This window comes from Arvicola amphibius, chromosome 2, assembly GCF_903992535.2.
Source record: "Arvicola amphibius chromosome 2, mArvAmp1.2, whole genome shotgun sequence".
Taxonomy (NCBI): Eukaryota; Metazoa; Chordata; class Mammalia; order Rodentia; family Cricetidae; genus Arvicola; species Arvicola amphibius.
The window spans coordinates 30,508,363-30,580,451 of NC_052048.2; the positions used below are offsets into that span (position 1 = coordinate 30,508,363).

The 72,089-nt window shown below is 44.4% G+C and overlaps 2 long non-coding RNA genes across 3 annotated transcripts; both read right to left on the bottom strand.

The window, feature by feature from the left end:
* Positions 1-14,986: 14,986 nt before the first annotated feature.
* On the bottom strand, positions 14,987-19,702 carry LOC119807975. The gene is made up of 3 exons (XR_005284384.1): positions 19,508-19,702; positions 18,309-18,418; positions 14,987-18,035 (listed from the first exon to the last, which is right to left on the bottom strand). It is a non-coding gene; the product is annotated as an uncharacterized LOC119807975 (long non-coding RNA).
* An 11-nt stretch (positions 19,703-19,713) lies between these two features.
* LOC119807973 lies at positions 19,714-30,728 on the bottom strand. 2 transcript variants are annotated; one of them, XR_005284383.1, is made up of 4 exons: positions 29,817-30,728; positions 21,239-21,470; positions 20,593-20,898; positions 19,714-19,969 (listed from the first exon to the last, which is right to left on the bottom strand). It is a non-coding gene; the product is annotated as an uncharacterized LOC119807973 (long non-coding RNA). The 2 variants fall into 2 exon arrangements; XR_005284382.1 differs by having other exon boundaries at positions 19,714-20,898.
* Between the last annotated feature and the right edge of the window lie 41,361 nt (positions 30,729-72,089).

A 72,089-nucleotide genomic window follows, 5' to 3' on the forward strand; every position in this document is an offset into this window, starting at 1 on the left:
CAAGGACACCAAGTTCTTCACAGACTCTTCTCCAGGATGACTATCTCGTGTGTGGGGAGGGTGTAGTCAAGTGACCACTTATCCTGACCTAGACATGGAAGAAACTAGCAATTTATTTATATTTTGAGAATTTGCATCAATTCCCCCTTCTTATCTTCCCTCCAAATTCCCTTGTGCCATTTTTATTTTTCTCAAATTTATGAACTCTTATGTTCAAACACACACACACACACACACACACACACACACACACACTTGTACTGATGTGCACACACAAATTAACCCATTGAGCTCATTCAGTGTTGGTCATATGTGTGTTAAGGGCTTGTGACTCGGGGGCTTGTCCCTGGAGAAGATCGATTCTCCCTCTTTTACTAATTGCTATTCATTGCCTATAGCTCTTCAGGTTGGTAGTTTGGATGAATCTAGGAATTTGTCTGTTTCTTTTGTATTTTTGAACTTAAATTTTCTAACTTTAAAAGCTTAGTGGTTTTTGAAGTATTCTTTACATTATTTGGAAGTTTGTTGCTATATGCTGTAATGTTTCCCTGTTCATTTTTGATTCTGTCATCTCTTTCTTTGTTTATTTGGGCCAAGGTTTGTCCATCTTGTTTATCTTTTTAAAGAACCAGCTTTAGCTTTATTGACTCTTTGTATTGTTTTCATTTTTTTATTTTTCCTCTTATTATTTTTATTGTTTCTTGCTGCCTGCAGGATTTGTGTTAACTTGATCTTGTTTGTTTCCCAAATTTCTGAATTGTACCATTAAGTTATTTGTTTGTGCTTTGCTTTTTTTAATGTAGTAGCTTAGAGCTTTGAATTTTCTTCTCAGGATTGTTTTAAATGTGTCTTAAAGGTTTTGTTGTTTGGTGTTTTTATTTTTATTTAGTGCCAGGATTTTTTCTTTGCATTCTTTCTTGGTTCATTCTTTGATCCATTTATCACTTAGTAGTTGTTGCTCAACCTCCATGAATGTGTATAATTACTATGGATTAACTTGCTGTTGATTGTATGTTTTATTGCGTTGTAGTCAGATAGGATACATGGGGTTGTTTCAGTTTTCTGGAATTATTAACACTGATTTTGTGTCTGAGGATGTACTCTAGTTTATAGAAGCTTCCATGGACTGCTGAGCAGAATGTACATTCTTTGGTGTTTGTGTGAATAATTCTGTAGATACCTGTCAGGATGCCATTTAATTCTGAGGTTTCTCTGTTTAATTTTGTTCAGATGATCTGTTTTTTTTTTGGTGGGGGGGGGGAAGTGTGGTATTAAAATCATCTATTACTGACTTGGATTTAATCTGTGTCTTTAAATAGTTTACTTTTTATGAAATTGGGTACACCAGAGTTTGGTGCATATGTGTTTGGGACTGTAATGAAATTTTGATTACTTTCCCCCTTGATTAAAATGAACTGTTATCTCTCTCTATTTGGTTGGTTTTAATTTGAAGTCTATTTGTTAAATATTAAGATAGTGACACCTACTAGCTTTTGATCTTATTTACTTAGAATAGTTTGTTCCATCTTTTCATTTTTAAGTAGCTCCTATCTTTCAAAGTATTTGAGTTTTTGTAGACAACAAAGATATGAGATTTTGTTTCTTAATCCATTTAACTAAACTGTTTCTTTTGATTGTGGAACTGAAGCCATCAGTATATAAAGTTATTGAAAGATGTGTGTTGCTTGCTATTATTTTTTCTGTTTATGTTATTATTTCTGTTTGCTTCCATAATCATAGCTTCATTTGCTTGCTTTCTATAGTTTCTTCTCTATCTTGCTTCTCTCTCAGTCTAAATTATTGTTTCCAGTATCCTCTCTAGGGTCGGCTTGATGGACATGAATTCTTTTAGCTTGTTTAAGTCATGGAAAGTTTTTCTTTATCTTCCAACTATGACAGGTAGTTTTGCTGGGTAAAGTAGCCTATGTTTGAAATCTCTGGCTTTTAGAACTTGAAGTATATTGGTGTAGGCTCTTGTGACCTTTAAAGATTCCATTGAGAGAAATAATTGTTATTCTGTTGGGTTTTCCTCTATGTGTGGCATTTGCTTTTTCTCTTGCTACTTGCAGTAAGTGCCTTCTCCTTGTTCTGTATATTTAAAATTTTAACTATATTTCATAGGGAGTTTCTTTTCTGGTTCTGTCTATTTGGTGTTGGTCCTTTCTTTCTTGTATTTGTATGGATATGTCTTTCCTTAATTTGGGGGAAGTTTTCTTCTATGACCGTGTTGGAAATCTAGTCTGTGACATTGATCTGAAAGTCTTCTCCTTTTTCTATGCCTTTAATCGAAAGGTTTGACCTTTTCATGATGTCCCACTGTTCTTGCCTGTGCCTTTCATTAACTGTTTTCCACATTCTTTGCTTGAGTGGTCTTATTCTTTTCTATCTCTCTTGCTTGGTCCCCTTAAGTTTTCTGATTATGTTATTAAGTCTTTCAATTCCGTATTCATTTCATCTTGAGTTCTTGTAGTACGAATAATAAAAACCCAGAGACAGATATTGGGGTTCAACCTGAAGATCAGAAAAACAAAGCAGCCAACCACTAGAGAGGTCTTACCTCTATGAAATCTTCAGACTAAAAGAGAGCAAGTTCCTGTTTCATCCCACCTTACATTCCTCTCTAGTGGGACTAAGGGTAATCCCCCCCCCCACATCTGTATGGCTGACTAGTGTGGCTGCTGGGATTAAAGGTGTGTGGCTGACTAGTATGACTGCTTTGTGGTCTGTTCTTCAGGCAAACTTTATTAATTAAAATATGGTGTGGGAGAATTGTCTGTATTCTGTCAATCATGATTGGCCAGGCAGGAAGTATAGGCAGGAAAACCAGACAGGGAGTAGAAATGATATAATGAGAACAGGAGAATTCTGGAAAGGAGGAAGTTGATTCCTCCCACTCCTGCCCAGACCACTGAAGCAGCAAGATATGATCTGCCCCACTGAAAAACGTACTAAGCCACATGGCTAAAATAAATCAGAAAAATGGGTTAATCAAGATGTGAGAGTTAGCCAGTAAGAGGCTAGAGCTAATGGGCCAATCAACTTATAATTTAGGGAGACTTATGTGTAATTTTCTTTGGGGCTTGCCGACTGTGGGGTACCAGGCGGGACAGAAACCCCAACAAACAGGACCCTTCATGTTACAAAAATACTAATGAAATATCAATACAAGTCCTCTTCAATATTTCTACCTGTTTACAGAATTTAGTTTTCAAACCTTGAACTGTCTTCTTTATACCTCTTAGCCATTTATTTGTATTTTCTTGGCCATCACTCAGGCATTGATCTTTACCCTCTTTACATTCATTGAGTTATTTTTCATGTCTTTTAAAAGCTCATTGACTTCACTGACCGGCATGAGAATAGTTCAGTTTGTCTATTTAGTCACCTCATGCTTTTATAGAGCAGGCCACTGGCTATCAAATACTTGGGGGGGGGGAGAAATCAGAATAACCACACAAATATTCTAGAATACCCACATCCAGGACCTGGCTGATGTGGAAGAGCCTGAGGTTCTGTGGCCTTTATAATCTTCCAGGTGAGATAGATATATCAAAGCTGACCAGGCATTCACTGCTAATGTGTCTGTGGGAACAGGCTGGTCACCTGTACACACAGAATTGCAGCCAGACACTTAGAATAGCACAGATTTGAGTTCCAGTGTCTTTTTAGGGCCCAATTCAGAATGCCAACCCTAGCTGTCTGCAAAGATCCTGTGAAGAGTTCAAAACTGATCATGCTCCATTTTACTTTGACTGGTATGGGAAGAATGCTGGCTTCAATATTGTTACAACTCTCTGGGTCTTTAGGACATGTGGGCAGGGTTTGGGCTCATGAGAATACCTGACCCATGTAGATACTCTGATTTTTTATGTTGATTTGTTCTCTCTCTCTCTCTCTCTCTCTCTCTCTCTCTCTCTCTCTCTCTCTCTCTCTTTGTGTGTGTGGTGCCATGGAATTGAATGCTAGACTTCATGAATGCCAAGCAAGTGTTTTGGTTTTAGATGTTATCTTTTCTGAGAGGTGTTGCTTGGAAAGATGAAAAACTATATTCTTTTTTGTTGCTGTTGCTATTTTTTCTGTTTTTTGGACAAGGTTTCTTTATAGTTTTGGAGCCTGTCCTGGAACTAGCTCTTGTAGACCAGGCTGACCTCAAACTCACAGAGATCCACCTTCCTCTACCTCCCAAGTGCTGGGATTAAAGGTGTATGCCACTGTTGCCTGGCTAAGACTTTACTCTTCACCCTACACTTTGAGACTGAGCCCAAAGTTCCTGGAGTGGTAATCATGCCTGCTATCCATAGTTATACCAAGGAAGACCCCATTAGGTAGATAGATGGTATTCCCTACAAGTTAGGGATATATATGCAGCATACACAGGTATATTAGCACACATACACAGACAGGCAGAGGAGGTCAGCTTCAACAAATGGACAAACTCCCACAAGCTCTACCCAAAGCCCAGGAGCAGCCTGCCTTCAGAGAGGTTGTGGGTAGTAAGACAGCTTCAGCATGACTCATTCTGAGTTCAAAGCCCTCTTACCCAGGATGACAGTTCCACGTGTCTGTGTGGTAACACCCTTGTGTTTAAAATGTGTTTGTGGTCCTTGGCTCTTGTGGAGAGCTGTTTTCATAGGCAGCATTCAATTTCCCACCTGTTATTGTGCATTTGCATCCCCAGGGGCTGAGGCTGGGGGAAAGTCCGAGAGCGAAGGAAGCGGTGTTTTCTATGTGAAGCAGACGTGCTCCAAAGCCAGTACAGCATGGGGCCTGCCAATGGCATAGTGGGCCCTGGAGGTTTGTTGACATGCTGACCTCCCAGAGGCCACACCCTTAGTCTTTTGACTCAAGTAGACTTCCTTTGTGTACTGGCCTCGGAGCTGAGAGCAGAATTTAAGGTTGACTAGGAGCCAGAGGAGAACATCCACAGTTACTCTGAAGACAGTGCCACAGGGCAAAGCCAACATCAAGGCTCGTGCTGTTCATAGATGATATTCTGTTCATGCGGCTCTGTCTTCATTCATGAGTCCCGTGGAATCATCATGGTTTCCATAGTGACAGGCCAGGAGGAGGAAGAATGGGCTCTAACCCTTACTTGGACTGATGGAAGGCAGCAGTGTAGGCTGTTCAGTGATTGGGAAACTCTGTTCATGTCTGTGCCACGGTGGCTTTTTACTGAGACCTGCTCTTACAGGATGTTTCCTTGAGACAGTAGTTACACAACAGGAATGGTAGCTAAGGCCACCCACCCCCACAATACCAACACGGATGGTAGAAGGAGGGAGGAGCGACTCCTTGGAGCTGTCCTCTGACTTCTGCACTAGCACTCATGTTCAAACACACATAAACAGGAGTGTGAAAAGTGTGGTGATGCCTTTGTTTTCTTTACTACAGCTGCCACTGTCACAATGACGCACCCCCGAGGATATGCCGCACACTCCTCCAATGAGGAGTATTTTCCCTGACTAGGCAGAATTTACATTTACTCCCCTACAGTTTACACTCCTTTAAACCCGTGTGTGTTCTTACTAGAGACTACCACACGAGGACCGAACAAAGGATGGCCTTCATGCTGGTAAACAAGTTAAAATGCAATGGGAGTTTTATTGAGTTATATTTGACACAAATATAAGGCTAGTTTTATGGGTTGCCACCCCTTTATCCCTTAAAGACAAATACTGCCCAAATTTTTACGTTCTCCACCTGGTAAAGAACACAAAAACAGAACCTTTCGTTTCGGTGTTTCAATAGTCTCATGAAGCGAGTTTAACTCAATGATGGTTTAAGCATCATTTTTTTCCCACTGAGTACAAACGTCAGTGATGTTCTATCTGAAAGGTTCTTGCCCTTGGATCCCTTTGTTTCCTACCAGTCAGCTCTCCTGTGCATCTGCTTTTCAAGTTAAACGGCAAGGGTTTTAGAACTGTCTTCCAAAGAATGATTATGCCGTTTCTATTTGGAGAATTGTCAAAGAGAACAAAAAGCTCAAACTTGGAGCTAGAGCTAAGCCGCAGGGGAGCAACTGTGAGTTCCACTGGAGGTTTGGGGAGTGGAGCCGTGAATGGTGGTATTTGTGAGGAGTGAATTTCACTAGGCCACAGAGGCTTTACCTGGAGGGAAGAACTAGCATTATGTCACCCATGCCGAGACTGCTTTGTGCCAGGAACACAGTGAGTGGTCCCTGGAACTTAGCAGTGAGGGTGCTAACAGGGAGCGGAGGGTGTCAACAAGAAGCCAATGAGTCATCATAGGTTGGGACAAAGCACCCAGAAGAGACAGAGTACAGGGACAAAGGATAAGGTGACAGAGGACTAGTTTAGACAGGGTGTCACAAGGTCTCACTTGGAGGTGGCAATGGAGCTGATCATAACTGCAAATTGTGATTGTGAAATCCTGGGCTGACACCAGTGTTGGAAGAGACTAGGGTACACACACACTCATCACAGACGTGGAGATGTGGGAAAAGAACACACCACACTGGGGTCAGGGGCAAAGCTGGAAACCCTGGGACTCATCTGCCACACAAAACAGATTCTAAGGGTTTAGCAGCTTGCCCCATTATCACGCAGGGGACTTCACCACGAGCACGAGGTTCTGCACACCTGGTTTCTGAGATAGCGGAAACAAAGGCCAAGTCATGAATTCCATTGTGGACCCAATTTGCTGCACTGGCATATTACATTGGTTTCAAATTAGATGGCTATCAAGCCGTTTTGGCTTTGGATTGGATTGATTCAGCCAAGGAATTAGCTCACCTCCTGATTTGAAAGATGAGAAGTTAAGTGGTGGATGCAGGCTGAGGCTTACAGAAGTCTTTTTCGGAGCAGGTGGCTTTGCTAGCAGGGCTATGGTTTAGCTATGATGCTCCTGAAGACTTGATCTCCAGACGGTGGTATCACTGAGAGGTGATTGGATGAGGAGGATGCTATCTACACCAATGGGCCAATCTGGTGGTGAGGTCATAGTTGAAAGGGCTATTAAGAAGTGTGGCCTATTTGAGGAAGTAGGTCCCTGGAGAGGTGATTTTTGAAGGCTTTGTCTTTGTCCCCACACATTCTTTTGTTCTTGTTCTCTGCTCCCTGGACGCCTCGTGTGAACAGCTTTCTTCCATAGATTCTTCTGCCATGATATCTATGTCACCACAGGCCAAATAACAGTGAACGCATGCGCTGATAATGCTGAAATCTTTCATCTTTTAAGTTGATTTTCCCAGATATTTTGTCCCAGCCTCATGAGGTGGGCCACCACAGTGAGCTCTGCATTCTAGGTTTCCTGTCCTTGTCCTGAAGAGAATACTAGAGCGGACCCATCACACTGGGTTTTCTGACATCAAAAACAGATGCTTGCATTTGAGCCTGTAGATGTGTCTTTTCTGTTTTCTATTTTTTTTTAAAAAAACTTAGCATACAAAGTAATGGGTTTCATTATGAAATTTCACACACATACATGCCCTTGTGCACACACGTGCGCACACACAAAATTGCAATTACTTTAGGTTCTTGTCACCTCCCTCAGCCTTCTCCAGTCAGTGCTGGTCTCATTCATCCCCACAAAGGATTCCTGCTCTGCCTTCGTGACACACATGCCCATTGCCTTCTCTTTTCTTCTACAACTCTCTCCCTTTGGATGTTGTCTTCCTCTTTGATTGTTTGTGTAAGTTCAATTTTAGATAATTTCTATGAAAGAAAATACGACATTTGTCTTTTTGTGTCTGGCTTATTTTGCTTCATATAATGGTCTCCGGTCCATTCATTTTCCCAAGTAGGGCCATGTTTCATTCTCCTTTTTGACTGAATAAAATTTTACTGTTTACATGCATCACACTTTCTCTATCCTTTGCTGCAACTGGAACCTGCTGGTTCTGTATCTTGGTATGGTGACGAGTACAGGAATTAAATATGGTTGTGCAAACATTGCTGTGGCATGCCGACTTAGTAATCTTTTCTGTACATACTCAGAAGTGACATAGTTGGATCATCCAGTGGTTCTAGTTTTCGTTTCTTAAGAGACCTCTGTCCTGATTTCCACGCTGGGGTCACCAGTTTACCTTCCTATCGGCAGTATGTAAGTGCCACCTGCCCTTATCTTCACCAGCATTTGTGTCGTTTGTTTCCGTGGCGATAATGTTTCTGACTGGGGTGAGATGGAATTCCAAAGCTGATGGAGGAGAGTTATATGTCTATGTTTCTTTCATTGGTTAATTAATAAAGAAAACTGCCTTGGCCCTTTAAGAACAGAAAATTAGGTAGGTGGAGTAGACAGAACAGAATTGTGGGAACAAGGAAGTAGAGTTGGGGAGACGCTTCAGGCAGTCGCGTGGTGAGTCTCCATGCTGCTCCTCTCCGAGATGGATGCAGGTTAAGATCTCTCCCGGTAAGCCACACCTCGTGGTGCTACCCAGATTACTAAATATGGGTTAAAGAAAGATGTGAGAATTAGCCAATAAGAGGCTGAAACTATGGGCCAGGCAGTGTTTTAAAAGAATACAATTTGTGTGTTGTTATTTCGGGGCATAAGCTAGCTGGTGGCCGGGAGCCAGGCGGCGGGAAGCCGGCCCGCAGCTCCCCACTACAGAATGGCGCCAACATGGATAACTGAATCCACAGAAAACCTGAGAAAGCTTGGGAAAGAATAGAGTAAAGCATGTTTTCTTGATAGCAGCAATTTCTCGGATCTGAGCAAGCGCTCTCATCTAAGAGAGGCTTCCTGACTCAGCTTTAGCTGCAAAACCCTGCAGCTCTTTTAAGAGGTTCTGCTACGAAACACTTAAATGGCGTTGATAAAAGCTGACTGCATGATTGTTTGTTTTCAGCCATAGCAGGAAAAAAGTTGTGCTGTTTTAAAATGCTGGCGTTCTGGTCTGTACTGCCAGGGCAAACTCTGACTCTTTCAAGCAGGCGGTCTTGACTGTTGTTTGACACTGTTGCAGCTTGCTTGCTGGCAGGGACCTTGAAATGCCACAGAGTTGTGGTGATAAACAGGGCTCTGGCCGGTACCTCAGCCACAAGGCTGGAATCGCAGAAAGCTAAGGAATGGGCTGGATCTACCTGTCAAAGTCACGGCTTTAGTCCTACCGATATTGTTTGGTAAATTAAAGACTCAAGTCGTCAGAAAAAGAGAGATATACAGTAAAAGAAAGATTCAACGTCGAAGAAAATGTCTAAATGATTTATGATGTGTTAAAAATATATACAGGCTAAAGGTTAAAGTTCTTTAAAAAAAAAAAGGAAGTAGTTTGTTGTAGTGGTACACACCTTTAATCCCAACACTTGGGAGGCAGAGGTAGATTGACCTCTGTGACTTCAAGGTGTGGCAGCACACACCTTTAATCCCAATGCCTGGGAGGCAGAGACAGACAGATCTCTGTGAGTTCAAGGTGTGGTAGCATACGCCTTTAATCCCAGCACTTGGGAAGCAGAGGCAAGTGGATCTCTGAGAGTTCAAGGACAGCCTGGTCTATAGAGTTATTCCAGGACAAAGATATACAGAGAACTTGTCAAAAAATAAAAAAATAAAAGTAAAAACAAATGAAATAGAGGTTAAAATAAAGCCGTACAAAGATGGAAAATACACAAAGAATCTTGATGCTGTATACTATTATGCTCTCTTTGGATTGTTTGAATGCTGAGGAAGGAGCAACAGCTGCTAAAAGATATTTGTTTACAAATGCTGCTAAACTATTCCAGAATAGATATTTTGAAAATACCTTGACTTTACAATTTGGATCTAAGGACATGATGCTTTGGAAAGGAGTTTCTTTTGTTTTTACAGAAAATGAAACCATGTGGATTGCTTCTATCCCAATATGGTATGATAGACCACGCCCTCCTGAAAGGTTGCTGTGAACATCTTCAAAAATTTACTTCACTCAACTGCCAACTGAGAGGAACCTAGCACACAGGTTACACCATGAAAGACCTAAATAACAGCGCCCCCATTCAGCAGGAAGCAGTTTGGAGAGAAATTACTGCGCCCATTTTCCCAAATATTGTTTATAAATGTTCTTTTACATTTAAAGGGGGATATGATATAGAGATAAATAATTTGCAATGGTATGGATTTTAAGGTCAATTTGTTATATGTATATGTATTTCTGATCTTGATTAAGGTATTGTAATTGTGTAGTTCATTTAAAAATGTAATGTATAATTAGGAAATATAGGTTGTTAATGGATAATCATCGATTAATAGTCAAGCTTGTAGTCATGTTAGTCATTTTCTAGATGTGCATAGATATATTTCAGATAGGCATTCTTCATATCTTTCAAAGACTGCAGAATATGGCATTTAATGTTTTAATAACTTAGGGTTTTTCATGACAATGAGACACGTCTGCTCCTGGCAGCACCAATCTACTTCAAGAGGAAGATGGGCATCGAAGAGGCTACTTATGGAGTTTGTTAGCCATTTGGGCAAGAAACTGCTCTTGCCTGGACTGTTGCATAAACTGGACACAAGGAACCCACAGAAAGAGGACTGTTAAACTTGCCTAAAGGTGAGATGGTCTCTCAGGGTTCCTGATTCGTGAAAGAGTCTGCGAGACGTTCTGCAGGACACAGCAGAAAGTGACTGAACTGTCTTTGGAATTTTTCTGCTTCATGGAAATGTCTGCTGGATACTGTGGGCCTGAAGCCCGAAGATGGATGCCCCAACGGTACAGAGGAACTTTGGGTGACTGTCCAGGCAGCGAGTTGTCTCTGTCATTTCTAGAGTTTTATAAGTTACTTATTTCTTGTTTACTTAGGTAGCATTGTATCCTTCTGGAGTCTTTGATGGAGTTGAAGAATAAATAGATAGTTATAGCTTTCCTTAGTTATGATAAAAGATAAAATAGATTTAAATATTGTAACTGTAATACTTGCTTGATAACTGTTTTGTTATATGTAATTTTGCTATGTTAAAGTTGAAGCCTTTCTTTTTTGTTTAAACAGAAAAAGGGGAAATGATGGAGGAGAGTTATATGTCTATGTTTCTTTCATTGGTTAATTAATAAAGAAAACTGCCTTGGCCCTTTAAGAACAGAAAATTAGGTAGGTGGAGTAGACAGAACAGAATTGTGGGAACAAGGAAGTAGAGTTGGGGAGACGCTTCAGGCAGTCGCGTGGTGAGTCTCCATGCTGCTCCTCTCCGAGATGGACGCAGGTTAAGATCTCTCCCGGTAAGCCACACCTCGTGGTGCTACCCAGATTACTAAATATGGGTTAAAGAAAGATGTGAGAATTAGCCAATAAGAGGCTGAAACTATGGGCCAGGCAGTGTTTTAAAAGAATACAGTTTCCGTGTAATTATTTTGGGTAAAGCTAGCCGGGTGGCGGGACACAGCCCCACCGCTTCCTTCTACACAAAGCAGTTTCAATTTGAATGTCCCTGATGGCTAGGAATGTTGACCAACTTCTAAACTATTTGTTGATAATTTATACTTCATCCTTTGAGAAGTTAATACAATTGTTTTGCTGTTTAAATTTTGGGGTTCATTGTAGATGCCAAGGATTTTCCCCCCAATTTTTATCTTGATCTTTGTAATTTTACCTATAAGGCCATATGTAGAGGCTCCGGCATTATATGGAAGAGGTTGGAAGGGAGGACCTTAGTGGTGGCTGGGATGGAAAGGACTCCCACAGCCTAGGATCTTCATCCACCCCGGCCTCCAGGGTTGGCTAGAGAAAGGCACGAAAGGCAAAGGGAAACTGTATCGAGGCTACTTTTGGTATCCCTGGGTTTCTTTTGCTAATGCTGGTCTCCATCTCAGGTTTAAGGTTTGCTTTGTAGACACATCAGCAAGTTCCATGGCAGGTGCAGAGCTGAGCTCAAATCTGGTCTTTGCAAAAAAAAAAAAAAAAAAAAAAAAAAACCAACCCTAGGCTAGAGTAGATTCTTAAAGCCACTTGGAGGACTCGATGCATCTTACCTGGAGATGAGATTCTCTAAGGGGCAAGGACTATAATGCAAAGGACCAAGACTCAACAGATGCATCTTGTACCAGCTTTCCCCAGGCATCGTCTGGATTCAGATGGAGCATGCAACAATAAGTAAAGGGAAGATGTGAAGATATCAGCGTGACAGTGAAGCACAGAATGTAATGATGATATAACAGAAGGTCACAGACATGGACCTTCCAGGCCAGCAATGCCCTGTTCCAACACACTAGATGAGAACTGGCTGACGTGAAAGCATTGTCCATGATACATACAAAGCAAAGGATACCAAACAGGACAAGTGTCTGGATATCTGATGATTCTAAGATCCTTAAGTCAGAACCATCAGATGCCAGGCGTGAGTGAGTAGAAAGAGCCCGTGGGCAATGGATCTGTGGTCCCATTGGAAAGTTTGGAATAATTTGCCCAGTGCATAGTGTCAAACAGGTGGCTGTAGAATTGTCTTTTTGTTGATGAAGAATGACTTGTGTAGGAGGACACAGGGCAAAGTTGGGAACAGGGAGAACACAGGACTCAACCGAAGAGTTGGAAACCATTGTTTTGACTTGGAGGTGGGCAGATAAAGATGTACTTATTTATTTAGATAGACCTATGCATATCTTGATTAGACTCGGAGATCAGATGGGATGCATATCTAGTTTCCACATCTCCACTGAGCAGCAGTCTGGTGCAGTGGGTGGTGTCCAGTATTGTGACACACGCCTCCACTTGAAGGCTGTGTGACACAGGACCAGATCCCGAGACCTACACGAATGGACCTAGATATGAATAGAGCCCACGGTCCCTGTACTGCCTGCCCAGCTGTTGCTCATGGACTGCCTGGAACAGAGCCAGCTCCCCAGTGCCTCAGCTCAGGAAACGTCCACGCAGAGGGTGGTAGGAAGGCTCCAATCTAGGAAGGAGTTTGGACTTCAAATTTTAGAGCCCCTTGCCCACTGTGATGTGGCATGATTCCGCGCACCCATTACAGCTACGTTTAGCCACTGATAACCCTGTGGGGAAGAGAAAGAGTTAAAAGCTTTGCTTCCCTGACGTCTGCCCCGTGCACATGGCGCTTCCACACAGCAGCTGACAGACACCAGTGCAGCACGTGTCAGCAGTACTGTGGGAACCGCAGACTGGTCTGCTGGTCACGTGTGGCGGCCAGCTCTTTCCATGTGCCGAAGTGGACTAAATTATCCAAAATTCCCAACACACAAACTCCTCTGTGCTTTAACCAGTTACTAGTTTATGTTTTGCTTTTAAGAGAAAGTGGCCTTTGGAGAGAAGGGAAGAAAATTTGGTCAAAATTTACTGTCATTCAAATGCTGTTGTAAAATAAGCTGGTGGTGGTTAATTGAACTGGCTGAGTGACTGGCATGTCATCCCCGTTCTCAGCACGGAACGCCCTCAGCTTAAATAGTTGCCGGCAGGAGGAGGAAAAAAAAAAAAGCCCGGTTATTCAGAAAGAGATTTTTTTTAGATTCTGGATTTATGTTAAAAAGAGACACATTCTGAAATTCTGTGGAAATTGCATCACACCTAGTACCTGATAGTCTACAGTCAGGGCCCAGGGGCCCGCAGATTAAAAGGAGACCTGGGCTTTCTTGGGTCTAACATAGAACTTCCAAGAAGTCTGACGTTCGTGTAAACAGAGTCTTATTAACAAGAATATGGACGAGTTTGCACCAAATTTCACTTACAAGAGATTGAAGACTATTTCAGACCACTTCTTCAGGATTTTACTGGTACTTCTCTTGGGAACAGGACTGGCTTATAGCGGTTCTGGGACGTGTTTGTAGTTTCTGAAATAATTCCCCCAACTTCAACTTCTGCACAGGATACGGAGCACAGAGCGTGTGTGTTCCCAGGTGGAGTCGCAGTCCCAGCCAGGACAGTTCCACCGTTTTAACTTTCGGCAAAGCAGACATTGAAGGTTCCTGATATTCTCGTACTGACCAGCTTGACTTCTTGGAAATTACTGTTTCGTCTTGATTCTTTGATATGAATGCTGAACGAACTTGCTAAATACCCATATTCTACATCATTGTTTATCTCTGTGGGAAGAAAAATACAAAAGCACATGCTGCTTTAAAAATCCTCAATGACTGGGGGAAAACTTAAGAGCCACAAAATGATTTGATATGTTAACCAAAACAAGCTTTGAAACTGTGTTTCCTGTCACAGTAATAAGCACGAGTCCTTCTGTGGTTTATCTTAGCTGTTACAGCCACTGGAAGATTCAGCTAATATAAAATAGACTCAAGAACAATGCTGTGTGAGGGCATATTGCTATTGAGATTGCTGCTCTTTCAACTAAAGGCTGGAACCACAGATTCTGGTCCCACCAAGCTGAGGTCCAAGCTCAGTGTCCTGGTCAGAAGACCGTATCCCGTGTTCCTCTTGCCTCAGGGATGATTGCACAGGTAGTTGTTAGAAATATTGTCGTGTGGCCTTTAAAGGTGTCTATGCCGCATGCATTTGAAGTTAGCAGGAGTTACGAACTTGGATGGGGTGTTTATGTCTGTCTTTAATAGGAAAGGGTACTCCTGTGTTTGATTTCAGTAATTACTGTCAAGCTTCAATGTGATGAAGCAAGTGTATATAGTTTGTTCCAGTTCTGCCTCCCCTCCCCCAGCAGCCTCTACCGAATTGAAATGAAGAACAGGGACAGATAGAGCTTTGTCTTCTTAGTGCCCCAGCCATTGTTAACTTATTACACTGCAGAATATAGGGCTCTGGGACTCAGCAAATGGCAGAGATTCAGAAATGGGAGTTCTCTACTGTCCTTTATTTTAGTTTGTTGTTTGGTTCCAGTTGTGGGAAATGAGAGTCTACAGTGAAGACAATGCATGGCATCCACGGTCAAGGTTGCACATAGCATCCATGGTCAGCATTTCGCAGAGCATCCATGGTCAGGGTTACACACAGTATACATGGTCAGGTTGCACATAGCATCCATGATCAGGGTTTCATACAGCATCCATGGTCAGTATTTCTCAGAGCATCCATGGTCAGGGTTACACACAGTATACATGGTCAGGGTTACACACAGTATACACAGTCAGGTTGCACATAGCATCCATGGTCAGCATTTCGCAGAGCATCCATGGTCAGGGTTACACACAGTATACATGGTCAGGTTGCACACAGCATCCATGGTCAGGGTTACACACAGTATACATGGTCAGGGTTACATACAGTATACATGGTCAGGTTGCACATAGCATCCATGGGCAGGGTTTCATACAGCATCCATGGTCAGGATTACACACAGTATACATGGTCAGGGTTACACACAGTATACATGGTCAGTTTGCACATAGCATCCATGGTCAGGGTTGCACACAGCATCCATGGTCAGGGTTGCACACAGCATAAATGGTCAGGGTTGCACACAGCATAAATGGTCAGGGTTTCATACAGCATCCATGGTCAGGGTTGCACACAGCATCCATGGTCAGGGTTGCACACAGCATAAATGGTCAGGGTTTCATACAGCATCCATGGTCAGGGTTGCACACAGCACACATTGTCAGTGTTGTGCAGAGCATGCATGTTTGTTGTTGGAGCACTGTGGGGGATGGTTTCTAGGTCAGTGCTAAGTCTTGCTCTTCCTGTTGTAAGTACAGAAAATCCCTGGTTTAAGACAGCATGATGCATGACTTCCTACTTCACATGGTGAGAAAGCCATATGCACTTAGTAGAAGCCATACCTTATGCTTCTGATTTTTCCTCAGGCTAGTACTGTCTGGAGCCATCTGCAAAGGTTAAACTTCACCTCTTAGTAAGGCAAGAGACAAATTAAATGCTGACATTGCTAAGATCTACAATACAATAGGTATTTGAGAAAGAGATGGAGAGACCACGTTCACATCATTACAATATACTGTTACGTGTTGTATTTTATCGTTGTTTTTTGTTGTTAACTCTTCCAGTGCCTAATTTATAGTTTCACTCTGTCTGAAGTATAAGCAGAAATTGTAGACAAGGATTTGTGTCCAGCCAGGCACTGGGTTCTTGAAACACATCCCCTCAAGGATAATGGTGACCTCTGCATTAGGATAGAGGGTTCCTGACTCAATGCTGAGGATCCTGGGCTAACCTGTCCTTCTCTTGAGCAACACGGTGAGAGAATTTTCTTCCTTTCAAGGTTCCAGTGGCAAACCAAAGCACAATTCCATCAGAGTTCACCCTGGGGAACCAATAGATTTTATATATCCTTACGCACATGGGTGAGGCGTTACTAATGAGAACATGGGTGATTCCAAAGCAGACACACTGGGGACTCTTCACCCAGTGATGATGGCTTCCTTGGAGCCATGTAGATATGCCTCCTTCCCCTCGTCTTCCTGAGTCTACACTCTCGAGCCCCTCCTTAAGACCTCAATGCCCCATGCAGATAGGGCAGGATACATGGGGCTCAGAGGAGTGGCTGGACACTCAGGTGAGGCTTCAGTAGCCCCCACTCCTTCTAGAAGGGAATGTCATCAGTCAACAAGGCCGGCTGTGAGGACCTTTCCCACGCAGACACAGCTGGTCTTAGGAAGGTGGGCGTTCTGCTGGGAGGATGGTCCTGTACAATACCACTCTGTGAGACAGTTTGAAGAGTGTCGGGGGACAGCTGGTGCTGCTTCAGACAGTGTTGTAAATCGTGAAGTCCAGTTATTGTCTGCTGCACTGAATATGCTGCAATTCAGGCCTGGATATCTCAGTACAGAGAATGTATGAAGTTCATTTTCATATATCCGTCTCCCCTGAGTTGAACTTGCATACACAGCCACACAACCATGTTCAGTGGCATTTTATTTGTTTATTTCTTTTCTTCTTCTTCTTCTTCTTCTTCTTCTTCTTCTTCTTCTTCTTCTTCTTCTTCTTCTTCTTCTTCTTCTTCTTCTTCTTCTTCTTCTTCTTCTTCTTCTCCTTCTTCTTCTTTTTTTAGGAGACAGAGTTTTTATATGGATAGCCTGGCTGTCCTAGAACTCTGTAGACTAGGCTGGCCTCTAACTTAGAGATCCCCTACCTCTGCCTCCTGAATGATGGGATTAAAGGTGTGCGCCACCACCCTGAGCAATCCTGGTCTTGTCTGTGGCATTTTTTTTTTTGGTTTTTCGAGACAGGGTTTCTCTGTAGCTTTGGAGCCTGTCCTGGAACTAGCTCTTGTAGACCAGGCTGGTCTCAAACTCACAGAGATCTGCCTGCCTCTGCCTCCCGAGTGCTGGGATTAAAGGCGTGTGCCACCGCCGCCCGGCTTGTCTTGTCTGTGGCATTTTTAACACTCAAGTGACCTTTGTGCTTGTGTCAGGAGTCCCCTCCAGAGCTCTTACCTGACCTTGTTCACCACCTAATGCTTAAGAAGAACACCGAGACCCAGAGCAAGGGAGCCTGAGGTCACCGCTCAGCCACAGCAGGGTGGCTGTGCGGACTGACTTCCTATAGCCAAAGGTGCAAGCTGAAGGGACTGCTGCCAGGGTGGCTGAAGCTGCCAATGACAAAGTCACAGCTCACGGGCTAGGCATTTTGTCTGGATATTTCTATCAAGGTCAGGAATGCCAGTCAACAGCAAATGCAGGAAATTATAAAGGATCAAGAGCAGCTGACGGTAAAATCCATTCTGGGATGTTTTTAGCAAAACAATCAAGGATCTAGCACTTTCCGGGGTTGAGGGGACTGAAATGGAATATGACTGGCAGCCAACCCCAGCTCTCCCATCTTGCACGTCTGCTCTGAGCCATGAGGGATAGTCTAAAAATAATGCGTGGAGCCACACACTTGGCGCTTTTGTTGTTTACTCTGGTCTTTGCAAAGTGTCTTTATCAGAGTAGAGAATTTCCTATCGTTGGTATTTATAGAGTCTTTTATTCTGAAGATGTTCAAGTGTCTATTCCCATTGCTGAGAACTACATGGCCGGGTCTTCTCTGAGGGTGACGTGGCTGGAGGTTGGTTATAAACTGAGGCTGGGAGGAAGTAAGAAGGCGAGGCCTCTTTTCATTCCTAGGATCTCAGGTGCATGGTTCTCCGCACTAACTGAAGGGAGATAGTGGCCCTGGGGCAGCTAAGCAGCCCTGACAGCCTTCTCTGTGTGGCACAGGAAGCCTCCGATTATTCTTCAGAGAATTCATCTGCACAGCAATACAATATTGCAGAGGATTGTAACTTAAACACCGCTGAAAACAAGTCCCCTCCAAATTCCTTGAGTTTGATCTCCATGCAATAAAAAACAGATAAAGAAACCTCCTCTGGATTGTCTGGGTGCCGTGAGGGCTAATTTGAGACGTGACTGCTTAGAAAATCTTACCATGTCTCCTGGAAGCTAAGACTAGTCAGGAACTAGTCAGGTGAGGCTAGCTGCCCACCCCGTCCCCGCCCCTGGGTCTACCACTTGCAGCATTCACCTGGCAAGGACGGACTGCTGTGCTCTCAGCTGCACACCGATCCCTTTGCTTTCCTTGACGTCACAGCCATTGGTGAAAGACCGCCAGCTTTTCTGTAAACCTGAGGTTATCTGCAAATTCAGGAAACAGTTTGATGAGCCTTCACTTCCCCTGGTGGGGAGCTCTGGGCCTTCAGCTTGAGGTTATCTGGCTTGCGGGCATACTAGGGGTGTTCTTGTGTCTCCTAACTCTAGCTGGGGACCAGTGCAGCTCACTTCCCAATTGTACCTTCTGGAACCCTGCTCTGTTGAAGCCGTTACGTCAAAATGGGCTCCGCATCCAGTCTTGTTTAAGGGACCAGAATCCTTCAAACTTTTGCTAGCCTGCCCTTGACGTGAAAACAAGTTCATCCCAAGGTTTTGAAAAAAACAAAAAACAAAAAAACTTCCTCTTCCACCCGATTCCACTGGCAATTCTGAGAGTGTGACGGAGAGGGATTCTTAACGATGCTGAGCAAATAGAATGGACCAGCGCTCACCACCGGTGTTGAATGCTACTCTTCAGCTACGATGCCTTTAATACTGCTTCATTCTTTTACCCTGACCCCTCCAGCAAAAAAGATCTCAAATTGCTGCAGTCACCAATTATGGGTCTGTTATTACAGCAGACTCTCAATGGGTTCTCATTCCCAAGTTCCTGAGGGCACCTAACGAAGGCTATGGGGCTCACTTCCTCTCTCGGTCTTTTTGCGTTTTACCCACTGGGGCTATTTATCTTAATAAAACAATCTGAAATCGTAATTTTACTTAAAACAAAGCAGAAACAGAGCGCAGAGAGAGCGGTGTCAATGCTCACTGTAAAGGGCTGTCCTGCGATTGGGCCATATGCTGGGGGTGATGATTTGGAAGAATTCAGCAACTTGGGAACTGAGTCTGCTATAATGATTAATGGAAATTAAAAGAGAGGCTATGAAACTGTACCACTTACTCTGTAATTTCGTAAAAATAATCACAAATCATGTCAGGGTGGGGTAAGTGCCAGCATAGAAACAATAGTTTTCTTTCAATTATGGGATTAGGGTGATTTTTTTTCTTTCATTATTCTCTGATTTCTCTGGAATGTGGGTAATAGAATGGAAACAATGCTCTCCCCCTTCTTCAGGAATTGCATGAGGTAATGATTGTAAGGTGGCTTTCTCTTTGTTTCTACCTTTCTGTTACCTCATTGTATCCGTATGACCTTGTCCTGTCCTGAGGAGTGATGGAGGGGGCCTGGGCTGATCCCCTCCGGCAGCAAGTCACGCTTGCTTTCCTTTTTTCCTTGTCCTCTGACCATGCCAACCCAAGCCACAGATGAACTGCTGCAGGAGGCCATCCTTAGGGACTCATCTTGGGTACCACGTGCACCTGCAACGTGAAGGTTGTTTCCACGGGACTTCAGCCCTGTCAGAGACAGCTTTGCTGTGTGATAGCTTATTGGGGAAGGAAATGTCCCAGGAATTTTTAGCAGTTCTGCGTGTTACAGGAGTTCACATCTCCTCTCTGACACCCACTCAGATTTCCAGCCATGGTGGTGGTCCAGCTCTCGGTGTGTCCCGCTGGGATTGCCACTCCGAGTTCTGCAGTCATGCTGGTTTTAGCCTCTTTGTGATGGATGCTTTCCAAGGGTTCAATTTTAAGTTCCTAAATCATTTGTGGAGAAGGAAGAATGGTGTTTGCTTTGTTTGGTGAAGATAAATCAATCATCTTTCCTTCAAGTGAAGGCATCTTTGGATGTCACCTCTCCAGGTGGAGGCTTGGAGGGCCCTGGATCACCTGCAATCCTGTTCCCAGAACGGAAAGGCCAATGCTCTGCTTTAGGGAACACCGAGCACATTTCCTATTTTCCTCCAGGCATTTTCTAGACCTAGAAAACTGATCATGACAAGCATGCCCTATATTCTAGCCTCAGCTCAGTGATGTAAAGGGGCCTTGGAAATATATCCCAGATACTGACATTAGCATTGGCTTTCATGACTTGTACATTAGAGCAGACCACTGGACGCAGTCCAGTGATCCCCGGTAGGGACCTGGCTTAATAAATTAGAGTTCATCCCAGGAAAGAAGATCCTAATTTGTAGAAAGCCAGGTGCATAGCACTGTGTGCCATTTGCACTGAACTGTACCTACGGGTGTGCTAACTTAGACGTGCACAGAAGGACTTTGCATGCAGCGGAGACTGGCAAGTGGAGGAGCTGAAAGTCAGAGGGGAAGGCATCAGCGTTACCCTGCACTTCTTCCGCCCCTTCTGAGTCGTTTGTACACACCTCCAGGCACATCTGTTTGCTGGGGAGATAATGTCTACTTGCTGGGCATGCTCAGAGACCCTTCCGTTCGGCTGGATTTCCTCGTGGGACTGCAGCTTTCTCATTTTCATCCATCTGCATTAAAGGGGGAAATAATTTCCATGCCTAGCTCTCAGGCAAGCCCCCTCCCCTTCTCGCTTAAATTGCTTCAGGCTGCTGTGAACACATTTCAGGTTTTTCTTCCTTAACTTCTCAGCTGCACGTTCTCTGGGGGTTCACTTTGAAATCTTTCTGGCCAAGAACGCACTCTGGCTTTCCCTGCCCCACCTGCAAAAGGTGGCAAGAAATTTAAAATACCATTAGCAGAAGACTTATTTTTTTTCCACAGGAACTTGAGATGTGACATTTCCCTAAACTTTGGCTTTTGGTATGGTGCCTTGAATGTGCTGGGTGTTGAGCAATAGGGAGCCTGCAGCACCTTGGTTAAGGGGACCTGATGTTGTTTACATGTGACAGGTGTTAATGAGTGCCTAATATAAGCTATGTCAGTCAGTCCTTCACTCTCAGGGGCAAGCACCCCCTTTCTTTATTAGTCTACATCCCACCATACCTGCTCCCAGAGTTACCCAGAATGCATGCTGGGATCCCCCCATGACCCTACCCTCACCTCTTCAATGAGATCACTGGCATCCTGGATCTCGTGGCCGCTGGACATTTAGAAGGTACCTCAGCCACTGCTGCATCCCTTGAGTGCATGACCCTGATGCCATCCTAGGACACCGGGCTTGAGGGCTACAGAAATGCTGTCCATCCCATACCATCAGCCAGATGGAATTCATCCTTCCAGATTTCTCTGTGGTCACGAACAATATGTACAAATGTACAGGATGTTTTCTTTCCTTAAACAGAAAAGGAGACAAAGTTTACTTGTGTCATTTGCTCTGCTGTTTAACTCTGACCTTCTCAAGGTCAACCCAAACAGCTCTAGCTCATTCTTTGTAGATTGTCTCCTAGTATTTCATAGGCTTTACTGTAATTTATGTTTTAACTTCTTTTCCTTCCTTCTCCATTTCTCTCTTCTTTTGTCTTTTTTTTCTTCTGTCTTCTATTTTTTCCCCTGCCTTCCTTCTCTTTTCCTCCTATTTCCCCCAGGCCTTGCAAATATTCTCCTACTAAAATGCCTTTATCTTTCAGCCCCCACTGCCGGCCCCACGGGGCACGGCGACTGGAAAGAGGCCTCTCTCGAGACACTCACTGCCAGATACTGTTTTAAAACACACAGATCCGTGGTGACTAGCGGGGAAGGGAAGTGTCCTAGAGTTCACAGCTGCACGCCTTTACACAGCACATCCTTGCGTATTAATATCAGTATTTATACAAGATCAGATTCCCAGTCAGTAGATATATACACACACGTTAAATCTTAATAGCTTCTGTCAAATTATATTCCAGAAAAGGCTCTACAACAATAATGAGTGCGACTCACTGCCCACACCCTCAGCAGCATGGCGTTTCTAATATGAAGATAAATGCTGCAAAAATAGCTTTATTGTTTTACTATAAAATGAAATAAGCTCGTTGCCAAAATATCTCCAGAGTCCCAGTAGCCTAAGACTCTCATTGTTAACACTCAGGTCATAACCCAGTGCTTCTTATGCGTCTCGGCACAGATGTCAATACGGGCAGCATAACTGGAAGGCCTACTCGGTGCTGGGTCTCGAGATGCCCCTTTCTGGGGGACATGTGCCACCTCTCCTCCTCCCTCCGAAAGTGTAGTCACCTCCTAACCTCACCTTTGCGGGTGTGTTCCCCTTAGCCCAGCCTTTACTTCCATGCAGGGTGCTGAGGCAGTTGACTCTGTTCAAGCATTGCTCATGTCCATGCCCCTGCCTCTTCTCCATCAGGATAGAGGCCCATCAAGTTGGACCAGTGGGCTGCTTTCAGGTCTCTCCTCTTCCCCTGCTCTCCCGCCTGGCTTCCACAATGGGCTTCGTTATCACTTTCCTTCTACCCCATTTGAGTTTCACTTGCTCTCCTTTCCCCAGTTCCTTTTTCAGTGTTGGGTGAGTCTGTAATATTCTTTATGTCTAACACATTTATTTGTATTAAACTGGCAAAATTCTATACTTACTATGTACAACCTGATGTTTTGAGATACTTTTCCCTACTTTCTTGCCGAGAGAGCCAAGGTTGTTGACTTGAGGCTTCCTCCCCTCCTTTACTCTCTTCCAATACACAATTTTATTGTGATAAAACGTTCACAAATTCTGCTTTAGCCAAGCACCACAAATTTCATTGTGTTGTCTTTTCTTCTCTCTCTCCCCTCTTCCTCCCTTCCCTCCCCTTTCCAAGCCTTGGCCAACTCTTCTCCCAACCCTCTCCTCCTGCTTTGGTTCTGAGAAACAAACCCAGGGCCGCACACTGCTAGGCAAGCGCTCTTCTACTGAGGTGACCCCAAGCCCTGTGCTTTCACTTCCAGTCACTTCAGAATCTTCCAGCTGCTATTGTGGCTTCTTCCTTGCTCCAGGAGTCACTGATAAGGGTGCTACTTATCTTAAACAATGGGGACTTTTGGAGCTACCTTTCTTGTGTCTGAAGTAGTGTCAGGTGGTCAGAGAACTTTGATGTGTGTGCCTTTGGATCTGGTGGACTCTTACTTATGGTCCTTGAAAAGTTTGTACATTCTGTGCCTATAAATTAGGTTGAAGTTGGTCAGTAGTTTATTTCAAATCTATCTATCTATCTATCTATCTATCTATCTATCTATCTATCTATCTATCTATCTATCATCTATCTATCTATCATCTATCTATCTATCTATCTATCTATCTATCTATCTATCTATCTATCATCTATCTATCTATCCATCCATCCATCTACCTACCTACCTACATATTACTGATTTCTCCATCTATTGTAGTAATCATTGAGCTATGAGTTTGGATACATAATTGCCCATTTGTCTGTTCCTTTTGAAGCCTGCAGGTGTTTCCTTGGGTACTGTGAATTGAGCGCCGCCTGAGCTGTGGACCATTCCTAGCATAGGGAAGAGATGCTCTTTACCGTTGCCAGACGTCGCCACTCCAAGTCCATTTTCACGTCACTTATGCAGTACTTTATACTTCTTTTTTGCACTGGCATTAGCCTTAGCCTTGTACACCTTTCTTTTCCAAACCTTAACTTTCCTTCCTTTTATACCTTTTAACTCAAACTATGTTTCTCAGGGTTGAAATATATTCACGTCTTACCTTTTGTCCTAGCTGCCATCTGTCCGGGCTTCAGATCACTCACTGGGGGGTGTGGTAAGTTTAAGTCTGTTGTCTTGCTATTTATCTTCTACTTGTCTCATTTTTTTTCTTGGTTCCCTTTCATCTTTTCATTTTTTTGGGGGGGGGGGGAGGAGGGGAGTAATTCCTTGCCCAATTGATTAACTTCATTTTCCTTTAGCTCCTGTTCTTAACTCTTTGCTGTACCCCCCTGCCCCCCGCCATGGTTGCTTTAGTTTATAATGTAGTTGGGCATCTGCACCTGTGGGTTTCGCTTCTACAGACGGAACCAACTCGACACGAAAAGATATTTGAGGCTGGGCGGTGGTGGCGCACGCCTTTAATCCCAGCACTCAGGAGGCAGAGGCAGGCGGATCTCTGAGTTCGAGGCCAGCCTGGTCTACAAGAGCTAGTTCCAGGACAGGCTCTAGAAACTACAGGGAAACCCTGTCTCGAAAAACAAAAACAAAAACAAAAAACAAAACAAAAGATATTTGAAAACTAGTCACATCTCAGTGGACACCGCAGTTCTTTCCTTGTGATTTGCTGGCAAAAGCATTCCCACAATGACTTACCTTGCAGCAGGAATGGGTGCGATCGAGGTTGGTGCCTCTGAGGTTATTTCAGTGTTAGCACACCGGAGGTGTATCATTTATATGCAAACTCAAGGCCACTTAAAGTTTTTGTTTATTAAACTTGATTTTGCTGGATTATGTTCCGAAGGACGATAGCTAGGTAATGTACATCAGGGTAACATATCTGTCTCAGGATGTGTATGCCTTGCTGTAGACACACGGCGATCGGGAAATGATGGCGTGCATCTGGCACACTTCTCCTGCTGCACTGTGCCAGGCAAAGATGTCAGGAGCAGCACTGTAGGCCCTGCTTAGATTCCTTTTCATGATGCCAGCATTTACGTCTCAAGGCATCTAGCCTGGTGTTTCTTAATCTATAAACCTTTGATTCAGACACATGAAGACTGCATCATATTTACTTTTCTTTCACTGTATGACATTGAATAAAGGTGTCCATATAATTTTTCTCTAGTTTCTTTTTAAAAAAGACCATATGCAGGTGTATATATATATATATATATATATATATATATATGTGTGTGTGTGTGTGTGTGTGTGTGTGTGTGTGTGTGTGTGTGTTTATATGGTGGCCAGGGTGTCATTTCTTAGGATCTATATGGTGACCTCTGGTGTCATTGCTTAGGACCCGCCCACTTTGTTATATGAGGCAGACTTTTGATGGCTGGACCCTATCTGGTTGGCTAGGCTGGCTGGCTTGTGAGACCCAGGGAGCTGCCTGTCTTTGCCTTCCTTCCCAGCCCTGGAATGACAACTGCATACCACCAAAGCTGACTTTTAAAATCTGTATTCTAGGGACCAAACTCAGGTCCCATGCTTGTGAGACAGCAGTTTAGACACTGTGATGTTCACAGAGTCCAGATTTTTTCTTGCCTTTCTTATCACCCTTAGTCCTTGCTTGGATGTAGTAAGTCCTGCAGAGTTCATCAGTTGTGTAGCTTCCTGCATGCTGTGGTCGTTTTCTCTCTTCTCTTTTCCCTTCCCCCTATGCATTCTATACCTCCTCTCCCTTTCTCTGTTCTTCTTCCATTGCCAAAGCTTTGCTTCATGCTGAACAGCGTGACTTTAAAGATACTTGTATCAGTTCTATTTGAATTCGGCAAGATGATGTGGGTAAAATTTTCTTGGCTTTTTGCACCATGTTCATCACCTCCTTAGGACAGGAGCTTCAAGAATCCATTAGACTCTGGGTTTGGCTTAGAGTCCAAGAGCCCAGGGAGGGAAACTGACACTGGGATTCTTGTTCCTGTCTGATCCCATGAAGTCCATGAGAAGGTACTAGCTAAATGCTGTTCCACTAGGTATCTGCCTGAACCATATTACAAATAAATACGAAATTACCAAGTTTCTGTAGATCTTAGGCTGAAGGTTTCAGAACTGACCAAGGTGATATTTGTAGGGCAAATTTGTCTGAGTTCTCACAACTGTTCTATCCTAGGGCACTTAGGCTCTCTTGAATGACCCGAGAATAATGTCAGTTATTATAAATTAGAAGTCTGTGGTTATAACAAAATTCCCAAAAGGGTGACTCTAAGGCCCCAGACAGACATCAATGCTTCAAGGAGCAGACTGGGGAGGCAGGTCCCCAGGCAATGCTGCCATTGATGAAGCATAGCTGTGCAGACGTCTAGTTCAAAGTTTTCCTTTCCCAAACATTTCCTGCCCTGCTGTGGGGGAGTAGCTCCCAGGAGATGCATTAAATACATGCTATGCTGGGAGGCCTGGGACTCTCAGTGGCCCTTAGAGGCAGAAAGTGATTTGAGGAGGTTACTGGGTCCCCAATCACTCTTGTTCCCTTGGCACTGTGACATTTTATGAGGAGTTCACACTCATGCATGTCAGAGCTAAATGGTGACAGGCTGATGTGGTGTCATTTGCTAATGTCGGAGATTCTTTATTGCTACAGATATACACATGTGAGAGACTGCTCAGACTCCCAGCTGCTTGCTCTGCCTGGAGTTTTCTCACTGGATGGTGGACGGAAAGCACATTCCTTTCCATTAGTTGCATTCAAATCAGTCTTAGCCACTGTCCGATGTCTCTGGTTGCTCCTCAGACGTTGATGGGAACTTCCGTTCTTAATATTCTCTTCACACTCATTGATCTAGGCCTTAATTTTGCGTTTTCGAAGACAAAATGGATCAAGAAAGAATGGCTCATGAATGGTTTATGTATAAACGTGTAATAGATGCTAGATTTGCATTGATGAATTGAGATTCAATTTGACTATGGGAACCTCGGTTAGAATTAAAGCAAAATGAAAAACCCCTTTGGATTGTTTAGATTATAGAAGATGGGATGCTGCTGAGATCACAGTTCTTGCAAGGCATCAGCATGGTCATCCACCTTGCCTCTGGCCATGGCCGACTGATTCTAGGGAAATCCTCAGGACCAATTCTCAGAACTGCTGGCATTGGTAGAGACAGAATCATGGGATCCCAGGACAGAAGCCTAGACTCTTCCTGGTTTCTATTTTGGAGGTTTTGAACTCTCTCAAGACCTCACATTCTCTTATTCTTACTCTTTCCTATCTTGGCATCTGGGCTTCAGCATCTAAAGATTACCAACACTGGCTCCTACTGTGAGCCATTTTTCCCATAGCCATCTGCAACACAGTTCCTCCGATCTCTCCCCTCAGAATACAGACCCAGTGTTTCAAGGTGACCGGGATCCACTGGAGAGGGTCACAAAACTCAATTTATGAAATAAAAATGAAGACAGAAGTATGTGGGGCATTTGGCATTTTGAAGTTCAACAAATTGGACATAGATCTTGGTCCAATGAGTCAGAAAACATGTGAAGAGTTTAGAATTGTGCACAGAGTTGTATGTGCTCATATCATCCACTATACAATGATTAATCACACCGAGGTTCCATGCTCCCTCTGCTGTTAGTGATGGTTGAGTTTTGGAAGCTGGTACTTGCATAGCGGGAAGTGCTGTTTATTAGCGGTGTGGCTTCACAGGAGATTGTGGGATTGTGAACCACACTCTTTCTCTTCCCTGATCTTTCTCCTTTCCCATGAGCTGAGCAGCTCATCCCACCAAACTCTATCTATGGCATTCTGCTTCATCACAGGCTGGAAAGCAATGGGGTCAACTGACCATGGACTAAAACTTCTGAAACCGTGAGCCAAAACCAGATCTTTTATTTCTCAAACTTACTCATCTCAGGTATATGTACACAGACACACAGACACACACAGACACACACACACACACACACACACACACACACTCGACAACAGTATAAAACCTGGTCAATACAAATTAAACAATACAACTGATTAATCTCAGTGTTATGGGAAGTAAACAAAGTAAGGAACTTTAGTCATTCTCAAGCAGCTTGAACTAAATTGTTTAATTTGTTAATTGATGGATCAATTCTTTAATTTATTCAACGACAGTTTCTTTCAATAAAGCTTTTATTTTGGTTCATCAAGACAGGGCTTCTCCCTACAACAACTCTGGCTGTGTTGGAACTTGCTTTGTAGACCAGACTGAATTTTGAATTCACAGAGATCTGCCTGTCTCTGCCTCCCGAGTACTGAGATTAAAGGTGTGTGCCACAACCATGTGTCACTCAATAAAACTTTATTGAGAATAGTTTCTCAGTAGGTAATGTTTTAGAGGAGACAAAGACAGGAGTAAAATGTAGTCCTATGCTGAGGACGCTGAAGGACACAGCAAATGTGCTGATGACTTGAGAAAAGAGTTTTGGGCATGAGTCAGAAGGAGATTAAGATGAATGTAGTTATAACAGAGAGAAGAGACTAGGAGTGTTTTGCTGTTGTGTAGTGGGAATTCTAGGCTATGGTAGTTGTGCTGCACATCAATGAAGCTAATGTCTTCTAAGAGACTGATGAAGTAGAAACTGGAGGAGTAGATAAATGGTTGGGATGTTTGTCAGTGAGGAAAAATAGGAATGCAGCCTGTATTCCTGACCTGGTGATCTTCGTAGATGGTGACAGAGATGGAGAAGTGGCCTTGCATGGGAAGTTCAGTTCTGTCTTCTCATGCTGGATGGCTAGACCCTAGGAGAAATGCTGAGTGTATATGAACTGAGAGATCTGGGTTGAGCATGCCATTAGAGATTCACTTTCCTTTGTGTAGGGTCTAACTTGATTGAATGATTGGAGAATAATAGTCATAGGAGATATAATGAAATCTATGGAAATGAGCTCCAGGAAAAGAGTGACTGGGAGAGAAGAAACTATCTTAAGAATTGACGAAATGTAAATGAAAACCCAGAAGAATGTGAGGGAAAGCTGAGCGGAGGATAAAAAAGTAGACAGAGATCTAGCAGAATGTAGGGGTAGGGAGAGAAGCTGTAGGTAAAGGGGGGGCATTTCTGTTGGACAGAGCTGAAGTGGGAAGGAAGAAGTGCATTGTGTTCTTACTAGGTGACTTCTATCTTCCCTGAGCTGTACAAAGTTGTCTGATGCAAATGAGCTTCAGAGATTTGGGGAGAGGAATTCTGGGCATCTTGCCAGCATGATGTAGGAGGCAGGATGAGATAATCTATGTAATATGCTTTGAATGCTGCCTGGCAAGATTAAACCCCCAATAAATGTTGCCAACTATTATAATGGTACCAAATTGTTCGACTCTGTGGAATTGTTTTTCTCAAACAGTGATTAACATCTGGGATATAAGCACAAGACAGTTGGCAGATGTATTAATTTGTAGAGGATTTTGTCAAACAGGGAGATGGAGGAACAAGGAAACCACGGAGATTGGCAAGTGTGGCAGAAATACTATTCTGTGCAATCTTAAGTGGATTAGAAACACAAGCAAACAGAGACACAAGGAGTTGCTAGATAACAAGAAAGTGGATGGTTCTTGAGCCAGTGAGTTTGATGGTGTTAAAACATGGGTGCAGTGGGAGTAACTGACTGAAAGGAACTGAGAAGAGAAGGTGAAGAGAGAGTGGGTGTCAGGAACTTGGATGAAGGAACACAGCAATAATCAATGATGACAGCATTCTGGAGAGGCCATGGACACAAGCGGCAAGAAGGTTAAGGTTCCTGGAAATGAGCTGATCAAAGAACTGAGAACTCACTCAGGATGATGGCAGGACTCGAGGGGTCATGGGGCATCTGGTAGGGCACTGCAGGTACTAAGAGTGGGCATTGGGGATGGGTGATGTGTCTTAGCATGGTCAGAGTTATCCAGAGAAACAGAGCCACCATAGGAAACACACACACACACACACACACACACACACAAACACACACAAAAAAACCCACAAACACACAAACATACAGACGCAGAAAGACAGACATAGACAGACACACAGACACAGACAGACAAACAGACATTGACAGACCCACAGACATAGACACAGACAGAAAGATATATCCATAAACACACACACTTGTACTCACCCCACATACATGGAGTCTTGTCATGATAATAGAATTCTGTGGCCATGGAGGCTGAGATTCCCAAGATTTACTGTTTGCAAAACTGAAGAACAATGGAAGAATTCAGTCTGAGTCCAAAGGCCTGTGAGCCAGGAGTGCTCAGCAATCTTGGGCGGTTCCTGTGATAAATTATTATAAATTATTATTATAAATTATAGTAAATTACTATAAAGCAAGGCCACACTACACAGTTGAACCCTTCTGCATGTAGCCAGCTCCCTTTCTGCTTCTTTGCCGTGTTGTGAGCAGAGAGAAGCCTCTTGCTAGGGTCAGGGTCCATGCTATTTGGATTCTCTAGCTACTAGAATGGTAAATTAACTAGATTTCTTCTTTTTAATGAAGATGCCTTGTTATAATAACAGAAAATGGACTAAGACACTCTACCTATTCCAGAACACTGGATGTGGCTTCTTGGACAAATAATAGAGATTTAAGGTGGCCTGGTCACAGTAAGACAAGGACATCACAAGAGACTTTGGGATGAGTGGGCTTGGGAGAACACTGTTGGATAGCCTACATGAGGTCACCAAATAGCAGCTGTTCCTGGGATTCAGGCTGTGAACAGTAAGAAGTGGAGCTAAGACTGCTAACAGTTATTAAAAGTAGGACCAAGGACTGAGCCAGTGACCTAGGCCAGAGAAGGCCTGAGGCAGTGAACTCCACAAGAATAGGAAGACCAGTGACCTGGGCTGGAACAGGCTGGGACGGTTAACTCCACAGGAGTAGGAGAGGATCCAGACCAGGGACATTTGCAGAAGCCAGACTGGGCCAGCAACCTAGGCTGGAGCAGGCCTGAGGTGGTGAGCTCCATGGTAGCAGGACTGAGCCAGCAGCTTGGACTGGAGAGGGCCTGAGACAGTGAACTATTTGGGAGTGGGAGTGGTTCCAGACCAGGGACATTTGCTGAGGCAGGACTGAGCCAGTGACCCGGGCTAGAGCAGACCTGAGACAGCAAACTCCACACGATCAGGTACAGGGGAGCAACCACTGAGTGAGTAGGTCAGAGCCAGAGACCTCTGTGGGTCTGGGCATGAATCTGGGACCTTCAAGGGAGTAGACCTGAGCCTGGACCCTTGCGGGTCCAAGTATAAGTCTGGGACTTCTGAGGAACTGGACCTGAAGCAGGATCTTTGTGGGTCTGGAATGAGTCTGGGAGCTTTCAGGGAGTAGGAAGGAACCAGAGAACTCTGTGTGTCCAGGCATGATTCTGGGACCTCTGAGGGAGTAGGCCTGAGCCATGATCACTGTGGGTCTGGGAACACCCAAGTCTGGAACCTCCAAGGGAGTAGATCAGAGCCAGAGACCTTTGCAGGACCAACACCAAGCCTGGGACCTCTGAAGGAGCTGATCCAGACCAGAGACATTTACAGAAACAGGTCTGAGCCAGCAACCTAGGTCAGAGATGCCTGAGACAGTGAACTCCACAGGAGCAGAGCAAACGGTGGGAGTGCTGAATAGCCTTTAGGAACACAGAGTGGCCAACAGGGTGACTGGAACCATGGCACTGACTGCACCATGAGGAGCAACCATCTGAGCCTTGGATCCACTGGCACTTGAAAGTTTATCACCAGAGTCACAGACAGCCTCAACTATACCTATTAAAGGAAAAGATGAGTAGACAAGGTAAGAACACATGCAACATCACAAAGAGCAACACAACACCAGTAAAACCTAAAGACCCTACAACAGCAAGACTTGAACAACCAAATATAAATGAAGCAGAAGAAATTGACCTAAAAATAACTTTAGGAGAATGTTTGAAACTCTTAAAGAGGAAATGAGAAATTCCCTCAAAGAAATGGAGGAAAAGACAAACAAAAAATTGGAAGATATCAGCAAACCCATTAAATAAAACCAAGAAAAAGCAATCAAACATATAAAAGAAACTATTCAAGACTTGAAAACTGAAATAGAGACAATAAAGAAAACACAAGCTGAGGGAATTATAGAAACAGAAATCATGAGAAAACGATCAAGAACCACAAATGAAAGCATAAACAGAATATGAGATGGAAGAGAAATATCAGTGAAGAAGATACAATAGAGAAAATTGACTCATAGTCAAAGAAAACATTAAATCTAACAGAAGATTTCCACAAAATATCCAGAAAATATGGGACGCCATTAAAAGACAGAACCTAAGAATAATAGTTATAGAAGGAGAAGTCTAACTCAAAAGCACAGAAAATATATTTAACAAAATCATAGAAGAAAACTTTCTCAACCTACAGAAAGATATGCTTATGAAGATATAGGAAGCTTACCAAACATCAAATCGACAGGATAAAAAAAAAAGTCCCCTTGCCACAAAATAATCAAAACATTAAACATACAGAATAAAGAAAGAATAGTAAGAGCTGCAAAGGAAAAAGGCCAAGTAACATAAAGACAGACCTACACCAGAATTACACCTGACTTCTCATTGGAGAAAATGAAAGCCAAAAGAGCCTGGTCAAGACATTAATATGCAGACATTAAAAGATTACAGATGCCAGCCCAGACTACTATACCCAGCAAAAGCTTCAATCACCATAGAAGGACAAAACAAGATATTCCATGACAGAGCCATATTTAACCAATACCTAGCCACAAACCCAGCCCTACACAAAGTACTAGAAGGAAAACTCCAACCCAGAAAGTTGGATACATCAACAAAAACACAGACAACTGATGATCTCACAGCAGCAAATCCCAAAGAAGGGAAAAACACACAAATTAACATCACCAACAACAAAAACTTAATCAACAGGAGATAATAACCACTGATCATTAATATCCCTTAATATAAATGTACTCAACTCACTTATAAAAGGACACAAACTAACAGATTGGATATGAGAACAGAATCCATCTTTCTGCTGTATACAAGAAACACACCTCAACCTCAAAGACAGACATCACCTCAGAGTAAAGGGTTGTGAAAAAATTTTTCAATCAAATGGATCTAAGAAACAAGCTGGTGTAGCTATTGTAATAGCTAGCAAAATAGACTTCAAACTAATATCAATGAAAAGAGTCAAAGAAGGACATTTCATATTAGTTACAGGAAGAATCCATCAAGAGGAAAATCTCAATACTAAACATCTATGCCTCAAATACAAGGGCACCCTCATATGTAAAAGAAACACTTCTATTGAGAATTCTGTGTTCAGTTCAGTGCCCCATTTTTTAATTGGGTTAATTAGCATTTTAAAGTCTAGTTTTTTGAGTTCTTTATATATTTTGGAGATCAGGCCTTTGTCTGTTGCAGGGTTGGTGAAGATCTTCTCCCAGTCAGTAGGTTGCCTTTTTGTCCTAGTGACAGTGTCCTTTGCTTTACAGAAGCTTCTCAGTTTTAGGAGGTCCCATTTATTCAATGTTACCCTTAATGTCTGTGCTGCTGGGGTTATACTTAGGAAGCGGTCTCCTGTGCCCATATGTTGTAGAGTACTTCCCACTTTCTCTTCTATCAGGTTCAGTGTGTTCAGATCGATATTGAGGTCTTTAATCCATTTGGACCTGAGTTTTGTGCATAGTGATAGACATGGATCTATTCTCATTCTTCTACAGGTTGACATCCAGTTATGCCAGCACCATTTGTTGAAGATGCTTTCTTTCTTCCATTGTGTACTTTTAGCTCCTTTATCGAAAATTAGGTGTTCATAGGTTTGTGGGTTAAAATCCGGGTCTTCTATTCAATTCCATTGGTCGACTTCTCTGTTTTTATGCCAATACCAAGCTGTTTTCAATACTGTAGCTCTGTAATAGAGTTTGAAGTCAGAGATGGTAATGCCTCCAGAAGTTCCTTTATTGTATAAGATTGTTTTGGCTGTCCTGGGTTTTCTGTTTTTCCATATAAAGTTGATTATTGTCCTCTCAAGATCTGTGGAGAATTTTGATGGGACCTTGATGGGGATTGCATTGAATCCATAGATTGCCTTTGGTAGAATTGCCATTTTTACTATGTTGATCCTCCCAATTGCTCCCAAGAGCAAGGGAGATCCTTCCATTTTCTGGTATCCTCTTCAATTTCTTTCTTCAAAGACTTAAAGTTCTTGTCAAATAGATCTTTCAATCCCTAGGTTAGAGTTACCCCAAGATATTTTATGCTATTTGTGGCTATCATGAAAGGTGATACTTCTCTGATTTCCCTCTCTGCTTCCTTATCCTTTGTGTATAGGAGGGCAACTGATTTTTTGGAGTTGATCTTGTATCCTGCCACGTTACTAAAGGTGTTTATCAGCTGTAGGAGTTCTTTGGTGGAGTTTTTCGGGTCGCTTATGTACACTATCATATCATCTGCAAATAATGAAAGTTTATCTAATAGCCAAAAGACACTTAAGGTCATGCTCAACCTCCTTAGCTATCAGGGAAATGCAAATCAAAACAACTCTGAGATACCATCTTACACCTGTCAGAATGGCTAAAATCAAAAACACCAATGATAGCCTTTGTTGGAGAGGTTGTGGAGTAAGGGGTACACTCATCCATTGCTGGTGAGAATGCAAACTTGTACAACCACTTTGGAAAGCAGTGTGGTGGTTTCTCAGGAAATTTGGGATCAACCTACCCCAGGATCCAGCAATACCACTCTTGGGAATATATCCAAGAGATGCCCTATCATATTACAAAAGCATTTGTTCAACTATGTTCATAGCAGCATTATATGTAATAGCCAGAACCTGGAAACAACCTAGGTGCCCTTCAATGGAAGAATGGATGAAAAAAGTGTAGAATATATACGCATTAGAGTACTACTCAGCGGTAAAAAACAATGACATCTTGAATTTTGCAGGCAAATGGATTGAAATAGAAAACACTATCCTGAGTGAGGTAACCCAGACCCAAAAAGATGAACATGGGATGTACTTACTCATAATTGGTTTCTAGCCATAAATAAAGGACATTGAGCCTATAATTCGTGATCCTAGAGAAGCTAAATAAGAAGGTGAACCCAAAGAAAAACATATAATTATCTTCCTGGATATTGGAAGTGGACAAGATTGCCGGGCAAAAATTGGGAACTTGGGAGTGGGGTGGGATGGGGCTAAGGGGAGATGGGGAGAGAAAAGTGTGAATGGGAGGATGGGGAGAGCTTGGGGGAATGGGATGGTTGGGATAAAGGAAGGGTGGATATGGGAACAGGGAAGTATATATCTTAATTAAGGGAGCCATTTTAGGGTTGGCAAGAGACTTGACTCTAGAGGGGTTCCCAGGTGTCCAGGGAGATGTCCCCAGCTAGTTCCTTGGGCAGCTGAGGAGAGGGAGCCGGAAAAGGCCAGATCCTATAGCCATACTGATGAATATCTTACATATCACCATAGAACCTTCATCTGGCGATAGATGGAGATAGAGACAGAGCCCCACATTGGAGCACCGGACTGAGCTCCCAAGGTCCAAATGAGGAGCGGAAGAAGGGAGAACATGAGCAAGGAAGTCAGGACTGCGAGGGGTACACCCACCCACTGAGATGGTGGGGCTGATCTAATGGGAGCTCACCAAGGCCAGCTGGACTGGGACTGAAAAAGCATGGGATAAAACCGGACTCCCTGAACATGGTGGACAATGAGGGCTGCTGAGAAGCCAGGGACAATGGCACTGGGTTTTGATCCTACTGCATGTACTGGCTTTGGGGGGGGAGCCTAGCCTGTTTGGATGCTCACCTTCCTAGACCTGGATGGAGCGGGGAGGATCTTGGACTTCCCACAGGGCAGGGAACCCTTACTGCTCTTCGGACTGGAGAGGGAGGGGGAGAGCAGTGGGGGGAGGGGAGGGAAATGAGAGGTGGGGAGGAGGCGGAAATTTTTAATAAAGAATAAATAAATTAAATTAAAAAATTAACAAAAAAGAAACACTTCTAAAGCTTAAATCATACATTAAACCCCACACACTAATAGTGGGAGACTTCAACACTCCACTCTCACCACTGGACAGGTCTGTCAGACAAAAAATTAACAGAGAAATAAGGGAATTAGCAGATGTTATGACTCAAGTGGACTTAACAGACATCTATAGAATAGTCTATCCAAACATAAAAGAATATACCTTCTTCTCAGCACCTCATGGAACCCTCTCAAAAATTGACCACATTCTTGGTAACAAATGTCAACAGATACAAAAAATTTGGAATAACCCCATGTATCTTATCAGATGATCATAGCTTAAAACTAGAATTCAACAGCAACACTAATTTCAGAAAGCCCACAACCACATGGAAATTAAACAGTGCTCACCTGAATCATCAATGGGTCAAGGAAGATATAAATGGAAAAATGAAAGACTACCTAAAATTCAATGAAAATGACCATACAACATACCCAAATTTATGGGACACAATGAAAGGAGTGTTAAGAGGAAAGTTCATAGCACTAAATGCCTACATAAAGAAGCTGGAAAAATCCTACACTAGTAAATTAACAGAACATTTGTAAACTTTAGGACAAAAAGAAGCAAACTCACCCAAGAGAACTAGATGGCAGGAAATAATCAAATTGAGAGCTGAAAGCAACAAAATAGACAGAAAAAAAATACAAAGAATCAATGAGACAAAGAGCTGGTTCTTCAAGAAAATCAACAAAATAGACAAAGCTTTATCCAAACTAACCAAAAGGCAGAGAGAGAATATCCGAATTAACAAAATCAGAAATGAAAGAGGGACATAACAACAGATATGGAGGAAATCCAGAGAATCATCAGGTCATAGTTTGAAAACCTGTACTCTACAAAATTGGAAAACTTAAAGGAAATGGACAACTTTCTGGATAAATATCACTTACCAAAATTAAATCAAGACCAGATAAGCAAATCAAACAGACCTATAACTGCCGAAGAAATAGAAACAGTCATCAAAACTCTCCCAACCAAATAAAGCCCAGGACCAGATGGTTTCAGCTCAGAATTCTACAAAACTTTAAAAGAGAAACTAATACCAATACTCCTCAAATTGTTACAGACAATAGAATCAGAAGAAACATTTCTGAACTCTTTTTATGAGGCTACAATTACCCCGATACCCAAACCACATAAAGATATTACTAAGAAAGAAAATTACAGACCAATCTCACTCATGAACAAAATACTAAACAAAATACTAAATAAAATATTGGCAAATTGAATCCAAGAACACATCAGAACCATTATCCACCATGATCAAGTTGACCTCATTCCAAAGATGCAGGGATGATTCAATATATAAAAATCTGTCAACATGCCGGCCGGTGGTGGCGCACGCCTTTAATCCCAGCACTCGGGAGGCAGAGGCAGGCGGATCTCTGTGAGTTCGAGGCCAGCCTGGTCTACAAGAGCTAGTTCCAGGACAGGCTCTAAAAAAACTACAGAGAAACCCTGTCTCGAAAAACCAAAAAAAAAAAAAAAAAAAAAAAAGAAAAAAAGAAAAAAAAAGGAAAAAAATCTGTCAACATAATCCACCATATAAACAAACTTAAAAATAAAAACCACATGATCATCTCATTAGACCCTAAAAAAGCTTTTGACAAAGTACAAGATCCCTTCATGATGAAGATCTTGGTGAAAGCAGAGGATCAAGAAACCAACCTAAACATAATAAAGGCAATATACAGCAACCCAAAAGCCAACATCAAACTAAATGGAGAGAAATTCACAGCGATCCCTCTGAAATCAGGAACAAGACAATGTTGTCCCCTCTCTCCATATCTATTTAATATAGTTCTGGAGGTTTTAGCTAGAGCAATAAGACAACAAAAGGAGATCAAGGGGATAAAAATCGGAAAAGAAGTCAAACTCTCACTATTTGCTGATGATATAACAGTTTACATATGTGACCCCAAAAATTCTGCCAAGGAACTTCTACAACTCATAAACACTTTCAGTAATGTAGCAGGATACAAGATTAACTCAAAAAATTCAGTAGCCCTCCTGTACACAGATAATAAATGGACTGAGAAAGAAATCAGAGAAACATCACCCTTCACAATAGCCACAAATAGCATATCTCAGAGTAACTCTAACCAAACAAGTGGAAGACTTGTATGACAAGAACTTTAAGTCTTTGAAGAAATAAATTGAAGAAGACACCAGAAAGTGGAAAGATCTCCCATGTTCTTGTATAGGTCGAATTAACATAGTAAAATGTCAATATTACCACAAGCAATCTACAGATTCAATGCAATGCTCATCAAAATCCCAGCAAAATTCTTCACAGACCTAGAAAGAATGGTACTCAACTTCATATGGAGAAGCAAAAAAGCCAGGATAGCCAAAACAATCCTGTACAATAAAAGAACTTCTGGAGGCCTCACAATCCCTGACTTCAAACTCTACTACAGAGTTACAGTACTGAAAACAGTTTGGTATTGGCATAAAAACAGACAGGAGGACCACTGTAACCTAATTGACAACCCGGATATTAATCCACACACCTTCAAACACCTGATTTTTGACAAAGATATCAAATAGAAAAAAGAAAGCATATTTAACAAATGGTGTTGGCATAACTGGATATAAACATGTAGAAGAATGAAAATAGGTCCACATCTATCACCGTGCACAAAACTCAGGTCCAAATGGATCAAAGACCTTAACATAAAGCCAGCCACACTGTACCTGATAGAAGAGAAAGTGAGAAGTACCCTTGAATGCATTGGCACAGGAAACTACTTCCTAAATATAACCACAGTAGCACAGACACTGAGAGAAACAATTAATAAAAGGGACCTCCTGAAACTGAAAAGCATCTGTAAAACAAAGGACATGATCAACAAGACAAAATGAGAGCCTACGGAATGGGAAAAGATCTTCACCAACCCCACATCAGACAGAGGTCTGATCTCCAAAATATACAAAGAACTCAAGAAATTGGTCATCAAAAGAACAAATAAACCAATAAAAATGAAGTATAGATCTAAACAGAGAACTCGCAACAGAGGAATCTAAAATGGCTAAAAGACACTTAAAGAAATACTCAACATCCTTAGTCATCAGAGAAATGCAAATCAAAACAACTCTGAGATTCTATCTTACATCTGTAATAATGGCCAAGATCAAAAACACTGATGACAATTTATACTGGAGAGGTTATGGGGTAAAGGGAACACTCTTCCATTGCTGGTGGGAGTGCAGGCTGGTATATCTCCTTTGGATATCAGTGTGGTAATTTCTCAAAAAATTAGGAAACAACGTTCCTCAATACCCAGCAATACCACTTTTGGGTATATATCCAAAGGATGCTCAACCATGCCACAAGGACATGTGCTCAACTATGTTCATAGCAGCATTGTTTGTCATAGCCTGTACCTGGAAACAACCTAAATGCCCCTTGACCAGAGAATGGATAAGGACAATGTGGTACATTTACCCAACAAAGTACTACACAGCAGAAAAAATGAATGACATCTTGAAATTTGCATGCAAATGGGTAGAGCTTGAAAACATCAGCTTGAGCGAGGTAACCCAGACACAGAAAGACAATTATCATATGTACTCACTCATAAGTCGTTTAAAAACATAAAGAAAAGAAACAATTCCAGAGAACCTAGACAACAATGAGAACCCTAAAAGAGACATACATGGATCTAATCTACATGGGAAGTAGAAAAAGGCAAGATCTCTGGAGTAAATTGGCAGCATGGGGACCATGGGAGAGGGTTGAAGGGAAGGAGAGAGGCAGGGAGAGGATGAGAGAAAAATGTAGAGCTCAATAAAAATCAATTTTAAAAAAGTAGGACCGAGCTGGGTGGGAGTAGTTACATCATGAGTGAAGAACTGGGTCACTAAAAATCCAGTTGTCTCCAACACACAATAGAATAGATTAACCAGCTACTCTCTCACCCAGAAATCAGGCCACACCTCTGCAATCCAGTCACACCCTGTAGTCAGGTCACACCCCTACAGTCTCTCTTCTGGACACAGTTGCTAACAAAAGAACTGAGTTCTCTCCCTCCTCGAGACTGCAGGCAGAGCCTTATGCCATCTCTATACCGAAGACCCAAGACAACCTTGAATTATGTATTATAGCTAGTTTTTACCACAACCTCCTTATACACAGACAACTAAGTCATATGGTATGGAACTTAACCTCCAAAAAAATACAGACTCTCTTCTTTGCAGCTGAAGGGTTTATCTCTCCCTCCAGGACCCTATGGGTCTGTCTAAGTCTCAATGTTGTAAGTCTCCTGACCCTTGGGAACGGAAGTGAGTTAAAGCTTTTCCCCATAATGACCCGTGCCATGATATTCACAACAGCTTCCTCTCCTAAGAAGGCTGCCACAGCCTTATTTCTACAAACCTACAACACATTTTATCTTTAACAGTGTCTGTTGTGTAAAATGTCTTACCTATGCCATTTTCCTTGATATTCCTGGTCACTCTGATAACCTTATCAATAGAAGTTATTGTCACACAGTGGGGTCCTGGAAACCTGAACACGGTGATGAAGAAAGGATGGACACACAGACACATGTACAGAAAAGCTGGGATCCGGTGGGTTGTGCACTCTGGTGGAGATGCATCAGCAGCCTGGAACCTCAGCACATTTATTAAACACAACTGGGTGAGGAGGTGGTTTTACTGTACAGAGCGGAACCAGGAAGAGGTAGGTTAGCTAATCTAGGTAGGAAGTCTCTGTAGGTGGACAGTCTCTCACTGCGGTCTTCAGAAAAGGGCTGCAACTGATAGGTTCTGCACACACAGGTTTTAGCCCAGTCATCGTAACATCTGCACTTGGGCCAGAGGAAGGCTTTGCCATTCTCCCGAGTGTGAGGCACTGGGATCCTTGATATGGCTGTGTTCATGTCACGTTCACTCAGGACTAAATCGAGTTCCCATAGCTTATTATAGTTCTATTACAAAAAAAAGTGAGGCTCATTGATGTTAAGTGATTGGCCCAGATAGCATAGAATTATTAATTTTTGGAGCCAAGATGCAAAACTAAGTTCTCCAGGCTCAAAGGCGCCCATGCTCTCAGGAAAACGTGACAAAAAGATTAAGAAGTATCCTTGATCATCGCCTCTGCAATGTGTCACGACGGAGCTTTAAGCTTCGAAAACAGGCAGGGAGGAAGAGAGGTGGAACTAGGTGTGGCTGTGGCAGTCTGGATCCAAGCCAGCGTCAATATCCTGGGGGTGTGTGTGGGACCTATTCTGGTGATTGGGCAATAGCGTCAATTTCTAGTGAAGGCAAGTGGCTGGGAAGTCAAGGCTATAGTCGCTTCCTCTACACTGCAGAGCACCTGATGGAGGAATACGACAAGACCGTTCCTCTTGGGAAAGGTCTGTAAGGACAGAAGAAGAGGCGACAGTGCTTCTGCAGAAGGGCCACAGTGTAACTGGGTGCCAATCAGAATGTGCAGAAACTCTACAGAGCTCATCAACACGATGACAGCCTTGAGATCACCAATCCTGGAGGCTAACAGGCTTAGAAGCTTGTACTCTTGCAGCTTGGGGACTCAAGCCTCAGCCTGTGTAGACCATGTGGGCTGCCCCGTGCCCACAGCTTAGGGCTGCAGAGAAAGTTAGTGATACCAATTCAGAGGAGACCAGCTGATCAGGAGTTACGTATCCAGTTTACCTGTTCAAGTGTCAGAGGTGAGGGCCGAGGATCTGTATGATCATATGCTTGTTGTTAGAACAGTGGTACAGTTTGTGGATGTGCATGAAGATGATGTGAAAAGCAGGTATTTGATTTGAGTCAGGCAGATGAGAGATCCCAAGGAATGTGGAGCTAGAGACTGAGGAGTTTCACCGGACACTCTGCCATGCTGTGGCATGAATCTGTTATGATCCACAGACAGTTCTGGACCCTGCCCAGTTTTATTGGTAAACATAGACCTAAAATGCCTGCATGGGGCATGTGTTCTCCAGTTCCGATGAGTCTCATAGTGAGTTTATGTGTATGACTTGCCTGGGAAGTGGGCGTTCCCAACTTTCTGGTGATCTTCATGTACATCTTGAGGTACCCACCAACCTCACCCTTGTATTCCTTCACTGGACCTGCTACCAAATGGCATCCTTCCCCTCACCCTGCAGCAACCTCTCTGAGGCCAAGAAGCATGATATGGGAAGGGATCCTCAGAAGTAAGAAGGAGAAGATGAAGACTGACTTAGATAGCAAAAGCTCAACCGGCTGGAAGTCCGCCTGTGCTGTAGTGGGTCAGTGTATTATTCAGGGTGCGCTAAAGAGACAGAGCTGATTGATAGAGTGAATGTATGTTAGGGGGATTTGTTAGATTGGCTTACATGCTGTGGTTCTTGTTGTCCAGCGATGGCTGTCTCCCACTGGAGAGGTAGAGAATCTGCAGTTGCTCAGTCCACAAGGCTGGATGTTTTGCAAGTTCCAATTTAGTGCTAACAGCCTGGAGTATTCTTGGAGAGTCTGCTTTGGAAGCCTGAAGAATCTGGTTCTAACATGAGGGCTGAATTTGCCGGCAAGAGCGAGGGCAGCAGGCACAGAGTGAAACTTCCCTTCTTCTTCCCTGTCCTTTTTAAATGGCTGCCACCAGAAGGTGTTGCCCAAGTTTAGGGTGGGCCTTCCTGCTTCAGATAATCTGATCGAGAAAGTCCCTCACAGGATGCCCAGTGGCAGCTTGGCTTTTAGTTGATTCTAGATCAAGTCCCACTGATAACTGAGATTAGCCATCACAATCGGGCGGGTCTTGCACAGGCTTCCCGGCTTCATGGTGCAAACTCTGCAGCTTGGCAGGAGTTCCTGAAGAAGTCTGGCGGAAAATGGGAGCAACGGCTACTCCAGTGTTCTTCAAGGTTTCATTTTATCAACATGTAACTGTGTGTACTTAGAGGGCACCGTGTGAAAATGTCGTGTCTGCAGCTGGGAAAGGTCCAAGGAAAGGGGTTATAACAGCTCTTTCCTTCTCCCTCTCTCCCTCCCCCCTCTCTCCTTCCTTCCTTCCTTCCTTCCTTCCTTCTTTCTTTCTTTCTTTCTTTCTTTCTTTCTTTCTTTCTTTCTTTCTTTCTTTCTTTCTTTCTTTCTTTCTTCCTTTCTTTCACATAGCCTAGGCTGGCTTGCTGGAACTCATAGCAATTCTCCTAACCCAGAGTTGGGGTTACCGAAATGCACTATCATGGCCAGCAGCATTTATGTCTTAAACATTTGCCACTTACTTGTGTTGGGAAACCTGAAACTCCCCCACTGGTTCTTTATGCATTCCACAGTAAAGTGTGAGCCACAGTTGCCGCTGTAGAACATCAGAGAACACTAGGTCTCATCCCTCTGATTAACTGAATTTTGGCCTCTGTTACCCAGCAAGCCCCCCCCCCCCCCCCGCCCACCGTTTCAGCTTCTACCAAGCTTCTTTCTGCTTTCTGTGTCTATGAAATTGAGTTTTTAGCTTTCATGTGTGCCCCAGTTTGTTTTCTGTTGTACTAAGCGATATGACCCAAAAGAACTTGTGTAGGAAATGGTTTATTTCATCTTCCAGCTGACAGTCCATCATGAAGGGAATTCAAGGCAGGAACTGAAGCAGAAGCCATGGAGGAGGGTTGCTTAGAGCCTTGTTCCCTTGGCTTTCTTAATTTGCATTTTTTATAGCCCCACCTACAGTGGCCCGAGCCCCCCTCCCCACAGGCCATCTGAAGGAGGTAATCCCTTAATTATGGCTCCCTCTTCCCAGATGACTCTAAAACAGACCCGCACAATGTATGAGGACATTATATATTTGTCTTTCTGTCCCTGACTTATTTGATTTGACATAGTGTTTTTCCACTCTATCCATGTTGCCCCTGTGACAAGATTTCATTTTTCTCTTTGTTGAATGATATCCCATTGTATGTTTTCTTTACTTGCTCGTCTGTCCTCAGACTCCTCTATTGGTCCTATAACTTGCCTGTGCTGCATCCATAAGGGACCACGCCCTGTTATTCAGGGGTTGCTAGGTGGTGCCACTGAGGGTTCTGGACTTGGTCTTGAGAGGGGGGAGGCATCAGGTTCAGGAAAACAGGAAGAGGCAAGCAGGGCAGAGAACACTGTGTCCGAGAAGGGTGCTGTTCTTCACAGAAATTATTTGTCCCTCACATTAGTATGCAGGCTACTGGGATGGAGGGTGGTGGATTGCCAGAGTCGGCTGGGGGCACCAAATGTATCCCAGACTCACTGGAGTTTCTAAGGCCTGGGGTGAAGAGAACATTACCTATGCAATGGGTCAGGTTAATGCATGAAACATGCTAGAATGGGAATATTCCAAATATTTTAGATCGAATAAATTGTTGCTGATGATGTTAATGGTTTCTCTGTGCTCTTTTAATGTGGCTGTGAGGAAATTTGAAATCACACATGTGGTGTGTATCACACTTCCACTGGGCAATGGTAGTCTACGTGATTCTTAAATTTCTAAAACAAAGACATGAGAGCCGGAAATCAATCTCAATCTCCCTCTGGCTTCATCCCTCTTTTCTTCCCTCTCTCCCCCATCTCTCTAACATTCCAGGTACTTCGACAGTTGGATACCAACCCTGCCAAACTTTTCTCTTGAAATTCTGATACAGAACAACAGATTCCTCACCCCCCTCCCAGCCCATGGCCATTTTGTGCTAATGACTGGCATTCATTTCCCCCTGTATTCTCACCCATATTCCCACGCTCTCCTCAAACCCACAGCAGGCTGTTTTCCCTCTTTGCTCAAGCCCTCAGAGGCTTGGGTGTGTGCGGTGTGCTGGGAGAAAGAAACTCGGAGTTGTATTGTGATAATGAGGAATTGCTTTTCCCAGACACTGGGAGCTGACATGGTGGAGCTGTTCTGTGTCTCAGCTGCGACCCTGGGCTTGGCAGCCAGGCTGGTCCTTGATAGAATAAGACATAACTCAGTGGTCATGCCCCTGCACAAATAAGGTCAGCAACATTGTTCGAACTGTCATCACAGGTCAGGAACAACTTTCTTAAGCAACTCTATTGCCACTTGATTTAGTATTTCCTGGCACCTTGCCTATCACAGAATGAAGCCACAATTGCTTCCTAAACAAAATGTTATCTGTACAACATCTTGCCAGAAACCTATAGAAGGCCGAGCAGCTTGTGGGCTTTGATAATTTATGACTGGACTTTGTATTGAGAATAAAGTTGACAATGGGCCCTATTGTTAAATTGGACTATATATTCAGCAGAACAGTTTTCAAATGCAAACGGAGTTTATGTGGCGTTTTGTATACTATTTGTTTCAAAGACAGGAGAAAAATGGACTCTTCAGTCGGAGGAAGAGAATTCAGCAAACTGTGATGTATAAGAAACAGTGCCCAGTGACGTGCTCATTATACAGAGAGAGAAGTGTGGGAGGAGGGGACAGAGAAGGATGATAAGAACATAACCAAGATGGCAGGCCTTCCTTTAAATTAGCCCTGTGGGGTGGTGTATAAACAAAGGCTGTCCTTGGAAAGAATGTGGGGAAAACCTTTGAGAAGCCTCTGGTTTTGCTTGAGAATCCTCTGGTTTTGCTTGGCACATGCGCCATGCAGGAGGAACTCAGAGGATGGGTCTTCTGCCCTTCCCAGGCTCACATGGGTGCTGTCTCCCTGCTGACACGTGTCATAACTATGAGGCCAGGTCAGAAAGAGCAATGGTCCTAAGCCAGGGCCCTACCAAGAGCAAAGATACTTTTAGAGCTGCGGAAAGAAGCCAGAGCAGGTCTGCCGGTTACACAGGCCCACCAGAGCCAGCTGCTGGGATCTAAGCATCTCCTAGGCTGCTCCTCTCATGAGACCTCTGACAAAGAACCCCAGGTTGCTCCCCTCAGGAGACCTCTGACATAGAACCATACTCTCTTGTCCCGTCCTGGCTCTGGAGCAGAATGGCTCAGGCTGGAATACACTGTGAGTGCTGGAAACATCATACCTTCGGCATGATGATGACCACAGAGAGGACCACCAGATAAAAGAGGATGTGTGGCTCAAGGCAAGCCACTAAAGAGTCAGCGCAAACATTTCCCTAAGAAATTGAGTTTCTGCTGGAGACCTGGAATCTGGCAAACACTCCTGATGGTTCTTTCCAGTTTGCCTCAAATGAGCTTGGCTTCAGCGAAACTTGAGTAGAGTCAAGCAAGCAGTTTAGGGACAGCAGAAGGAAATGAAAGCTAATGTTTGCTTCAAAAGTGAAACAGAAAAGGACAAAAGGACTTTTCAGAAACCAGACTTGATGGAGTGGAGTCAGCTTTGACATCCAAGAGCTCGGAGGAGACAAATGACAAGGTCAACCAGTGAACTAGATGAAGGACATGAAGAAGAGATGTGTTTAATTTATGTATAGTACACATATTAGGGCTTGCAAACAGGACAGTTACCGTCAAATAGCCATTTAGGGTAAACTTTCTTAAGCTAAAGAAAGACTAATGTTTTCTAAATAACAGAATTAATGAGAGGTTTTTAATACCTAGGCTATTAAATACCTCAAGCTGCTTTGATTTCAAGACCAAATAAACAAATTCAGCGAGGAGCAAAGCAGGTGACACTTGGCTTCAATTTTGGCGCCCAGGTCAGGACAAAGGGGAGGAGCCCAGGCCAGGACAAAGGGGAGGTGCCCAGGTCAGGTTAAAGGGGAGGTGCCCAGGTCAGGTTAAAGGGGAGGTGCCCAGGTCAGGTTAAAGGGGAGGCGCCCAGGCCAGGACAAAGGGGAGGTGTACAGGTCAGGTTAAAGGGGAGGTGCCCAGGTTAGGACAAAGGGGAGGTGCTTAGGCCAGGACAAAGGGGAGGCACCCAGGCCAGGAAAAAGGGGAGGCACCCAGACAACTTTGGGGGTATGCTATTCAGAACAGTACACTACTGTTGTGAATGAAAATATGCCCCCCTCCTGCACCTGCCCAGATGTCTGTTGGCGCTTTTGCAGCAAGCAGCAGTGTTTTGTATACAAGAACTCAAAACTCTATATCCTACACGTGTACCTGGAAGAAATAGCCTTGCCTGAGTCAGATAAACCAACTGAGTAAGGAATCAAAATACCAAGCTCAAGAGTGGAGGATTCATGGCATAAGAGTCTAATGAAAAATAAACAGCTCCTTTTCCCCAAAGGAAACAAAAAACTCGTAAAACAAAATTAATTCTCAATATTATATTAAAGCATATTACAATGCCCAAAATAATTTTTGAAAGCGGTCACGTGCTTAAAAGCCATCAACTTAATAATAATATTGTACTTCAAGTGAGTGACACCAGCAAGAGCTGAGAACGGAGTGGCCAGAGGACAATAAGCAGCGGCACAGCATATCCTTCATAACAGAGAAGACAGTCAGTCAACATCACTTTAGCTCGATAGTAAAAATTCGGTGACATGGATTTGCGTGCAGGTTGATTAAACCTAATTAACAAAAGAATTAAAAAGTAGACATGATTTCCAAAAATCACGAAGGAAAAGTCAAAATAAAAACATAGCCTGCATATGAAAAGGTCTATTAAAAAGAAAATGAAATAGAAGAAATGAAACCAAGTATATGAATTCTGTTAAGAAAATGATTATGATGAACTTTCATTTTGAATCAGAGATTTTATATGAGGTTAAAAAATCTAAATATCGCATTACTGTACCTAGTCAACTAAAAATATTAAAATAAGGCAATAGGAAAAGATACAGTGGGTGAATTCAGATACTAGGAGAGTAAGCAGGGGACCCCGAACGGGGAACAAGATGGGGCCCATGACTCACATAGTCGATATGGTGACCATGTTAATTTATTTAGCTAAACAAAAAGATCCCCAGTGAAACCTGAGTCACTTTGCACTCTCCCCTGGTGAGTATAAAGTATCCAGTTTAGCTAATCCAAGGTTTGGAAAGGTGGAAAGGAAACAGAGGAGTGTCACTGTAGGTGGGGGTGGAGATCACATGGATAGAAATAGTGGGTTCAGACAGCATCACCTGCCTGTCTAGCCCAGCTCAGGGACACGTAGAACATCCAGGGCAGTTGGTCCTGAGGGTGAGGGCTGTTGTCACAGGATATTAATAGAGTCTGTGATGAGTATGTCACATGAGATTAGGAAGGCCATCAGCATGAACTCAGAAGAGAAGCCAGGCTCTCGTCCTGAGTCTAACTCAACCCCCTCCCCCCCCCCCACACACTGATCCTTCTGTAGCTGGCAGCTATCCCGTCCCCCAGCACGGATGCGACCAAAATGTGGTCAGTGTCTCTGGTAAGCAGTGTCTCCATTTCGAGCAGAACAGTGATTTCCGTAGATCCTCACTCCCCCTTGAGATCCAGGCATGTGGATGTACCCCTGATGCTGCTGCCATGCGAGGAGAGTGCCACCCTCAAAGGTCTGCCTTTGGAGGAAGGGAAGTCACCTAAATGGCCCTGCAACTGCACGCCTTCCATCTAGGAGGGCACACTTGGTTTTGAGAGACACTGTCGGCATATGGCAGCGAGCAGTTTGTAAAGGGATTTCTAATGGCACAGACGAGCTCAAGGGAACTTAAACACCAAACATGGATTTAGTTTTCACCTGACTTTTCTAGAATGCATTTTTTTTTTGAGACAGAGTTTCTCTGTGTAGCTTTGGTGCCTGTCCTGAAACTAGCTCTTTTAGACCAGGCTGGCCCACCTGCCTCTGCCTCCCGAGTGCTGGGATTAAAGGCATGCCCAGTTTTAGAATGCATTTTTTTTTAAATGCAAGGTAGTGGGTGAATACCTATAAGGGAAAAAATCGACTCAGCTTAGCAGCAAGTGTAAGATGACAAGACTCCAGGCGTGAGGTGTACTCAAAGGAAACACGCTACGGTCACTAGCTTCTTTGGAGAAGAGGGTGATTTGAGAGAGCCTGCTTCGTAAACTGCACATGTTCTTTCCTGATCAGGATCCTGGCAGTGCCTTGGACTGGGTGTTGAAGGAGCTGAGCTCCGGGGCTAGTCTTGTTTAATTAGTCGATTCTGACCAGGAAGAATGGGGGCAAAAGGTCACTGCAGTTGTCTGAGCCCCACTTGTCACCTGCCTTTGAGAGTGAGCTCAATTCCTGCCCGTCTCTCCACTGGAGATTTATGGGTTGACTTACACATATCACAATCTCCTTGTGGGCTCCTTTCAATTTAAATCCATATCAGCTATTTGCAATCATATGATTTCATTCCACACAGCAGTGAAATTTTTCTCTCCAAATATGGACTCACTAGGTGGCCATGAATAAAGCGGCCAGGGCATAGGAAATGCAGGCCCCTCCCGGGTTCTTCCAGGGGAAGCCTGGAAGGAAGCAAACCTTGCTATTTCAGGAAAGCTGATGGAAGGGGCAGCCCAGGCTGCACTGTAGGGTTGGGGCTGGCGGCAGCTGTCTTCAGTCTCAGCTTCAATAGAAGGGAACTGCCAGATTTACATTGTTTAAGCGCTCAACTAAATTGGCTAAGGAAAGAAGGATGGGAGGGGCCCAGTTTGGTGAGGGAATTCAAGCCTCTCTCTGGCTTCACACATTGTAACCACACACACACACACACACACACACACACACACACACACACACACACACACACACACACAGAGCATGGGCTTGTGAGTGCGAACACACACACACATGAGAGATAGACAGACACAGAGACAGACAAAGAGAAAGAGACAGAGGCAGAGAAACAGAGACTGAGACAGAGAGACAGAGAAAAACAGAGATGGAAGCATGATAGAGACAGAGACACAGAGAGAATGAGAGACAGAGACATACAGAGAGAGAGACAGAGAGATGGATTGATTTTTGCCTAGGCTTTTCCAGGTGTAACCTGCTAGACTTTGTGTGCACCTTATAGCAGGATGAATAACAGTAACAATAATGAAGGTGCTTGCTTCAGCAAGCTGTGACGGGTGGAGGCAGGTCAAGGCTCTAGGGATCTGGGCTCACAGGCTGTGCTGAGAGCTGGTCCCGGCTTCAGATCCCCAGGCTGGCTTGGGAGTGAGTTGGAAACTAGGGACGGGAAAGCAGGAATTCTGTACTGTGGAGACAACCCTAGAATGGAGCTCGTGGGTCTGGTGTTCTGAGACATGGAAATTCTCTGTCTCACTTACCGGGTTGACCTACGGCTGGGTAGGAGACAGTTGATGTAAGGGTGCCGAGTGGGGGCATTCTCAGCTGGGGCATTCTCCACTGTTGAAGTGACAGTCTTTAGTACGTTAACCAGAAGGTTGGATGGAACCTCTGGCAATGTTTATCTATTCCATATTGACTTCAGCCAGGAAGCATGGGGGCCAAAGGTCCTGCAGTCACAGGGTCACTTAAACTGTGAAGCTACATATGAAATGGTAATCGGAGTTATGGGTGGATATAAACTTGAAATGGTAAACTGAGCCAAGACAAAAAAAAAGGTACTGTCTCCAAGAGTAAGTGGAAAATTTTAAAATTCAATTCCATACACGCATCCCATGAGAACAGTATGTATGGGAGACCCATGTCTGGTAGAGGCAGCGTGCAAGGAATGTGGTGTGGCTGCAGGGAAGGGGCTGGTGGTCATGAAGGGCCAGGATGGGCTCCACTGGCAGAAAAAGATTTGGATCCCTCCAGTCCAGGGTTGTGAGCACCAGGCCATTGCTAGACCAACCCTGGGCCATTCTGAGACCAACCCTAGGCCATTGCTAGACCAACCCTGGGCCATTGCTAGACCAACCCCAGGCCATTGCTAGACCAACCCCAGGCCATTGCTAGACCAACCCCAGGCCATTGTTAGACCAACCCCGGGCCATTGCTAGACCAACCCTGGGCCATTCTGAGACCAAGCCTAGGCCATTGCTAGAGCAGTCCTGGGTCATTGCTAGACCAGCCCCTGGCCATTGCTAGACCAACCCTGGGCCATTGCTAGACCAACCCTGGGCCATTGCTAGACCAACCCTGGGCCAATTGCTAGACCAACCCCAGGCCATTGCTAGACCAACCCTGGGCCATTCTGAGACCAAGCCTAGGCCATTGCTAGAGCAGTCCTGGGTCATTGCTAGACCAGCCCCTGGCCATTGCTAGACCAACCCTGGGCCATTGCTAGACCAACCCTAGGCCATTGCTAGACCAACCCTGGGCCATTGCTAGACCAACCCTGGGCCATTGCTAGACCAACCCTGGGCCATTGCTAGACCAACCCTGGGCCATTTTGAGATCAACCTGGGCCATTGCTGAGGCACACCCCCCCCCCCAAGACTCAGGGACGGGTCTCATCTCTTTAGTCCTCTTTCAGAAACAAAAACAGCTGCTTCCTCTGCATCATGACATGACCCTTAAGGTCTGCACATGTTTCTTTAGGATTCTTCCTGGGGCCGAAATGAGGGCAGGTTCTGGGCCCAGTCTGACTTCTGGCTTCTGTGCTAAGACCCACCTCTGGGGACCTGAGCAGGTGTGCAGCATTCAGGGTCCGTGCACCAGAGCCTCAGACTTGGGGATGTGTGGTCTCAGTTCCAGACTGGGAGACCCCGCCGCAGTTCTTTCCATTTGGGGGTGGTGAGGGAGCTGGTGCCAGGACTTATGGGACCTGGGCTGAGGAGACTTGGCAGAGTTGTATAGTCTACCACAGACCCCTTTCCATTGCTTCTGTTGGTTTTTTACTTGCCTTTTTGGTGAACTTTTATGTTCTGTATTTCCCGGGGGTTTCAATGGAAATATATTTGGTATTATTTACTATTATATTAAAGGAACTGGAGGGATGGCTCAGTGGTTAAGAGCACTGCCTGCTCTTGTACAGGACCCAGGTTTGGTTCCCAGCACCCACAAACATCTGTAACTCCAGTTCCAGGGGACCCATTGCCCTCTTTTGGCCTCTGTGGGTACTGCACGCATGTGGTGCACTTGATACATGGAGGCAAAACACTCAGACACACATAAAATTGAGAAAAGGCAAAGGTAACTGAAAAGTAGCACGGTGTAGATTTATTGTTATAGTTTGGATTTATAGGTCCTACAAAGGCCCGTATAGTTAAGGTGTGGTCCACTTCAAGAATGTGGTGGAAATGTGAGGATGTAGACCTTAGTTGCAAGAATGTCGGTCACTGGGATGAGCCCTTGAAGGAGATATTGACAGACCACTCCCCCTCCCTCCCTTGGCTTCTTAGCTGCCACAAACAGATCTTGTCTGTCACATACTGCTGACCCTGTGATGTGCTGTGTGATCACAGCCTAAAGCAGCAAAGCCAAGTGTCCAGGGACGGAAACTTCTGGAAGCCCAAGCCCAAACAAGCCTTTCTTTCTACAAGCTGCCTGTCTCCAGTACCTTGTCGTGTGATGGGAAGATGACTGACACGTGGGATGAGGGCACTGTCAAGAGTGGCTCAGTTTTGATGGTGTGCATGCACTGAGACCGCACCGTTCATGGCAATCACAACACTGGGATGGATTCTCTGTGCTTAGCTTCCCTGTGCCAACCTGACTTCGTACGTTCTCTAATTCTGCACAAGTACAACCCACCTACACAGTCTCCTCATTAAAAATCAATCAGCCCTCAGGACCCAATAGTGTCCCTAACAACTGGCTGCCTGCTTGGTTCACGTTCACACTCAGGAAGCCACACCTCTGTTCTACTGTGAGCCACCCTTGCTCCTCCGCTCATGTGACCTTCTGTGACCTTCGAAGGAGCTGAGGGGCTGGCTCGACCATGTTCTCCAGTCAGCTGGATGCAAACTACAAATCCAACTGCACTCTAAGGGTGGGCCCAGAGGCAGAGCAGGAGGCAGTGGCATAAAGAGATGCACTTACTAAGTCTGGGAGATGGAAGGAGGGCTAGCGCTCTGCAGTCAGATGCTGTGGGCTGGGTGATTTATGAAGAACAGGACCACTGCTCACACTTGAAACCCGGAAGCCCACATTAAAGGCCCGGTGCTGGTCCCTGGGGAGGACTGCTAGGCATTCTGCTCCTGACTGTGGTGTCCTTAAACGGGAGGAGGTCAAAGGCACAGAAGTGCTCCCTTAGGCCTGGAGCTGATTGATAAGATGCTAATTTAACTCATGGGACAGCCCTTAAGACTTGTTCTCCTCTCTCTCTCTCTCTCTCTCTCTCTCTCTCTCTGATGACCTCAACTTTGAGGATCATTTCCCCAGTCTGTCTGTAAAACCCTAAACACTCAATATGATATATATTTGGAGACAAGGACTTAGGGGGGTATGATGTGATTTAGGGGTGACAGGAGTTGGGTCCCCATTGGTCTATGCCTATGAGAACAGGCAAGCTCACTCTCTCTACTACGTGAAAACATAGGAAGAAGTGGTTATGGTGAAGGCGAGAAGAAAGGACTCACTAGGACCTGCTGGGACCTTGACAAGGATCTTCATGCTCAGAACTGTGAGAAACAAATGGATGTGGCTTAAGCTATATTTCTAAAGTGCCCACACCACCCACCTGGCTTTTCCTCCCTTGGATGCATATAAGGTTCTTGAGTGCAATGTTCTCTTGGGCAGAATTGGGATCAGAAGGGTGAAACAGAGAAGGTGATTTGGGAGAAACCACTGTGACTGTTTTGGTGATTGTCCCTGGAGGTACTGACAGGCCTTGTTTACATAATGTAGCCAGTCCTACTTAATTTCTTCAGATGTGTAGATCGAATTTATTTTCGTTTTCTGGAAACCAAGCCCACCTCTCCAAATATCCCTCCCCACTGAAGTATACTTACCACATGGGTTTTCTCAGATTGTCAAGCAACATGGCAACCAGCACAGGCAAAGTTTAATATCCAGGATTGTAGCACTTAATGTTGGAATGACAGACAATGAACAGCAGTCTCTGAGTAAATATTCCTTGAATAAATGAATACACACTTAACAAGTTTAGGTATTTCCAGGCAAAGGTGACTCAGTCGTGAAGAGAATCTGGCACCCTATTTAGTGACTCCGATGATTAGCCTTCCTGTCCTGGGCTCACATTTCTCAGAGGGGCTAAAAGAAGCAGCCATTTCCCCCGGAGCAACAGGCAGGGCCCAGGACAGACAAAGCTTCTCTGAATCATAGCACACAAGAGAACAAACACTGCTTGCATTCCTGTGAGATTGCAGGGTGCTCAGCCACAGACCTAGGTGTCAATACATTGAGCTGGGTCAGGATGCTGACTGACCCAGATGGGCAATACTCAAGTAACAGGGACTTGACTTCCGCTCCTCCATACTTTTTCTTGTGGTAACACATATATAACATGAAATTTGCCATCTTTATCATTGGTTTGCAGTTTAGTTTTTTTGAGATAAGATCTTGCTGGATATCCAAGACTGACCTGAAACACATGGATCCCCTGCCTCCATCTCCCAAGGGCCAGCATTCCAGGCCTGTGCCGTCATTCTGGGCTCCACCTTCTTATTCATTTTAAGGATTGCTCTGTGGCATGAGCTCCATTTCCGATGATGTCTAATCAGCACTACCACCAGCCACCGGAACTCCTTGAACTTTACAAAAATGAAGTTTTGTAGCCTTCCTTCTGGCCTATGGGATCACTTTTCTATTTTATACCTGTGGATTTTCTCTAGTTTGCTTAGAGACAGAATATTTATCTTTTATTTCGTGAGCGAGCACCCTCAAGGCTCCTATGTGATGTAGTGTCAGAATTCCATTTCCTCTGAGGCTGGACACTATTATATGTCCATGGAGACTTTTACTTACCCGTTCGTTGGTTGCTGGGAACTTACAATACCCCCAGTTTCGTTGTGGTGAACAGATATTCTACGAAGATGAATGTCTGAATACCTCCTGAGCGCCTTCAATTACTTCGGGCATGTTGCCAGATGAGGAGTTGCTGCCCATTTTCCAGTAAGTGACATAATTTCATCTCCTTTGTGCACGCATCAGCTGATGAAGACCCAGGCTGGTTCCACAGCTTGCTGTTGTAGACAGAGATGCAGTAAGCGTGGACGCCAAGGTGAACTGAAAGAATAGGGACCGAGAGAGTGCATAGTAATTCTCAATAGTTTTATTGAACAGTCCCCACAGCTGTGATGCTTTCCCGCTTAAAACTGCCCCGGGTTCCAGTTTGCCTGCATCTTGCTGCACTTGGCATTTCCGTTTTAATAGCCCTCATCCAACAGTGCGAGGCATCCTTTCCCGATCGTTGCTGGAGCTGGGGTTCTTTGTGTGTCTGTTGTCCACTTGTGTATCATCTTCAAGTACTTATCCGGTCGCATAAGACAGCAAGACTATAATTTTTTCTCTTTCTGTTTTATGTGAAAGAAGAGAGCACATCTTTCGATCATTTTGTTAACGACAAAGATTAAAGAATGGAAAAAAAAACCCAAAACAAGGTAAAACTAAAATCCAAGGCAGCTCTCTAAGTTGGCTGATAAGAGAAGGAGATAGACCGGGATAAAAAGCATTCTGAAGTCCTTTTATTGTTTGGAAGGAAGTTACAATATTAACTTCATAGCTTTGTAGAGTCTAGCATGCACATTAAAATGTAATGGTAGCTAATAAAAACAAGAGAAGGAGGACGATAACTCTGAATGAGTCCCAAGCTAGGAAGAAAGGGACTGAAGCTCGGGGACTTACAATGACAAGTCGGAAAGCAGAAATGAAAGGGCAGAGCACGCTTGGCTGTGTGTCAAACATGTGTCCCCCCCCCCCCCCGTCCCCGCCCCGGCTCCCAGTTCCCTGGTTAAAAAGAGAGAGGGTGAGCATAAGAAGAGAGAGAATAAGAAGAACAAAAAGAAAGAAAAAATACAGTAAATTAACATTACAATGGAAAGATTGCTCTGGGCACATCAATATTTATAATTGCCCCCCTGGTTTATCCCCTATGGAGCCAGCCAAGTATCAGGAGACTCCATCAGGAACACTGTTACCAGCTTGTCCAGGTTGCCCGGTCCAGGGTCCAGCAGCCCTACTGCTCTGATGCAGGGCCACTACATCTGGACTGTGGTGACCAACTGAGCACCTGAGAAACCCAAGAAGATGACATTGACGTTTCCCTTCAGTGTTGCCTGTGCCCACCAGTCCACGACAAGCATGCTTATTGAAATCTTAGCCAATGGTGAGCCTTGGAAGCCAATTCATTACCTCTATTTATTCTGTTAGTCTGCTTCTTTAATGGTCTGTTGGAGATGGCAAAATAGTATCAGGGTCCCAAGGCTAATGACAGCAGCTTCACATTCGTTTCTAGAGAAGGGCTGGGAGTGTTTCTCACAGCCAATCAGCGCCCTTTCAGGAGTGGACAGCTTCCTCTGTCCGTGAGAAATGGATGGAAACGGGACAGGAAACAATACTAGGGGTGCCCTGGCAAGGTCATGGCTTTCAGCTTGCACTTGCTCAGCAGGAATGGGAAGCTTGTGCTAGAGGATGGCCCCGTCCACCTCTCTGCACCCGGCCACTCAGGCGAGTGGGAGAAGCACAGCCTGTGCTGCAGCCTGGAGGTTTGATCAAAACCTTGGGATACGCTGAAGAGCGGTGTAGACATGGCATACCGTGTGGTGCACCAGGAAAGCAGTCAGCTGACCCGGACACATCCTGGCCCCCATCTCCAACCAAGCTGCAATAGTTGGGATCAGCATGTGTCCCATCGAGGCCAAGGACATTACCATGTATGGTGTTTCTTTTAGCCATTTTTTTGGATGAGTGGCTTTCACACTTTTGGTTTCTCTGTGTCTCTTTTTATGTTGCTGTAGTAGCAAGAACTTTAAACCCTGTCAGCCCTGAAAAACACTGCAACTACCTGCACCTCTGGAGAGTTCCAAAAGAGACCAGTTCAACCTTCACGTTGTACACCAACTTGTTCCCTCTTCAGACCCCAGACTTCCATGACTTGCTGTCTGTCACCAGCCATAGGTGGCCCTAGACACTGGGGATAAAGGAGCTGATGGCACGAGCTGCATTTAGAAACATAGTTCCTCGTGGAGAGACACATTTCCATGCTTAAGCATACACTTGGGAGGAGCTACTGGCCCATTAGGAAAAGGTAACCCGGTGTCAGGTGGTACACAAGGAAAAGACTATGATAAGTCTTTGGAGAATGTTCCCTAGAAGCAAGGAAATCTACAGGAAAAGAAGGCTGCGCGTCCCCTGGCAATGGTGACTATGGGAGTAGCTATCATGCTGTGTGTTCCAAGCCTTTATTTGAAAACCGTGATTAATAAGGCAGGAAGCAAACTCACCATTCAGGAACTTTTTATCTGTATCCTGGGCCTCTGAAAAACAACAACCACTAGACTAGAGCCCTAGTGAATGCATGACGTCATGATGGGTCAATCTCCTGGAGAGATTTGTCATATAATGAGCAGGGATGACCAAGGCAGGCAGTATGTGCACTATAAATAGTGTCATTGCTTGGTTCTCAGAACTGCAGCAAATCATCGGTCCATCCACAGGAAAGACATATACGGCCTGGAGCTCGAGGTACGAAGCCACGTCTACATTCTGGGCTGTGCTTGTCTCTCTGAACAGAAGGCCTGTTTGTTGTTCATGTCAAGCACATCTCCACTGATCTCCAAAGAATTAGGATGGACGGGATGTATTGATGCCAGTTTAGATTTGGGTGTGGGCATGAATGAATTGAAATCCACCTAGAAGGGGAGAGGAGAGCTTTTGTCTCTCCAGCAGAGCCACCCACCTGATCAGGGGCACCGGCAGAAAGAACCTAGAGGTCTGGCCAGCACAGTCTACATGCGGTCTGGGTAGCTGAACAGCATAGAATTGAGTGGCAGGGAGTGCGGTGTCAAGGTCTGCACCACTGAGAAGGTAAAAAGAAAGAATATTAAGAGCTGCAAAGGGAAAAGGTCAAGTAACATATAAAGGCAGACATGTCAGAATTATACCTGACTTCTCAATGGAAACAATGAAAGCCAGAAGGTCCTGGTCAAGTATTATATAAACATTTAGCGACCACAAATGCCAGCCCAGACTACTATGCTCAGTAAAACTGTCAACCACTGGATGGACAAAACAAGATATTCCATGACAGAAACAGATTTAAACACAGTCCTAGCCATACGCAAAGTATGAGAAGGAGAACTCCAACCCAAGGATGTCCCTGACTTGGGTCTGCTCCGGAGGAGGTTGCTGGCTTGGGCTTACTTCGGCGGAGGTAGGGGCTACACTCTTGAAGTGTGCTAGTCTCTCCCAAGGGGGTTAACCATTGCCAATGACTCCTTGGCTAGGAGTAGGGCTGTGTACCCACTCCCTCTCTCCGTGTGGGGATTTGCTCTGAACTGAGCGCTCACAGATCACGTGCACGCTGCCATAGCCAGTGTGAGTTCATTTGTGTGGCTGCTCTATTGTGTCTAGAAGATGCTGAGGAGATCATCCTTTGGCTCAGAGATTCTTTCAGCTTCCGCTTCTGTAATGATCTCTCTATTTTCTGCTCCACCTACCTCTTCTATACTCCACTCCAGTTTAACCCTTCCTATCTCATTATTACTCTTTAAGACCTTATAATACTGAGTTTTATCACCCTTCCTTGGAAGATCCCCTGCCCCATGGTCCCTTAGCAATTTTCTGACCTCTAGGGGTATTCCAAATGAAAGTACACTATAGGTATTTTAGGGATTAAACAATCCACTGTGTCTTATTCTTGGCACCTTAGTCAGTTATAGGAGTCTGCATTAATACCATACAAATAGAACAAATAGAAGTTACTCTACTAAGGGTATATATATATATATATATATATATATATATATATATATATATATGGTGTGTTTGTGCTTCTGCAGTAGTAGATAGGTTTTCAGATGACATTTCGGAAAGGTCTTTAGTGTTATTTATCCCTCCCCCCTTTCCTCCTCTGGCTTATCCGCTATCTCCCACAGCTGTTTCATCCTTCCTATTTCTTTCATCCCCTTTAAGCTTTTCTCCTAAGTTCTACCTACCCTTGGGAGGTGCCCCTGTCCCATGGCCACTTACTAATTTCCTGACCTCCATGGGTCAGGTTTTATCCCAAATAAAACTAGAGCTGAAGATTCACAGCCAGCCTGGCAAGTTGATTGTGCTCCAATGGAAGGCCACACATCAAGACAACACAGGCAGCACAAACTGGACATTCTGGGTGGGAAAAGACACACAGTTGAGTGGGTAGGGAAGGGGTGGGATTGATTTGGGAGAAGTTGGGGAGGGGCTGATATGATCAAAATAAAAAATTTTAAGAAAATTAATGGATTTTTTTTTTAAAAAATGAAAAGATCCAGAAAGTACAATTTGGTTGTAAAATTTGTATTTCCTCATTTTACTCTCTCCTGCTTCTTCGCAGCTCATTTCACTGTCTCCCCTCAGGAATTCTACGCATCTCTTAGCATTCAAGCTTTTCAATAAAGTTGTACTGATACTGCATTACGTAGAGTCCTCCAGTACTGTCCCATTAACTATAAGTGTCTTAAAAATGACAGCAGACAATCCCTTGCTTTTTTGTTTTTTATTACCCCCTTTAATTGAGCTGCCTACATTTTGCATGGTTATTAAGTGATAGTCCCTTTGCTTTAGGCAGCTTATGCTATCGGAGCTGTTGCTCACACTTGTCTGCAGTGCACTCCCCACTGACCACATGCAATGTGGCTTCTGTTTAGTGCAGGCTAGAAGGCGCCTTGGAGATGATACCCTTCTCCACTCCATCCTCTGCACCTTGGAGACAGATACCTTTCTCCACTCCATCCTCTGCACCTTAGGGATACCCTTCTCCACTCCATCCATTGGCTGTCAGCCACCAAGAAGGTTTTACAGGCTAATTGCATATTTGTGTTTGTAGTAACCTTGGAATCCCACGGACTCAACTTTTCATGGAATAAGAGAGAGGGAGGGAGGGAGAAAGAGAGAGAGAGGAACTGGGAAAGGTCACTGCATGAGACTATTAAAAAAAAAACCCATCCCAAATGACAATGACTCTCCTGTACTTTTCCCTTTAAGAGATTCCTGATTAGTAAAACAAACAGATTTTTAAATTCCAGTTGCATTCTGTGTCCAAGAGGGCTTCTAAACTCAAAGCCTGGACTACCAGCTAGGATGGCACACTCTACCTCTGTGTGACCTGGTCGAGAAGAATCAGTTTCAGAAAGAATAGCCTCTGTGGCAAAGCTAAAGGAGGAAGAATGTTAGGGATTGCAAGGCAATAACAGAATAGCTGAAACGTGTCGAGAAAAAGATGGATGAGGCCCTGAGAAGAAGTAAGTGAAGCTGGTCACAGCCCCAGCTCTGAGGCTCCGTGACCGAGAGCAAGGGAGCGGAAACTTCGTCCAAGGTAAGCCAGGAATCCCTGGCGGTAAAGACAGGCAGCTTTGTTCCCAGGACAACCCCACAGCCATCGCATCTGCAGACTCGCTCCCAGGACAGTCCCACAGCTGTCACGAGCCTTAAACTTCATTGCAGGCTTTGGTGTGGCAGCGAGTTCTCCCGCAGTCAGGCCTGCAGCTGAGACGAGTCCTTTCTTGCTACTCTATAGGACTCAGAGGACGGCAGCTCGGCACTATCTTAGGAAAATCTCTGTTTAAAACTGGGGCTGTGGGAGTCTGAGAACGGGGAACAATTACAAGGCAGGTGCCTGGAATTAAAACCTCCACAACCCTTGCATGAAAGACAGCCCTGGGATGCTGTTCTGCAGAGTGGAAAGGCCAGGCACGAGAAGCACTGACATACGCATCTCTGGAGGCTTGGCTCGGGAAGTGATGTAAGTATAGAATGGTAGTCCTGCCCTCAGTGGATTGGCTTAGGCCTCATCACATGTGAACAGCAGTAGAACTTGATAGCCCTGAGCCTGAGGTCAGCAAGAGGCTCAGTCTCTGGAGCCACCCATCTATGCTCACTGCTGTAGAATCTGAGAACTCTGAAGCTCCAGGAGAGTACCTGATGTCCACAGCTGTATCCCTCCAGAGGGGCGGTCCCTGACGTCCACAGCTGCATCCCTCCGGAGGGGCGGTCCACATGTAAGGGGTTGGGAAGTATGAAGGCAGTTTCCCTTGCCCAGATCTCACCGCCATGGTTGCTTCCTCCAGTACCAACACACTCAAGAGACATGTCCTCTCCTCCTCCAGCTAGAACAGTACCACCTCAGGGGATACCATCCGGGCAGTGGAAGAGAGTAGGAGAAGGTGACCCGAGGACAGACTATAAGCCTAAGCGTGGTCAGCAGAGATCCTACATGCACGTACTGATGTGAAGACATGCATACCGGAGAGGAACATCTCTGATGGACAACAGACACTTGTCCAGTATGGGGCCCCACAACAGCAAAAGCAACGGGAAAGATAAGAATCCAGAAGTTTAACTTATCCTCCTGCTGTGAGGAAATCCTTCCCAGGTAGGGTACCAATACAGACCAAAGTAATGATTCTATACAAGATTAGCTTGGTGACCCAAGGGATTTCTTGGGTTTCCTTATAGGAAAATGAGTCACCAGTTTCTTCTAGGTATGTAAGAAGAATACATCATATATACATATATACACATATACACATATACACATATTCACATATACATCATATATACACATATGTACATCACATATACATATATGCATATATACATATACACATCACGTACACATATATACACAATATATACATATATACATCACATACACATATATACATATATACACATATACACACATACACATATACACATATACATATATACATATATACATATACACATATAGATATACACATATACACATATATACATATATACATATATACATATATATATACACACACACACACACACACACACACACACACATATATGTGGATCTCTGCGAGTTCAAGGTCAGCCTGGCCTACAGACTGAGTTCCAGTACAGCCAGGGCCACACATGGAAACCCTGACTTGATAAAAACAAAACAAAACAAAAACAAACAAAAAAGAGAGACGAATGAATGAATTAGGGATTGGGAGATATTAGAATATGTGTAGGGTGAAAGGTCACTGAGGGGAAGACTCTGATGATCAGCTATGTCATTATTCATGATGGGGTGAGAGTTTTTGATAGTGTGGCAGTTTCGGGCTCACCACTCTCCTGTAAGAATCCTTTCAGCCCTGTTCTGTTGGGAATATCCTGCTAAGGTGTGTTACTTGTGTTTGTTTATGTTGCATTTGTTTAACTCTGTGAAACTGATACTTTGTCTGTCTTAGAACACCTGATGGTCTACTAAAGATCTGAAGGGTCAATAGTGAGGCAGGAGAGAGGATAGGTGGGGTTGGCAGGCAGAGAGAATAACTAGAAGGAGAAATCTAAGAAGAGGAGTAGCCAGAGAAGAAGGAGGACACCAGGGGTCAGCCATCCAGCGACACAGCCATCCGTGGAGTAAAAGCAAGGTTTACGGAAGTAAGGGAATGGGAAAAGCCCAGAGGCAAAAGGTAGATGGGATAATTAGTTAAGGAAAGCTGGCAAGAAACAAGCCAAGCTAAGGCTGGATGTTTATAACTAAGAATAAGCTTCCACATGATTTGTTTGGGAGCTGGGTGGCAAATCCCCAAAAGAGTCAAAAAATGAGTAAAGAAAATCACACTACACTGTTCCTATAACCAACCCCAATAAGCTTGTTGATCCACCGCTGGGCTAGGCTTGAGTGGAGTCCTCCTGTTGGTCTGTCATTGGGACTGAGGATGGTAAAGTTGTTCCATGTGAGGACATGGTCCACATCAGATCCCCAGGGCTTGCACACAATGGGCAGCCTCCAGTTTCTGGGTACCAGAAGGCTGGTGTTCCAGGGATTCATCTTTTCTTCTCCTTTGCCCCTCTCCTACTCCCCACTGTTTTACTTGAAATACAATTTTTACTAGTGTTTTTAGTATATAATGTGAAAAAAGTCTTTTACATGTTTGGTCTCCTTATTTTGTATCTTATCTTTTGATTTTCAGTCTGTGGGTATCTTTGGCGGTGAAGTGTGTTTTTTTTTTTTTTTTTTGGAGACCCCGAGTGGCTGGATCCACAATTTGTTATTGGAGCACATTAGCCAGTTCCTGTGATTTTGGTGGCTGGTAGCTGAAACAAGCTGGTGGAGATATTCTGATAACAGACAAAGTAAACTCCAAACTACCATTAGTTGGGGGAGATAGAGACAGGCACCACATCTAAGTAAAGGTAGGAATTAATAAGAAGATGTGACAATTATAAGTATGTTTGTATTAAACGTGGAAGCTCTCAAAGCAAGCACTAATGGGCATAATAGGTAAGGTAGGAGTGGTGTCTTTACCTACTGGACATTAGACAGGGAGGGGGTGAATATCTAGAATACATAAAGAACTGAGAAAAGACAAGCACTAAAGCATTCAACAAACAAGTGGGCTACTGAATGGACAGGCCGTGCTCAAAAGAGGAGATAGAAGTGCCAGCGAACAACTGAAAAGTGTTCAACATCTGCATCTACCAACACGATGCAGATCAACGCAGTTTCACGATCCCATTTCACTTCAGACAGAGTAAACATCTAGACACACCATCTAACAAGTGTAGGGGGAGATGTGGGTAAAGAGGAAAGTTATGTGTTGCTGGTGAGGGCATGAACAGATACAAGCACTGTGGAAGTCAGTGTGGGGTTCTCTGAAAAAGTAAAGGCTGATCTAGCCCATAACCAATTCTACATGGCTTGGTATCGCTCTAAGGACAATAAGTCCACAGAGACGCATGTACAACCATGTTCAACACTGTGCCCATCATAATAGATAAGAAGGGGAACTAGCCTCACCTAGCAACAGGTGGATAGAAAAGAAAACGTGGCGCATACACAAGGCATTTCATTCGGCTGCAAAGAAAAAATGTAATCATGGTGTTAGCAGGAAAACAGAATTGAAGATCATTATATTATGTGGAATCTAGATTTACGTGTGTGTGTGTGTATGTGTGTGCATGCATGTGCGTGTATGAGTGCACACGTGTGTGTGTGACATAGGTCATTAGAATAGGAAGGAGACCATGAGATCTTAAGTAAAAAGCAGAGGGTAAAGGAAGGAGTGGAGGCCACGTGACACACCAGCAGATGTAAGGCGACACGTAGGGGCATGTGTAATGAAAATGCTATCACGACACCATTACATTAGATGCTAACTTAGACATTTAGTAAAAGTTCGAAGCTTAGAATAAAATTGAAGAAAAGACATATGATTATGTTGAAGGCACTAAAAAGAAGACAAATATTATGTTAGGCAAAGCACACACTTACGGTTGAAAGCTCTAACAGGAACAAACATTTATTCAACAGGGCAAAGAAACCTTTGTGTTGGAAGGCAAAACAATGGAAATTTTTCTCAACACCAAAATGCAGTATAGTTAGGTGGAATATAGTCTGATAATGTTTGCTTTTAATTTTTCACAGAAATCAATAATCTCTGAGTTCCTGCTCTGACTTCCACAGTGATGCAAAATAAACCCTTTCCTCCCCAAGTTGTTTTTTTTTTTTTTTTTTTTTTTTTTTTTGGTTTTTCGAGACAGGGTTTCTCTGCAGCTTTTTTAGAGCCTGGCCTGGAACTAGCTCTTGTAGACCAGGCTGGCCTCGAACTCACAGAAATCCGCCTGCCTCTGCCTCCCGAGTGGTGGGATTAAAGGCGTGCACCACCACCGCCTGGCTAAATGTGTAGCCCAGGCTGGCCTCGAACTCGTGATCCTCCTGCCTCTGCCTCCTTCAGCAAATCCTACCGGCGTGCGCCACCACAACCTGCCCCAAGTTGCTTTTGTCATGGTGCTCCATCGCGGCAATCTTAACTAAGCTACCTGGGGAGGAGAAAAAGTTCTTAATAAAGAGAAAATTTGGGTGCTCTCCCCAAGGCTCACAGGCCACTGCATGGCAGGTAAGATGAAGCAGGTATCTTTGAAAGTACCTCTGGGCCAAGCCTCAAGGTCACAAAAAGATGGTGGCCCTGGATGTGCGGATGGACACAGGGCAACTGGATGGCTGTCAACACTCTTCTTTGTATCTCTGATGCTAGCCCACTCAGTAGCATAAGTAACAGGCTGACAAAAGCATGCTGGCACCAAGAAGAGAGCCTTTCCCCCTGGCAGTGTCCCTACAGTGTCTCCTGATGACAGTTTAACAGGGTGCCTGCCACAGGCGAGAACTGCTTAGAGCCCCAGAGCCCCGTCTCTCTGGAGAAGTAAAAGAAGATTGGAACTGAGAGGCATCCACTGACAGCTGGTGCAGATGGATTCACGGATGTGGAGGCCATTCCAGCTTCCAGGGAACGGAGTGGACTGAGCTACTCGGGGCTGCTCACAGAGGTGGTAGCCGTATGGGAAGAAATTCAGAGCAAAACAAACAAGCAGCCCTGTGAGGGTGCTGCACTTCACAACGCTAAGATGAAGCCGTGATGCAGTGACGTAACTGGCCTGCTGGTAGTTCCTCGGGGATATGGTACCCAAAGGGAATATGAGGCTAGAGATGGAGATCTGGGTTTGGGCACATATGTGATGGCAGTCACGAGGCAGGTGGCATCACAGAAAGAAAGTATGGATGGAGGAGAAAGCCAGAGGAACTCTGGAGGCTGAGAGAATGTAGCAAAGTGGAGGTAAACAGAGAAACATGTGTGGGGTGTCTCTCTTCAGATGGGCAGCGTTCTGGAGGCTGTAATGGTCCATAGCACTCCCACAGAGAAAGGCTGCATAGGAACTTTGGCTTTAGTCACCCTCTGGTCCTTGATGACTTGGAACTGGAGAGTTTCCAAGGAAGGAGGAGGCAGAAATGGTGACGCGGGTGAGGGATGGAGGGAGGTGAGAAAATGGCCAGTGATGACCTATGCAGCCTTTGCCTGGGCAGGGGAAAAGAGATGGCATGGCTGGGAGATGTGTGGGGTGGGGCCGCGACTTTTATGCCCGTTTGTGTAGGTGAGGAGTGAGGCACCAGGATGTCAGGAGCCGTCACCAACAGCTAGACTGCCCCCACTCGCTGTATTAGCAGGGGCCACCTAGAGTGCTCATTCACAGTCTGGGAGAGCTGTAAATGTCCTTCAGATGTCTTCCAGGAGTGGCCAAGGGACGGAGGGATTTAGTAAAAATGCTACAAGATGTTTGGGTCTTGAAGCAAGGTCACACGGAAGCGCAGTATCTGTGTGCAAGTGCCTGAGTGTGAATGTGTATGTCTGTGAGGCACTATTTTCCGGCTCAAACAGAAGTCATTTGCAAAAACTGTGTGTGAACTGGAGCGCATCCAGAAGTGTGAGCCTGAACATTAATAGGGCATTTAGTTCTGCAATGAGAAGACCTCGTTAGCGAAGCCTGTCACTCTTTTATATCCATCTGTGCTGAGGTCACCGTGGACTATGGGTTTCAGCACAACCCACCTGTCCTCATCCACACATAAAATAAATTTAAATCCCACTGAGCCCTTTCCAGCTAGTGGGTTTGCTTGGCTTGTCATCCTCCTTTCCCTCCCTTTTTGGTCTTTTTTCCTTCATCCTTATTTTTCACTTCCTCACCTTGGTAACATCTCCCTTTCTTTAATTTATTCTCAAATGTGACCTCACCAGATTTTCCAATATTGTTCACGAATTTTCATCCAAGCCTCAGGTTAAAGCTTAGAGGGAAGCACAGGTCACTGAGACTTCAGGAGGCAATGGATGCTCCGGTTTGGCCATGGCTGGCACTTTGCATTGCTGTCCAAAGAATCTCTGTGAGAGGCAGCTTCAGGCCCGTCCTCTGTGGGAATGTTCTTAGAACACGTGAGCCCCTGAGCACAGTAGCTGTGAGGATCTGGTTCTCGGCTGTTTTGGCAGGGGTGGGGGATGGGGTAGGGTGGGGTGGGGCTGATTGTGCCACGCAGAGTTTCCCGGTGCCTAGATAGCAGAGCTCTTCAGCTACTCATTCTAACGCTGTTCAAGAAAGCTCCTGGATATCTTCTTCCAGAAAAGACCAAAAGTGAAGCCAGGCTGGGAGCTAACTGTCCGGTGGTCTCCCCGCTGGGTCTTAGGAACGGGACTTTCCCTTGCCATCTCTTTCTAATTGCCCTTTCCCCCCTCCACTGATACTGGCTTCAGTTGTGAGCATTTAGCCAAACCCTGCATGTTTGTCTTCCTCTGGTAGAACTCAAGATATCTGGTAATGCCAATTGGAGCATAGAGCTCAGGCTGTTAACTGGTCTTGGAAGGCTACAGGGGCTTTCCTAAGAGCTTAGGGCCAAAGATGGAGTAGATGTGGCTGCTCCTCTTGACTGGCCCAGTACAATGGAGGGGACAGTCATGAGATGGTGTGATACATGGCTTAGTGGCATGTGCATACGCCTTGGGAACAGGCTGGAAGAAACACAGAGCACAAAACTGACCATGTGCAACAGTTGAATGACAGGGAGGCAGGGGAGTCAGACTGGACCTAGAGGAACAGATGGGAGCTCACTGGAGAAAGGGAAAGGGATGGAGGTATATTCCAGGGTTAGTGAAGGAAGGCACAGGCACAAAATGCGCAGAGAAGAGGTGGCATTATAGAAGGGGAGGGGCAGCAGCAGTGACCAACTGGAGTCAACACCAAAGGGAGCATTGGGTACTTGGCTTGAAAGACCCTCAGTGCTGTTTCCTGCCCACAGAAACCATAGCAAGATGCCGAGCAGGAGAGTGACTGAGGGACTCTGTGGACATCACATACTGGAGAAGTAAAGCTTCAAGAATCGGGCACAACTTCCATAGGAAGAAGGCGAAGTGTGTAACACCACAGCAGAAGCTGCCATGCCTTCTGTAGCCACATCCTGCTAGGGATGGGTCTAGGTAGGGCATGAGAACAGGTCACAGGAGTCTCTGATTCTCCTGAGCTCTGCGGGATCTCTGGATGGTCAGAGTCCTCTTTGTGTAGAAGTGAGGTAAACTAAGTCCCAATTAGTTCAGGATGTTCTGATGGGAATGTGATTTGGAGGCACTTTTTTTTAGGAGAAGAATTACTTCTATTTTCTTTTGATTTTTTGATTGACATATATTCAATTTAGAGTGACAGGCTTCATAATAACATTTTTCATCAAGTATAAATGTGCTTTGACCATATCTACTCTTCCATTTACTTCTTCTGCTCCCCCACCTGTTAGTCATTTTCTCCTTCCCAAAGACTCTTCTTTCTAACACCATGTCACGTATATAGATATGTACATAAAGTCTAGGTTCTACATGTAAGAGAAAATGGATTCTTCTCTTCTGATCCAGCTTATATTGATTAGCATGGGGTTTCTAGTGCTGTGACAGAGCGTCATGGCCAAAGGCAACTCGGGGAGGAAAGGGTTTATTTTAGCTTCTTACTCTCAGGCCACATTCTGTCACCAAGGGGACTCAGGTCAGGAGCCTGGAGGCAAGAACTGAAGCAGAGGCCATGAGGAACGCAGCTAAGGCCACCTGATTAGTTACAGAAATAAGAATTATAGCTGATCTGAGTGTTTCTGAACTATTTTGTTAAGAACATATTTGTGCAAATATACACATACAGTAGGCAGATATTTCACCTTTTCTCTATTTCTTTAACCTATAGTGTAACATCAATTGAGATAATCAGTGGTTCTTATATTAAAGTTATGGGAATCTAAAAGAATGCCCATCAAGGGGCATTGCCACTTACTCTAAAATATACAAGACATTATGTTATGGTTGCGTGTACATGGATGGGAGAGTCACATTTGACGTTGTGCATGAGATAGTTAGACCACATTGGGCATTGTTACCATCTGGATATTATTTTCATTCAGAAATTAAGCATGGCAAAAGGAGATTGCATGTCAAGGTGACAAGGGGCAGACTTGAGATGGTTGATCTTGGCTGTCAACTTGACAACATCTGATATCAACTAAATCCCAATCAGCTGGGCACACTGTGAAGGATTTTCTTGATTGGATCATTGGAGGTCAGAAGACCCACCTGAAACCTGGGCCACACTTTCGGGTGGTAGCTTATATATAAGGACACGGAAGAAGGAAGCCTTGCTTTTTGTCTGCTTGCCCCCAACTCTCACTGGCAAGTTCACCCATCCTGCTGTTGAGGCATTTCTTTGCTGGAATCAGAACCTATTTCTTTGGGATTCCAGTGTAGACCGAAGACCAGCTGAGATAGCCAATCTTGTGAACTTAATAACTACCAAATAATTTCTATCTATAGATAGTCATTGTTAGCTTAGTCAGACCGCAGCCTGTAAGCCACTCTAATAAATCCCCTTTATATATCTATATCTATATATCTCTATCTATCTATCTATCTACCTATTTATATCTATCTATCTACCTACCTATATCTATCTATCTATCTACCTATTTATATCTATCTATCTATCTATCTATCTATCTATCTATCTATCTATCTATCTATCTATCTATCTATCTATCTATCTATCTTCTTCATCATCATCATTATCTATCTATCTATCTATCTATCTATCTATCTATCTATCTATCTATCTATCTCTATCTATTCTATCAGTTCTGTTCCTCCATAGACCCCTGACTAACGTATCATCATACACTGAAGGCCAGCAGCTCTCTAGGAGTCCTCTGGGAGCCTAGTGCTAGATTGGGACTGTAGAAACAGTCAGTCTTGTGAACTGAACAACTACTGGATTTTTGAACTCTCCAACAGGAGACAGTCCTTGTTAGGCTACCTGAACCAAAGCCTGTAAGTCATTCTAATAAATTACCTTCATATGTACGTATATGTATACTATAAATATTCATTCTGTAAGGTCTGTTACTATAGAAAACCCTGACTAATACAGAAATACAACATGGTAATCCAGAGTTTCACCCATTTTTCCTGAGAACACAGTTGTTCTAAGAATATAAGGATATGTATGACAAATCTAAAGCCAACGTTGTACAAAAGAGAGGAAATTGAGGTACCCAGCATGGGCCCAGGTTCTTATTCTCACACCCACCCAACAAGGATCCTCTTTGTCATAAAAGCATCCCAAGAGCCCTGGTCCTGAAAGAGATATCAGGCCTTGGGAGAGTTGCAAAAACAGCAAAGAGGAAGCGAAAGGTTATCCCGAAAAGATGCTTTGAGTCAGGGGACTGCTAGGCAGGGGCAGCAGGAAGGGCTGAGGTGGGGCTGTCTTCATTTTCCTTAAATCTGTCTCTGCATGCAGTGTCTGGTGTGAGAAGGGGAATATAAATGACCATAACTTCCAGAGTAACGTCTTTTGGTTTGATAAGGTTATTAAGCCACCCAGGCTTGGGCTTCTGGGGCCACGCTGTATGCCCAGCCATGGGAGCTGCTGTGGGCATAGATGTATCAAACACAAAGGCCAGTATCCGAATCTGTCATCAGCGCTAAGATGCCACAGGGTCTCACATCCTTTACAATGTGATTCTGTCTCAGTAGGATGTAAATACAATTTCCGTTGTAGTCTATTCTGATTTCCTTTACCTTTAGTAAGGATAGAGGGTGGCCGGCCTCTTCCTAGAGAAACTGAGCTTATCATTGGCGATGCCAACATTAATCTTAAAAGTGCCTGGCAAAGAGGGCAGCAGGCAAATTGCCCACGTTTCCAGTCGCACGTTTACTTCTCTATTTGTCTCCACATCTTGGCTCCTTTACTTTGAGATAAGCGTAAGGAACCTAGAAAGACGCATAAATTATCTGGCGCTTTTATTACTCCGGTTCTCATAATAGGCTACACTGTGTGACCCGACTGTATCTTTTCCAGGAAATTTATGTTGTGGCAAGAATTCCTGCTAAGAGAAAGGTCCCACTCAAGGGGAGGTTTATTAAGAGTGTATTTATAGCTGATCTTGATGCTCCAAATGCTTCACTCTTGGGACACGGCGGAGCTCAAGTGCATGGGACAGTGGGTATATGAGGAGGGAGCAGGGTCCCCAGGGAGGGGCCTCATCTGAAGCTTGGCTCTTGGCACTCACTACATGGGAACTGTAGAGAAGATGCTTCTCTACCCCTGTACCAAGTTGTGTCAACTGGAAAGTGGATGGACGGGACTTCAGTGGATTTTATGCTGTGTGGTTTGGGGATGAAGATGCTGTTTGCAGAGGTTCTCATACGAACAAAGGGCCCCAGGATTTTGAAGCCTTGGCCTCCACTTGCCAGCTGTCAAGGTGTCAGATGGTTTAACCTTAGCTCATTCAAATCTGAAAGCAAAGATAAGTTTGAGGACTCGAAGGATCATGTCTTCTGTGTATGTATGCGTATGCATGCTTCCCCGGCATCGGTCCCTGACCCACACTGAAAATGCCATTAGGTAAAAGCACACCAAGTGGCCGCACCCGGGGCCATCTGCTAGCAGGAAAGTGCCCATCATTCATCACCTCCCTTAAGTGCCTTTGCATCCATGCGGGGGAGATGCATGGCTGTCTTCCCCCTCTGAGATCCTCTCACTCCTGGCCTCAACTGCCCAGACAAAACAGATGGGAAGGAATTACTCTCCAGGTCAGGCCTGATGCATTCTTCTGGAGACTTTCGCAGCGGTTAGAGGTGGGATTCTGCCCCTCCCCTTGCTGAGGGGCTGTCTGAGGCCCAGCCTCTGGGATATCGGCTGCCAATGCCCTGCTCTTCACACTGCTCACCTTCACCTGGTCTCTGGGTAAGCCCCTGCTGTCCGGCAGTGGGTCACTCAGGCTCGCCCAGTTCTCAGCAGGCAGGAAGAGGTGTGGCCAATCCAACCAAGTGCACAGCGCTTGACCTCCAGTTGATGACGGCTTCATTCACTGTCACTCGAAGCTGCCATCTGTGTTTCACCAAGAGCAGCCTGTTTGTACTTGTGGGACCGCTTCCTCCAAGAGGGACACACATGGAGAGACCCTCTGCCATCGGCTCTGAAGACAGCCCTAGTGAAGTCAGAGCCACAGAATTTTTTGTTTGTTTGTTTTTTTTGTTTTGTTTTGTTTTTCAAGACAGGGTTTCTCTGTAGCTTTGGAGCCTGTCCTGGAACTAGCTCTTGTAGACCAGGCTGGTCTCGAACTCACAGATCCACCTCTCTCTGCCTTCTGAGTGCTGGGATTAAAGGCGCGTGCCACCACCGCCCGGCCCAGAGCCACATCTTAAGAAATTTTTTAGTTACAAACGCTAGATTTGATGTCCAAAGACTTTATGTTCTGTTCTTGTCTATGTAACTAATAACGCTAATGGCAGGGATTCAGTTAAATGGTTATCCACTTCCAAGGCTCATCATTCACCATGTGCTGCACTAAACACTTTAGAGACACAGGACCCACGGTGACAACCCCATGAAATAGACATTAATTTCCCCAGAGACTCGGAGAAGTTAAGATAATCACTTTGAAGCCTCGGAACTCAGACCTGAGAGCTCCTGAAGTGCCATGTCTGTCCTGCCTACACTCAGTGTTATCCAGGAAGTCCCGGCCATGAGGCAGAGGCTCTTGGCTCCTTCCTCCTCTCTCCTCCCTCCCTTCCTTCTTCTTTCCTTCATTTTAAACAGTTCAGTGCAATGCTGAATTGATGTATAATAGAAATATCTCTCTGCCTTGTCTCCTGAATTTAAAAAAAAAACATGTTTCATTTCTCAGGGTCATTAACTGATGCTGCATGGAGGCTTTTTACAG